Below are 72,089 nucleotides of genomic sequence, written 5' to 3'. Positions count from 1 at the left end.
CAAAGGGGGCGTGCTGTCGATGTTGATTGACAGCACGCCCCCTTTGGTGGGCGTGCCGGGGGCGTGCCTCCCTGACGGGGGCGTTCCTAAGGGAACGCCTCCCGTCAGAAGCCGGCCCACTGACATCACTAGTGATGTCAGTGGGAGTGATTTTGGCTCTGATAGAGCCAAAATCACTCCGGGCCTTGCGGTTGAAAACCTCAACCGCAGGCTCCGGCTCGCAGTTTCGATGGTCGCAATGGTCAAGACCATCGCGGCCATAAAACTGCACGCTCGTATAGGCTGTGGGTGGTGACCCACAGCTATACGAGCGTCCAGGAGGACGCTCCATAGTTATGGAGGCAGGCCCTCATTCAGAGCGTGCTCTCTGCTCAGTGCGTACGGCTCTGAATGAGGGCCTTAGTGCAATAAATTAGTGTTGGTAAGGAGAAATCTGTTATGTAGTGTTGGGTTTGGAGGGGTCAGGGGGTAGCAGAGAGGTAGTGGTGGGCATGGAAGGGTTCATGGGGGTAGTGCAGAGAAGTAGTGGTGGGCATGGAGGGGTCAGTGCAGAGAGGTAGTAGTGGGCATGAAGAGTTCAGGGTGGTAGTGTAGAGAGGTTCTGGTGGACATGGAGGGGTCAGGGGTGTAGTGTAGAGAGGTAGTGGTGGACATAAAGGTTTCAGGGGTTAGTGCAGAGAGGTAGTGGTGGGCATGGAGGGGTCATTGCAGAGAGGAAGTGATGGGTATAGATGGGACATGGAGGAGGGAGGTGGTGCCGAGAGATTGTTGTGAGTATGGAGGGGTAAGGGAGGTAGTGGTGAGAATGGAGGGGTCAGGGAGGTGGTGTAGGGAGGTAGTGGTGAGTATGGAGGGGTCAGTGAAGTGGTGTAGGGAGGTAGTGGTGAGTATGGAGGGGTCAGGGAGGTAGTGGTGAGAATGGAGGGGTCAGCGAGGTGGTGTAGGGAGGTAGTGGTGAGTATGGAGGGGTCAGTGAGGTGGTGTAGGGAGGTAGTGGTGAATATGGAGGGGTCAGTGAGGTAGTGGTGAGTATGAAGGGGTCAGTGAGGTGGTGGTGAGAATGGAGGGGTCAGTGAGGTGGTGTAGGGAGGTAGTGGTGAATATGGAGGGGTCATTGAGGTAGTGGTGAATATGGAGGGGTCAGTGAGGTAGTGGTGAATATGGAGGGGTCAGTGAGGTGGTGCAGGGACGCTGCACACAGACCTGGGGGCAGGCTATGACATATCTGTACCTTTAGCTGGAAGTAAGTAACATATAAAATAGGTGATGAGTACAAATCAGCCAGACAGACACTGGTCACATCCAATCAGTGTGCAGCCCCCCCCTCCCCCATAATGTCATGGAGCTGGTCAGGGATGGGGGGATGAGAAAGTGAATGAGGGACATTTTGGGCTGCAGCCAATTTCATATGGATGGGGCTGAAACACCAGGAAGATGGCTCCTTGTACCTGGTGCTACAGGTGGTAACTGCATCCCTCTTGGTGACAGGCTGAGAGGAAGGGGTCTGTGTAAAAATGGGGGTATTCCTTTTAGTGTCTGCGCATGGTCTGCCTCCCCCCTCCCCTAGGCATTGGGAACAGCTACTGGAACTATACTCAGTAGCACAGATCACTTAAATTACTGTTTGCAGAGGCAGAGTAGCCATCGTAGGGACAGCCAGACAGCAGGAGGGAGGAGCTCTATAGTGTGTACACAGCATCAGCTCACTGGATGATGGAGGTAAAAGCTCCCTTCCTCAGTCTCCCCTGTCCCGTGCAGCAGCAGATTAGCCCTGTGCAGCTGTCACGACCTGGCTCTGAGGATCCTGAACTGGATGGTTAGAAGTCATGGTATCAGGAGGTGGAAAGAACAACAAACGAGGAGGGTGGATATGTCTCCTCATCAGCTAGAACCGAGTGTTGGTGAGACCTGACCAAAGGCATGGAGTTTAACTTCATGGGAGGTATTCGCCAGTGACCCCTCGAGTTGGGATATTGGCTTCGCTGCTCCCAGCAAGCAGGTCACAAAACTTTGGGCAGGTACCCGGTATATAGCAAGGAGACTGAGTGATAGGAGATAATGGGAGAAACTGGAGTTGTCAATAGGAACAGCACTGAGATATTACTAGTGATTAATACGCAGGATTGTTCTGGGATGTATACTGGTTATCAGTATGTAGGTTTGTACTTGAAGAAACACCGAAGATCCAGTTGCAGGTTTGTACTGGAGAAATTACTGGTGATCAGTATGCAGGTTTGTACTTGGACATATCCTGGTGATCAGTACTCAGGTTTGTACTGGGATGTATACTGGTGATCAATACGCAGGCTTGTACTGGGACTTATACTGATGATCAGTACGCAGGTTTGTACTGGGATGTATACTGGTGATCAGTACACAGGTTTGTACTGAAGTAAAGCACCGGAGATCCATACGCAGGATAGCTCTGAAGTATAACAGTGGAGATCCAGATGCGGATTATCATTGGAGTACAACACTGGAGTATAACACTGGAGATCCAGACACAATAACAGCACTAGAGGAAAGGACACTGGTAGTATCACAACGTGGAGCCTGGAACGATGCTTACAGCAAACATTCACTGGAGTAGTGAAGTTGTTCAGGCAGCTTCCTGTTCCTGGAATCAAGCTCTTATACCCTTTGGTAGCTGGTCATTGGAAGAAAGAATCAACTGAGTGACCGCAGGACTACCATTGGTGGAAGGTCCCATCAGGTGCAGGGACAGTCCACAGTGGAGCGTCACATGGAAGTCTTAGCAGACCACAGGGAGAATACTCAGCACACCACCCTCTGCTGCACCTGGCTTCTACTGCCCGGAAGATCAAGGGAAGCCGGTGCCCCGGTAACGGCCAATCCAAGGCCGCATCCTGACAGCAGCCCAGTAGCCTCTGCTCCTTCTGCCTGCTGTATGTTCTTCGCGACACTGCACCTTCTGCCTGCTGTAAGTTCACCATGATGGCAGTGCATGTCAGTCAGTGAGAGTGGGCAGCACAATCAGACAGACTCCACCTCCCATTTGATGTCCACGACAATGGCACAGAACAGTGATGGCACCTGCTGTTAACTGGCAGTGGACATGCACAGCAGGGAGCGGAGCTCTGAAGGATTTACTGGCATGATGTTACAGCACGGTGGAGAGAAACTGTGTGTGGCGCAAGGGGGATTGTGAAGCTGCGCTAATTAGAAAAAGTATAATGCCCTGTACTTCAACCTGGACATTGTGGCTGCTTGCAGGCTGCTGTAGCAGGTAAAGATACAGTCAGGTCCATAAATATTGGGACATTGACAGAATTTTCATATTTTGGCCTCTATTCACCACCACAATGATTTTGAAATGAAACAAACAAGATGTGATTTAACTGCAGACTTTCAGATTTAATTTGAGGGCAATTACATCCAAATCAGGTGAACGGTGTAGGAATTACAACGGTTTCTATATGTGCCTCCCACTTTTTAAGGGGCCAAAAGTAATGGGACAAACTAAACAATCCTAAATCTAACTTTCACGTTTTAATATTTTGTTGCAAATCCTTTGCAGGCAATTACAGCCTGAAGTCTGGAACGCATAGACATCACCAGACGCTGGGTTTCATCCCTGGTGATGCTCTGCCAGGCCTCTACTGCAAATGTCTTCAGTTCCTGCTTGTTCTTGGGGCATTTTCCCTTCAGTTTTGTCTTCATCAAGTTAAATGCATGCTCAATCGGATTCAGGTCAGGGGATTGACTTGGCCATTGCATAACATTCCACTTTTAGCCTTAAAAAACTCTTTGGTTGCTTTTGCAGTATGCTTCGGGTCATTGTCCATCTGCACTGTGAAGCGCTGTCCAATGAGTTCTTAAGCATTTGACTGAATATGAGCATATAATATTGCCCGAAACACTTCAGAATTCATTCTGCTGCTTTTGTCAGCAGTCACATCATCAATAAATACAAGGGAACCAGTTCCATTGGCAGCCATACATGCCCACGCCATGACACTACCACCACCATGCTTCACTGATGAGGTGGTATGTTTTGGATCATGAGCAGTTCCTTTCCTTCTCTTCTCTTCCCATCACTCTGGTACAAGTTGATCTTTGTCTCATCTGTCCATAGGATGTTGTTCCAGAACTGTAATGGCTTTTTTAGATGTTGTTTGGCAAACTCTAATCTGGTCTTCTTGTTTTTGAGGCTCACCAATTGTTTACATCTTGTGGTGAACCTTCTATATTCACTCTTTTGAAGTCTTCTCTTGATTGTTGACTTTGACACATATACACCTACCTCCTGGAGAGTGTTCTTGATTTGGCCAACTGTTGTGAAGGGGTTTTTCTTCACCAGGGAAATAATTCTTTTGTCAACCACCACAGTTGTTTTCCATGGTCTTCCGGGTCTTTCGGTGTTGCTGAGCTCTCCGGTGCGTTCTTTCTTTTTAAGAATGTTCCAAACAGTTGATTTGGCCACACCTAATGTTTTTGCTATCTCTCTGATGGGTTTGTTTTGATTTTTCAGCCTAATGATGGCTTGCTTCACTGATAGTGACAGCTCTTTTGATCTCATATTGAGAGTTGACAGCAAATGATTCCAAATGCAAATGTCAAACCTAGAATCAACTCCAGACCTTTTACCTGCTTAATTTATAATGAAATAACGATGGAATAGCCCACACCTGTCCATGAAATAGGTTTTGAGTTGATAGTCCCATTACTTTTGGCCCCTTAAAAAGTGGGAGGCACATATTGAAACTGTTGTAATTCCTACACCGTTCACCCAATTTGGATGTACTTACCCTCAAATTAAATCTGAAAGTCTGCAGTTAAAGCACAACTTGTTTGTTTCATTTCAAAACCATTGTGGTGGTGAATAGAGGCCAAAATCTGAAAATTCTGTCAATGTCCCAATATTTATGGACCTGACTGTATTTCCTGTCTCCAGCAGCCCTGCAGATCTTGTGGACCTATTTTGATGGGAGGGCCTGGAGCTGCAGCTCCACCCACCCCATTGTTAATCCGGCCCTGGGCGTATTATTTCAGCACTTATCGTGACGCTAAAGCTCTTCCAGCTTTGCCTCTTATCAAGGCTGAGCAGGAAGCAATAAGACTGAAGTGAATTAACATTATTTTGTGCCACCAGAGTGAGGGAGAAAAAATGTCCCCAGTGATCATTGCAAGGCCCATAGCACATCAGCCTAGTGCTGACGCTTTATTTCTTGTCTCCTGGCCTGACCAAATGTGCACAGATGTGTTTCATTCCTATAATGGGAACTTTTTCAAAAGTTCACATTATTGATACAAATTGTGTCAGGGTGGACAAGTCACTACCGCTGATTTGAGTGGAACCTTTGTGCTACCAGTCGCAGATAGGAATCTTTATACCATACTTTGCAGTGGAGCTGCTGAGAAAGAGACACTATCCCTACCATGCAAAGATAGAGAATACACAGACAAAAGACTCATACAAATTGCATCTTTGGGAACTGGAAACATATTTTCTCTTGTAGATATATAAAAGAGCACTTGTACAACAGTATAAAAAATTACAGAATAAGAACCGGAATAGAAATGGATTAGGAAATAAACTAAAATAAAATGGAAATTAAAATAAAAAATGAATATGATTAAAATATACTAATTAAAAGATACTATACATTGGGGAAATGCTTTAAAGATAAAAGGTTAAAAATCCAAATCATGAATAGTGGTAATAACTCTTTAGCATAATGTTTGTGAGGCCGGGCAATGGGGATTGTGGACCATCATTCCACCAAGACCAAGAAGGGCAACAAATGTAAAACAAGAACTTACATCTAGTTTCATCCCTATAGATAATGTGAAAAAAACAACAAGAACCACATCAAAAGGATTCCATAACTGCCTCAAGTACAAATGTTGTAAAATTACAAACAAGAAAACAACAAGAAGCACACTGAAATTCAAATGCAACTAAACAAATAAAGAAAATGAAATCCGTCATGAAATTATCTGCAAAACCGAGGGAGTCATATACCTTTTAGAGTGTCCCTGCGGTTTTCAATATGTAGGATAAACAAAAAGAAAAATTAAAACACGCCCAGCTGAGTACATCTATAAGATAATAAGAGGATTTTCCACACAGTGTGTGCAAATACACTTTTCTGATGTACATGACAAGAATCTGGAGGGACTGCAATTCATTGCAATCCAAAAAGTGACCACACATTGGAGAGGCGGCGATCTGGTCACATATTTTTAGACTTATTTTTTAGTATTATTTATATATATATTTATTTATTTTTTAATTCATTATATTTATTTTTATTTATCCAAGTAGATTTTTATTATAAATTGTTTTATTTCCTTAAAGGCCAATGCTGTATAAAATAATATAAGCATCTAAACATATGCTTGCCGCCTCTCCTTATAGAAGATCCGGCTGAGGACTTCCGTTTTTTTACAGAAGAATCAATAAAGTAAGGTAAACCGTCCTTGACAAAGTGCATAATTGCATGAAATACGTTGGATGGTGGGAATGGCGAAAGACGTCGAACCGGAAGTGCGACTGTGACCACTTACGGCGGACAGAAGACACGGACAGGGACGCAGGACAACACCGGAAACCTGCGAGGAAGGAGAAGTGACTGCTGCCAGGAGACAAAGGTAGGATTAGGGCAAGTTAGTTATGCATTCTTAGTGGCTCCATACATCGAGCAAGTGACTTCCGGCCTCAAAGCAAGTTACATCCACAACCTCCATTGCCCGGCTCCACAAAACATACGCTAAAGAGCTATAAAAATATAATGGTATTACTACTAATCATTTGTATTTTAACCTTAGCATTGCACCAATATATATTTTCTATTAATTAGCATATTTTATTTATATTTTATTGATTTTTATTATCATTTATTTATTTTTTTATTTTCCATTATATTTTAGTTTATTTCCTTATCCATTTCTATTCCATTTCTTATTCTCTCTAATATTTTATACTGTTTTACAAGTGCTCTTTCATATATCTACAACTGCCATAATTCGTAAGAGCTGCTCTCCATACTTAGCGCAGATCACATAATCACACTCTATCTTTTCTCTTGTGCCATTTTATCCAGCACTAGTGTGCAATAATTACAGCATATTTCCTAATATCATCTGAAAACTCTGCTTTACTAACATCTTGGCAAGTTATTGCTACCTGCGAACCTTTGCACTTTTTGATGCCCAAAATTTTAACACTATCTACTACAAGTGTTGTACACTAATGAACTAACACAATAAGGATAATACAAGTGGACATAGGTTAAATGTCGGTCCTAATACTGGAGTTAATGCAATTCTATGTACACATATATTAGGTAACTAGCTGGGATACCCAGCGTTGCCCGAGTTGAAGAATGGACATTGAAGTATATCTGCAGCCTTCATTTTTTACATTGTCCTCATCTATAACCCCATTCCATTGATCCTGGAAAGGATCACTCTGTTAGCTAACATGGTTATGACTTATCTGTGGTACCCCCATAGTTATAGGGTTATGGTGGTGATCCCTTAGTTAGTTAGGGGTTCCCTTAGGTGTACTGTAGCCCCTGTCAATTTTTTTTATATATATACTGTATATCTATACATGCACCATGCACCCCGATGCAGCAGGGAGCTGAAATCTGTGTGACCTTGTTAGCTCAGCTGACACAGAGCAAGCCTAAGTAGAGATAGAAGTCTTCCTTGATCAGGCAAGGGATCCTGTGGGCTGGCCATCTCTAGGGAACAAGAATCAGTAAGGACCCGGGCCCTGGAAGCAGAGGCGGTACCGGCCGGCAAGAAGAGCATAAAAGAAGGCAGCCAAAGAAAAGGGGAACACACAGATGGGAACTTACCTGTGCAGCAGCTTAATATGTAGCCATCCGGAGTGTAGTGTGGGCCGAGATGAGAGAGACTGCAGGACAGGGCTGGTGGTCAGCTGCTGAGGCACAGTCAGAGAAGCTGCCACAGTGTGGAGGATCCTGCCTGTGATAGCCGGCGCAAGGACCCTGGCTCATTATTCCTACAGTAGTTCCCGGGAGCAGAAAAAAAAAATCAGGACATATTGCACTCATTTAGGGAATCTTCTCTTCTTTTGTTTAATATGGTAGATGCCTTGTCGGAAGACCCCCTGTGAAGACCAAGGGACCTGGTGACTGCTGGGTGAAGAGCCCTTAACTGGAGCACCCCTGAAGCTCGGAGCTGCCCTGCCCCTGCCTGCTAATCATCAGGAGACCCTGCAGACGGAGAGGAGACAGCTGAGGAGGGAGACACTACTGAGATTATGCTGCCACTGAATGAGCCACCGTGAGGAAAACCCAGAGGTGGGCCCCTGCTGGGCTGCCAAAATGGGCTGGCAGTGTGTAGAGATGCCCGCCCATTTCAAGACCTAGGCTGAGAAGACCCTGGTGACAGGAACCCAACAGAGAAAGGGAGCCCACTGCAAAACCACTGCTGTTGCCAGAAAGATGCTTCCTGGAAGAAGAATGCGCTGCTAACCGTACTGGACAACAAGGACCCCAGGAGAGATCCGCTGCTGCTGAAGAGGTGCCTGTTGAAAGGATCCCTGCAGAGTGGCAGCTGCCACTGTCTGCTGCTGGAGAAATGCCTGCTGATTTGACCAGTGGAGAAGACGGAGCCAAATGGAGCCCAGGACTACACCGCACAGCATCGGAGGGAGAGAGCCGCAAAGAACCCTCAACATGAAGCCCATGGCCATATGTAGCGCAACCAGATGCGGTATTCTGAATCCCGGGCAGCGCTGGTGATATCGGGGGAGCCAAGGAGCCGCAGTGGTGAGATGCCCTGGTTTACTTCCATTATGCAGCTGGGTTCCATATTAGATAGCCCATGGCAGGTGGGGTAAGTTATTGTCTGTCCCTTTGGACAGGTAATCATGTATTCCCATTGTTTAAAGGTGGACTACCTTTAAATAATGGGAATACACGATTACCTGTCGAAAGGACTGTGGTTTAGTTTCATGAGAGTGTAGAGGTGTTTTAAAATGCTAATTTGTATGAAATAGGGAGAAAGACTGCAGTATGTGTAGTTATAGGGCACTGAATAAGAGATCCTGGTCTGTGTGACTTTTTAGAGGAAAAATATGTGTTTTTTTCTGTTTGGTGGTTTGTTCTTGTAGTAATGTCAGCATATGTCAATACTAGGGGTGAGCGGGTTCGGATTTCTGAAATCCGAACCCCCCCGAGCCCCCCCGATCCGAGTCCGATCCGAGTCAGGCTCGACTTTTCCCGCCTGACTCGGATCTGAAATCGAGGCAAAACGTCATCTTCCCGCCTTCCGAGTCTCGCGGGTTTTGGATCCTATATAAGGTACACACGTCGGCGCCATTTTCTCACTCGGCTGTGGACAGTGAAGAGGGAGGGTGGGAGTTAGGGCTGTGTAGTGTAGTGTAGTGCTGCTGTTGTCCACTACTTCAAAGTCCATAGGGGCTGGCTGTGTTGTGCTGTGCTGCTGTTGTTAATAGGGGCTGTGTCCACTACTTCAAAGTCCATAGGGGCTGGCTGGACTGTGTTGTGCAGTCAGTTCTCCATAGGGGCTGTGTCCACTCCAAAGTCCTGTGCAGTGTCCCAGTCTAAAAGGGGTGCTGAAGTGTTGTCCAGGGGGTGCTCTGTCCATCAGGGGTGCTCCCCCCAAGTGCTAAAAAAATAATATATTTTCTGTGTTTGTGAATTGTGTGCGCAGTAGCCGCACGTGCATCAACAAAGTAGTGCCAAGCGTGCGCCTGTGTCATAAGTAAAGGGCCGGCTGGCTTGACCGTTAAGGGTGCTGTAACCCCCGAAAGTACACTCCAGTCCAAACCAAAAAAAAAAATATTTTCTGTGTTTGTGAATTGTGTGCGCAGTAGCCGCACGTGCATCAACAAAGTAGTGCCAAGCGTGCGCCTGTGTCATAAGTAAAGGGCCGGCTGGCTTGACCGTTAAGGGTGCTGTAACCCCAGAAAGTACACTCCAGTCCAAACCAAAAAAAAAATTATTTTCTGTGTTTGTGAATTGTGTGCGCAGTAGCCGCACGTGCATCAACAAAGTAGTGCCAAGCGTGCGCCTGTGTCATAAGTAAAGGGCCGGCTGGCTTGACCGTTAAGGGTGCTGTAACCCCCGAAAGTACACTCCAGTCCAAACCAAAAAAAAAATTATTTTCTGTGTTTGTGAATTGTGTGCGCAGTAGCAGCATATGCATCAACAAAGTAGTGCCAAGCGTGCGCCTGTGTCATAAGTAAAGGGCCGGCTGGCTTGACCATTAAAGGGTGCTGTAACCCCCAAAGTACACTCCAGTCCAAACCAAAAAAAAAATTATTTTCTGTGTTTGTGAATTGTGTGCGCAGTAGCCGCACGTTCATCAACAAAGTAGTGCCAAGCGTGCGCCTGTGTCATAAGTAAAGGGCCGGCTGGCTTGACCGTTAAGGGTGCTGTAACCCCCGAAAGTACACTCCAGTCCAAACCAAAAAAAAAATTATTTTCTGTGTTTGTGAATTGTGTGCGCAGTAGCCGCATGTGCATCAACAAAGTAGTGCCAAGCGTGCGCCTGTGTCATAAGTAAAGGGCCGGCTGGCTTGACCGTTAAGGGTGCTGTAACCCCAGAAAGTACACTCCAGTCCAAACCAAAAAAAAAATTATTTTCTGTGTTTGTGAATTGTGTGCGCAGTAGCCGCACGTGCATCAACAAAGTAGTGCCAAGCGAGCGCCTGTGTCATAAGTAAAGGGCCGGCTGGCTAGACCGTTAAAGGGTGCTGTATCCCCCGAAAGTACACTCCAGTCCAAACCAAAAAAAAAATTATTTTCTGTGTTTGTGAATTGTGTGCGCAGTAGCCGCACGTGCATCAACAAAGTAGTGCCAAGCGTGCGCCTGTGTCATAAGTAAAGGGCCGGCTGGCTTGACCGTTAAGGGTGCTGTAACCCCCGAAAGTACACTCCAGTCCAAACCAAAAAAAAAATTATTTTCTGTGTTTGTGAATTGTGTGCGCAGTAGCCGCACGTGCATCAACAAAGTAGTGCCAAGCATGCGCCTGTGTCATAAGTAAAGGGCCGGCTGGCTTGACCGTTAAGGGTGCTGTAACCCCCGAAAGTACACTCCAGTCCAAACCAAAAAAAAAATTATTTTCTGTGTTTGTGAATTGTGTGCGCAGTAGCCGCACGTGCATCAACAAAGTAGTGCCAAGCGTGCGCCTGTGTCATAAGTAAAGGGCCGGCTGGCTTGACCGTTAAGGGTGCTGTAACCCCCGAAAGTACACTCCAGTCCAAACCAAAAAAAAATTATTTTCTGTGTTTGTGAATTGTGTGCGCAGTAGCCGCACGTGCATCAACAAAGTAGTGCCAAGAGTGCGCCTGTGTCATAAGGGCCGGCTGGCTTGACCGTTAAAGGGTGCTGTAACCCCCAAAGTACACTCCAGTCCAAACCAAAAAAAAAATTATTTTCTGTGTTTAGCCGCACGTATATATCAAATCGATATAACATAAATGGAGGACCAAACTTTCTCCGATAAAAATAAAATAGAGAAAGATCAAGAACCACTTCCTCCTAGTGCTGAAGCTGCTGCCACTAGTCATGACATAGACGATAACATGCCATCAACGTCGTCTGCCAAGGCCGATGCCCAATGTCATAGTAGAGGGCACATACAATCCCAAATGGCAAAGTTCAGGAAAATGACCTTGAAAAAGACATTTAAATCAGCTGAAGAGAAACATAAACTTGCCAATATGCCATTTACGACACGGAGTGGCAAGGAACGGCTAAGGTCGATCCCTAGTATGTTCATGACTAGTGGTTCAGCTTCACATGACGATGGAAGCCCTCCTCCCACTAAAAAAATCAAAAGAGTTAAGCTGGCAAAAGCACAGCGAAGAACTGTGCTTTCTAAGAAGATATCACAAATCCCCAAGGAGAGTCCAAGTGTGGTGGTGGTTGCGATGCCTGACCTTCCCAGCACTGGACGGGAAGAGGTGGCTCTTTCCACCATTTGCACACCCCCTGCAAGTGCTGAAAGGAGCACCCACAGTCCACTTGCTGATATGCAAATTGAAGATGTCACTGTTGAAGTACAACAGGATGAGGATACTGGTGTAGCTGGCGCTGAGGAGGAAGTTGGCGAGGAGGATTCTGATGGTGATGTGGTTTGTTTAAATCAGGCTCCGGGGGAGACAGTTGTTGTCCGTGGGATGAAAAAGCCCATCACGGTCATGCCTGGGCAGAAGACCAAACATTCCACCTCTTTGGTCTGGCAATATTTCTATCCAAATCCGGACAACAACTGTCTTGCCATATGTACCATATGTAAAGGTGAAATAAGTAGGGGTAGGGACGTCAACCACCTAGGAACATCCTCCCTTATACGGCACCTGCAGCGCGTTCATAAAAAGTTACTGTCAAGTTCAGAAACTTTGGCTAAGACCGTAAGCAGTCCAGGGACACCTAAATCCCGTTGTCCTGTTGTATCCAAGCGCCTGCAAACCACACCGTCAACTCCCTCCTCGTCAATTTCCTCCTTAGTCAGGATCGGAAGTAGTCCTGCAGGCCATGTCACTGGCATGACTGACTCTCCTATCCGGGATTCCTCTGGAGGATCCTGCATTGCTACGCCTACTGCTGCCGCTGCTGCTGTTGCTGCTGCTGGGAGTCGTTCATCATCCCAGAGAGGAAGTAGGAACACCACTACTTTTACTAAACAATTGACCCTCCAACAGTCCTTAGCGAGGAGGATGAAGTACGACAGCAGTCATCCTGAAGCAAAACGTATAACTGAGGCCTTGACTGCTATGTTGGTGTTAGACGTGCGTCCGGTATCCGCCATTAGTGCAGTGGGATTTAGACAATTGATGGAGGTAGTGTGTCCCCGGTTCCAAATCCCGTCTAGATTCCACTTCACTAGGCAGGCGATACCGAGACTGTACAGAAACGTCAGAAAAAGTGTCCTCAGTGTCCTGAAAAATGCCGTTGTACACAATGTCCACTTAACCACGGACATGTGGACAAGTGGAACAGGGCAGACTAAGGGCTATATGACTGTGACAGCCCACTGGGTAGATGTATCACCTTACGCAGCAACAGCAGCAGCGTCACCAGTAGCAGCATCTCAGAAACGCCAGCTCGTTACAAGGCAGGCTACGCTGTGTATCACCGGTTTCAGTAAGAGGCACACCGCCGACAACCTCTTAGAGAAACTGAGGGAAATCATCGCCCAGTGGCTTACCCCACTTAGACTCTCCTGGGGATTTGTGATATCTGACAACGCCACCAATATTGTGCGGGCATTACATCTGGGCAAATTCCAGCACGTCCCATGTTTTGCTCACACAATAAACTTGGTGGTGCAGAATTTTCTGAAAAGCGACAGGGGCGTGCAGGAGACGCTTTGGGTGGCCCGAAAAATTTCTGGCCACTTTCGCCATTCAGCGACTGCGTGCCGAAGACTGGAGCGCCAGCAAACACTCTTGAACCTGCCCCGCCATCACCTGAAGCAAGAGGTTGTGACGCGGTGGAACTCAACCCTCTATATGCTTCAGAGGATGGAGGAGCAGCAAAAGGCCATACAAGCCTATACATCCACCTATGACATAGGCAAAGGAGGGGGTATGCACCTGACTCAAGCGCAGTGGAGAATGATTTCCGTGTTGTGCAAGGTTCTCCAGCCCTTCGAACTTGCCACACGTGAAGTCAGTTCAGACACAGCCAGCTTGAGTCAGGTCATTCCCCTCATCAGGCTTTTGCAGAAGCAGCTGGAGAAAGTGAAGGAGGAGCTAAGACGGAGCGATTCCACTCGGCATGTGGGACTTGTGGATGAAGCCCTTCATTCGCTTTGCCAGGATTCCAGGGTGGTCAATCTGTTGAAATCAGACCACTACATTTTGGCCACCGTGCTTGATCCTAGGTTTAAAGCCTATGTGGTGTCTCTCTTTCCGGCCGACACAAGCCTGCAGAGGTGCAAAGACCTGCTGGTGAACACACTGTCAGCTGAAGCGGAACGTGACACGTCAACGGCTCCTTCTTCATTTTCTCCCGCAACTGGGGCTGCCAGGAAAAAACTTAGGTATCCTAAGCAACCCGCTGGCGGTGATGCAGGGCAGGCAGGACCAAGTTTGGACATCTGGTCCGGACTGAAGGACCTGGCAACAATTTCTGACATGTCTACTGTCACTGCATATGATACTGTCACCATTGACAGAATGGTGGAGGATTACATCGGTGACAGCATCCAAGTAGGCATGTCAGACAGTCCATACCTGTACTGGCAGGAAAAAGAGGCAATTTGGAGGCCCCTGTACAAGCTGGCTCTATTTTACCTGAGTTGCCCCCCCTCCAGTGTGTACTCCGAAAGAGTGTTTAGTGCAGCCGGGAACCTTGTCAGCGAAAGGCGTAGGAGGTTGCTTCCACAGAATGTGGAGAAGATGATGTTCATCAAAATGAATTATCAGCTCTTCCAGGGAGACCAGCCTCCAGAAGGTACAGAGGGACCTGTGGTGGTGGATTCAAGTGGGGACGAGTTAATACTTTGTGAGGATGAGGATGTACACACTGAAGAGGGTGAGGAATCGGTGGATGAGGAGGATGAGGATGACATCTTGCCTCCGTAGAGCCAGTTTGTGCAGGGACACATTAATTGCCAGCTTGTTTTGTGGGGGCCCAAACGAACCAATCATTTCAGCCACAGTTGTGTGGCAGACCCTGGCGCTGAAATGATTGATTTGTTAAAGTGTGCATGTCCTGTTTATACAACATAAGGGTGGGTGGGAGGGCCCAAGGACAATTCCATCTTGCACTTCTTTTTTTTCTTTGCATTATGTACAGTTTGGGGCCTAGTTTTTCTAACTGCCATCCTGTCTGCCACTGCAGTGTCACTCCTAGATGGGTCACGTGTTTGTGCCGCCCACTCGTGTCGCTTAGCATAGTCATCCAGCTACCTCGGTGCAACCTTTTGGACATGAAAACACTATTGTGAGGTGTGAGGTGTTCAGAATAGACTGGAAATGAGTGGAAATTAAGGTTATTGAGGTTAATAATAGCATAGGAGCAGAGAAACCAACAAATTCTGTGATTTTAGCTGTTTTTATGCTTTTTAAAAAAAAAATACAGATCCAAAACACAAAACCCAGAACCCAAAACACGGAAGGGTGGTTTTGGCAAAACCAATCCAGATCCAAAACACGAAGAAAGATCCAGATCCAAAACCAAAACACAAAACACGAAAAGTGGCCGGTGCACACCCCTAGTCAATACCTGTGCTTGGCTGATGATTTCTTGCCTATTTATTAGTGATTGCTTTAGTCCAATGCTCTTGTTTTTATTGAATTTTCTGGACATGGTTTAGAGAGTTGATGTTTAGGGTAAAAATGCATATTAATGTGATTTTTTATTGTTCATTTGAATCTTCATGTCATATTTCAAAGAAGTGCTATTTCAGTAAATGCAATTAAATGTTTTATTTTTAAATGCTTCACTTTTTGTGTTATGCTGAGATTCACTGTAATGGTTTCAAGCGAATATTAAGGGATAATTATCGTAAATGCATGTTTAGGCTAATGGGTAATGTACAGAAGTGTATGCAAATCCCTATAGTTCTCTCTAATGCTGGACTGTGTTTGTTTAAAGCTGGTTGGGGAGGCACTGGCTAGTATCAGAGCCAGATTTACAGATACATATATGAATCCGAGGGTTCATGTGGGCATTATACAAAGGTGCAGCAGCCAGTGGCGTATCTATAATGGGTGCAGTGTGTGCGGGGCACATGGGCCCCAGGGTCCATATTAGCTTAAACATACCTGTCCGTGGTCCCGCGTCGGGTGTCAGCGCTGTTCAGAACACAGGAAAATGGGAGCCACCACCACTTTTCCGGTGTTCTGCGTATGCGCAGTAGACTCCAGGCACACTCTAGTGCCTGGAGTCTACTAATGCTCCGGTGGCTGGCCAGCCACTTCAGTCGGCTACCGGCCACCGGGGAGAGAGGAGGGGGCCCCGCATGGGGAGTGCACATGGGATCCCTCATCTCTTAAGACGCCTTGGAGTATAGTGATCATTTTCTGTACACAGTAATTGAATAAAAAATAACTTTACTATAACTTAATTGGCATAATATACAAATATACAAAAAATTGCCTATACAAAATGGTGTGGATACAAATAAATGCAGTACTACTTTGTTGCTAAGAAGTCGAGTGGATCAAAGATAGCAACAATCGTTATTCAAATAATTTTTCTCTGAGTCTGTATCAAACTTGTGGGTAATTTGACTACTAAACTCAATAGTTTGATGTGTTGGAGTGTCAGGCAGTGGTGAAGTCTGACAGGTTGGAGGCACTGGAGAAAGTCTAAAAAAGGCTGCGGCGTCCCGCTTGTTTGTTTGAAATTGTTAATGAATGGAGCAAGGAGGATGGGAGGAATCAGTTGTTGTTCTGGTATCAAGTAAGAGAAAGAAAAGACTTTAAAAACCTTTAGGAAAGATGCCCGGGGTTTTCTTCTTGGTAAAAGGAAGCTGGGGTGCTAGGACAGTGACGAGGGTCTCCTGGCTTGCCATCTTCCATTCGGACGGGACGCCCGGTGGTGTATTTGTTGCCAAACGCACTCTGGGACCCGTACTCGGGGGGGGCTGGTCAGTGCCTGGGGAGGGGATTTTCCAGCTAAGGCTCAATTGAACCTGTGACTGGACACCCCCTCTCTATGGAGACTGACCTCTTTGCTGTGCTCCAGACGTCCATTCCTCTTTCCTGCCGGCTAGTCTTCAAAGTCTTTTCTTCTTCAATCTCTGTTGCTTCCGGGTTACTTCTGTCACGTGACCGCGGCTGACTTGCAGTGCGAGTTTAACTGTAGAACAAAGTTGTTCCAGTGCTTTTTCCAACTTTGAGAGTTTTCTGGTATGATGCCCCAACGCATATTCCTCATTCTGCGATGCCCAGTATTCTCTGCAACAAACATCAGCCAGTCAATAAAGCCCGCAGGATGAATTTGCATAATTGATACCCACCCCACAAACTTATACAGAGCTCCAGTACAAAGACTTTTCACTCTATCTCCAAGAAGGCCATTTATGTCCGAAAACGCATAGGGGCATCATACCACAAACTCTCAAAGTTGGAAGAAGGACTTAGTACTGTAGTTATTTGTATCTACAGCATTTTGTATATGCCATTTTTTTTGTATATTTGTATATTTTGCCAATTAAGTTATAGTAAAGTCATTTTTGTATTCAATTACTGTGTACAGAACATCATCAGTATACTCCATTTGACCATGTGTACACAATTAGAGTCATCTCTGCAGTATAAGGAATAGAGTACCTAGAGACGGTACAACATCCACTAACAACAAGACCACTTGCAAAATAGTCTGAGCGCTACACCGAGATCAACAAAATTATGCTGCAATTGGGAATGTCATGTCTAGCGTCATAGAAGTTAACGGCATTGTAAAAACTGCCTACCCTCTGGAGGGCACTCCATATTTTATCCTTAAAGCCAATCTACTATAAAGAGTCAAAGTGGAGCAATGGAAGAAGATTGAGCAGTTGTTAGGGCCCAGGGTACATATACCACTAGTGTTGTGAGCTGCTCATACCCATTTTTGGTATCGATTTCTACCTATCTATACACTCTAAAATTGTTGCTATTTAGCATTATGAGTTGCACAAGAATTAATTGCTTTCAGACTTTGATTGTGGTTCCAAAGCACAAAAAGTTATTATTCAACATAAAAGCAGATAGTTACACTCTGTGATCTAAATACAATTAGCGCAAACAAATTATACAGTCACAAGGTACAGTCGTTGCATACGCACGTGCTCTGGATCCAGATCCCAGCATCAAAGATGAAACCTCCATCAACAGCAAAGCAAGAAGACTAGCATCTAGTTTCAGAGAGCCTGCATGTATACTCTTACAGAGATAGGCAATACAAAAGAACAGTTTGGCATGATTCCATTGGTTCTTCTTCCTGGTTCTTCTGTTACAGTACAGTTCATAGGTCAATTCGTATGGTCACATTCCAGCCTCCAACAGCTCTTTGTGTCCATTTTCCCGCTGCATAACAAATCTAAACTGGCTGCATTACAGGATACATTTCAATGCCTAACTCTCTATGATCCATAACTTGCAGACACATTTTGCGATTTCTTCCCCGATGGAACCAGAAATCTGCAAAGACACAGTGGTTTAGAATGATACCAAACACAGTCTGCTTATCATGCAATAAACCTTAGATATCAAATAACATGTATTTCACAACATTACTGATAATGAATAAAATCTTAAATATTAACCTTAATGCTAGGGAACCTTTTTATGTAAGTGTGCAAAGTGAAAGTATTGGGGTATTAAGAAAAGACGCTAGTTAGCGTTGTGCGACTACGTGTTTTGTGGACTACACCGTGGTATGTGTTTTGCAGTATTGATCATATTATATTTTTTAGTAACTGTATGTATTTATATAATGAGGACTTTTAACATCTTTCTATTGCATGGGAATCGCACGATGCTAAATAATAGCATCGCCGTAAGTACTTATGCGTGAAATGCGCTAAAATGGCGCTGGGCGGCCAGTCACAAAATGGCGTCTTGTTGATATTCGCAAAATGGCGTTGTGCAGATTTAATTTTAAACAAATTCTGTCTCAGCCAATTATCCGACTTCGACATTGGGGAGGTCATCTTGGAGAAGAGAAAACACTAGAACATATTCTGCTATGATTCTTTTGGCCAGGAATCATGGCTTAAGTAAAAAAGATTCTGCCAACGGTGTCCCATGTGCCAGAAGACCAGCCCAAGGCTTCATGTGAGGCCACTACTAGTGCCAATGCCTATTGTTGGGGTACCATTTGACACCATTGCAATGGATCTCTTGGACCACTGGAAAACTCAAAATGGGGTAACCAATATGTCTTAGTAATCTTGGATTACGCCACCCGCTATCCAGAAGCGTTACCCTTACAGAATATCAAAACAGCTACTACAGTATTGCCAAAGAATTATTGCTCCTCTTTACTCGCCTCAGATTCCCTAAAGAAATCCTTGCAGATCAAGGGATCTAATGTCCCAAGTAATGGCAGAGCTATGTAAGAAGTTAGGAATAGTATGTCTGCATACCTCAGTCTACCACCGACAGGTTGGTGGAAAGGTCCAGTAGGACCCTAAATTCTGTGATACGCCGAGCTGTCCGAGATAGTAAATGGGAATGGGATGAAGTACTCCCTTACCTCATGTTTGCTATACATGAAGTACACCAGTCCTCAACCAGGTTCAGCCCTTTTGCACTTCTTTTTGGAAGACAGTCTAGAGGTGTTCTGTACATTTTAAAAGAAGGCTGGGAACAGCAGAAGGTGGAGGAACCAAATGTAGTGGAATTCATTAGAACACTATATGAACGACTGTATAAAATAGGTCATATTGTGCAAGAAAATCTTATAGAGGCTTAAAGTCGGCAGAAACGAGCATATGATGTTTCTGCACAATTTTGGAAGTTTTGTCCAGGTGACAAAGTTTTACTCTTAGTACTGACACAAGAGAGCAAGTTGTTTGCCCCTTGGCATGGGCCCTACAAAGTAGTGGAACCTGTAAGACCAGTAAATTACCGTCTCAGGCAGCCAGGAAGAAGACATATGGAGCAGATATTAACTTGCTGAAACCCTGGCAAGAGGGCATGTCGATTCCTGTGCCCCTGGCTAGGTCACTTGATTCTCCCACTGTCCCTTTGTGAAATACGTTGTATGTGGGGCAGCAGAAAAGAGTAGAACCTGGTGTCCACAAGAAAAGAAGGATGTTTGCTCATCTGCTGGAATGCTAAATGGTCTTGGCTGTCGCAAAAGGAAAAGTGCTCTTCCCCAAGCTTGGAAAAGTGAAAAGGGGGGATGTGTGGTGAGAAGGGTGGTCTCTCACCTGAATTGCTAACATTCTGGTGGGATCAGCTCCCTCCAAGGGAGAGGAAAACAAGACCGGCACATTCTGCAGCTGCAGTAGAAGTTTGGAATTCCCGGTTTTCTGGGCTACACAGCTCAAAGTGGAAATTCTGAGTTTTCTAGATCACCCAGAGCCAGCAGGAAAAACTCTCATTCACCTAGTCTTCCATGCACTGATGCTGAAAAGCGGCCAGCGAGTAGGCCCAAGTGACTTAGTGCCAGGGACCAAAGGGCTGAGACAGCATGGCCGATTGTGGCTGCAGGCACATATTTGCATAGTGTAGTAGCTTTGAGCTCAAAAGTTCACAGGCTATTACATTTGCGAGTCCCAGCACCAAGTCGCACCTTCAAAAGATGCTAGAAGGTGCAAGTTGGATTTTTACTAAAACTCAAACCCTATTATATTTACCCTGATGTGTTTAAATTAATCTGGATATTTATCTGATCTGATTCAAAATGATGACTGGTGAGTATGGCAGAGTTGAGGGGTACATGGGTTAGGTGAGATATCACCAGATAATAGAAAAATAAAGATAAGAGGGATAACAAAAAAGTAAAAGATTGTAAAATATGTGAACTTTTATTTCATGGAAACGGGTGCAGGATATTAAAATGAGCAAATACAAATAAGAATAAAGGTCATGAGTGGAGTAATGATGGGAAAACATGAATAAAGCGGATTGATGCAGGGAGGTATTAGAATGCTATATCACAATGCCATGGTTAATGTTTATACACGGACACCAAAAATAACACACTGGTTTGGGGCTTATTTTTTATTATTAAAAAAACATGTACTAAACGCACAAAATATACAACTGTCCAGGCATTCTCCTTGTTACGGGTCATGGCGCAGAGGTGAACAGTGTAAAATTAGTCAGTGAGACTCATTATACTGCTGCCTGCAGCGGGCCCCTTCATTGCGGTGGGCTAAGGACTGTGCAATGTACTTGCTGTACCGCCCCTAGTTCCGCCTTTGACCCAGCATTCCTTTCCCTGTCGCACAGCACCCATCACCCAACAGTCAGCAGTCACTTACTTTTTAAAACTGGCTGGCTGGCTGTGCGTCTGCCCCTGCTGCTTTGTAGTTCTTACTGAATCCGACTAACTGCGCTTTGTGGGGGTGTCCCTAACAGGCTGCGGGGAGGCAGTGCAGGCTCAGTCTGCTGGACTGTGCAAAGGCCCATGGGAGGAGTAGCTGCTGCGGTTGGACATGCACAGCAGCTCTCCTCTGGAGACCAGCTGACATATTTGTTGATGCCCAGTGCTCACTGCCCCCACTGTGTAGAGTTTGCTACTCTGCTCCAGCCTCTCTGGACCTGCTTGCTAACGGAGCGGCAGCCTGCTGTTGCTGGCTGTGAGTTGCATACTGCAGCTGCAGCACAATCGGAGCTGAGAGCTCCGACCACTGCCATTTAACCACTAGTGGAGCCCTGCCATTCCAGGTGCCTCGCTCCCACAATCAGCGTTGACTTTTCAACTGTTGCCTGGCTGGTCACTGTTGCTGCTGCAGAGCCCAATCGGAGCTCAGCTGACAGTTCCAATTGGGCCTGGCAGCAGCAAACAGCGGACGATGCACAGCGGCAGTAGCAGCTGCCCTGTTCCTGCCCCAAACCACCGCCAGCCACTGGCCTTAGGCGGGCTTGGATGCCCCATGGCAATCCAAATGCCCTAGGCATTTGCTTAGTTTGCCTATGCCTAGGGCCGGCTCTGTACAGCCTAATGTGGCAGCCAGCTCTTCCCCAGATATGCACAGTACAGTACAATATATACATATACATTTCCCTTTAAAATATAAGGCTCTAGCACAGGTTCATATGGCCATCTCACCAGTTTAAGATAATTCTAGCATTTAGTTCAGTTTTCAAGGTGCAATTTATGGGTAAATTTACTAATGGCGGTTTGGTGTTTTGGTAGATATTTTCGTTATTTACTAAAGTTAAACCTGATGGAAAACCGACCAAAATCCCGATTTTAGAACACTGGACCAACAATCACTACTTTTACATAGAAAATAATAGGATCTGCAAGTTTACTAAAGGTTGGGTTTAAAACCAACCAAAACAAAAAGGAAAAATGACAGCTAACCCGCCCATACAATACACCTGTCTGGCAGATGAGCTTTGGAGAAGCACTGCACAGATCATTTTGATCTGTGCAGGCTTCATTAGGTTTAAAACAAAAGAAAGGGTTAAAAGTTTTTACAAAATGCGTGCCGTTCCCCCGCAAATCATTAACAAGCCACGGACCTTTCAGCCTGGGTAAAATGGTGGAAAAACTGCGTGGAGTTTATCCTATTTTACAATAACCAACACTGGCCTGAGCCAGCTGGTGGGATAATGCCATAGCAGGGGGACACACAGTGTGGGGTCACCCTGCCATCACATTAAGCAGCCCCAAACTAGTCAGCCTAGAGCTAAAATTCCTTGGAAAGTGGGGACCCCCAAAAATGGTCCCCCCTTCTAGAGGAGCTACCAGCCCTGGGGTGGTGGGTGTGAGGTTAATGTGTAAAAAATAGATCATAATATCATTATTTATAGGCAGACTACAGGTACCAGCAAGCCTGCCCTGGCATGCCAGGCACCTGTTGTCCGCCTGTAAACAAAATATTAAAATAAACACAGTAATCACATATTGAAGGTTTAATCCCTTAATTAAAAACAAATCATATTCACCAAACCCTTGGATCAGCTTTTCTTCCGTTCATGTAGTAGTCCAATGGTCTCAGAAAAAGAAATGCAAAGCAGAGCCCCACGGACAGCACAGTACAGTGCTGTGCATAATGACAGGTCACTGCCAGTCACTGTCAAAGGAGTGAATGGTGGAAATGCTGATTGGCTGAGGGCAGACTGCCATACCAACCATTCCCCGCTGTCAGCCAATCAGCACATTCCCTTTCAATTCAATGAAAGTGACCCTAAATGACCTGTCTAGTAGGGGTAGCTTTGCTGGCAGCCTGTCCATGGCTCTCTCCTCATTCTTTTATTTTACTAAAACCATTGGATGCCTACATGGAATGAAGAGGAACCCATCCAAGGAATTGGTAAGAATGTACAGTAATTGTTTTATTTGGGATGTGTAGGGCTTTTTTCTTTTATAATAAAATATTACAACAGTTGGTGTCAGAGTCTTATATTTATTTTAATATTTCTTTGCAGGTGGACTACAATGGACCCTTAATGTCTGGGCATGCTGGCACTTGTTGTTTTAGGGTGTGGTATAAAAGATAAACAGTAAAAAGGTAGACAATGTCTAAATAGACACCAGATGTTAGACAGGCAATTGGTCGACACGGACAAAAGGTCGACTTGGAAGAAGGTTGACCTGCATTAATTGTCGACGTGGTTAAAGGGTCGACATGAAATGGTCAACGCACAAATGGTCAACATATCTTTTTCGTTTTCTAACCCTAATCTTCACCCTAACACCCCCTTGGTGACTAACCCTAACCATCCCTCCTGGTGCCTAACCCTAACTGTCGGGGTAGGTGCCTGCCACCCTATCCGTCCCTTCTAGTGCCTAACCCTAACTCTCTGGTGAGTGGCTAAATCTCCCTTGATTTTGCATTTTGTTACATTTAAACGACAAAGCCTGCACATAGTGATCTGTGCAGTGCTTCTCCCAAACTTGCTTTCCTCGGGCAGATCTATTTGTTTGGTGGAATTCCCATCATTTTGTGGTCAGTTTTTAACTTCTATTTGCTGTCATTTATGAACTGAACGGTTAAAACCAAAGGCAAATACACCAGGGAAAAACAACTGACATCGTTGAGATTTTCACATAAAAATTAAAACCCCTTAATTATTCTGTACACTTCTCATCTTAAGACTTCCACATAGTTAAGATGGTTAATGTGTTTGGAAATTCTAGTAATGATAAATGCTCTACATCCGTAATAAATAAACAAGCAAAGACATGCAGATGCAAATGAAGGTATGCAGACATACAGTATGGCTTAAAATGCTAGAGATTTTCTTAAATGTTACAGCATGACTTCCATGTTATAATGACTGAATGAATAACTAATATATTCTCATGCAATAAATTAGTCTATTTGCCAATATCTAATGATTATGGCATGACATGTTTAATAAAGCTATTGTATCTAAAAAGTAAAAGTCACAAGTTTATAAGTTAGTAAACTTGAAGGATCTTGGATTACTGCAAAAAATACAGCCAATACACATGAGCTCTGGATCCAGCAAACAGCCATTCAATCCTGAAGTCTGTGGTCACACAAAGGAGACTGTTTGCTGGTCCCAGAACTCAGATATATATATAGGAGATGATTTGGCATGTTTCCATTGGTTCAGGCTTCAGGTCAGTTTGGTGTAAAAGAGGGTATTGGCCAGTTCAAAGGGTGCCCACAAAAGGGTTGGGGTCAGATCTCCAACTGCTGCAGACATGATTTCCCTCTGACAAACCTAGTTCAAACTGGTCTATTTATATTACACGAACAATAGCATTCTTATCATTAATTCACTATCATCCATAACTTGCATACACAAGGTGCGATCTCTTTGCCGATAAGAACGGATGTCTGCGAAGAAATAGGGAGTTAGAATGATAGCAAACATGATATGTCGCTGTATCCTGAACCCAAGATCTCTATAAGGTATATTTTACATTATTATTATTAATAACTATAAATAACTCTATCAGCCCTGGTTATAAAGACAGTGTGTAGGAACCATTTTATAAGTGAATGTGTATGTGTGCAAATGTATAAATATGCCTATGTATAAAAATTAGTTCGCATGTGATGTGCAAATACACGCTAGCACGCCGTAGCATGCTAGTTGCATGTTTTCCTACAAAGACGATAGTATCGCTAGATAAAAATTGCATACGACTTCATCCAATTATTTGAACTTCGACAGGCCAGAAATCTTTCACAAAACATACAAACGTGTTCTCAACATACTGCTGATTTAATAGCAGGATTAGTATTAGAATTAAGTATTCATAAAAATGAAATACAGATTCAGGTAAGCATACCAAGAGGACTCTGCACATGATAAATATTTGAGTGGTAAGAAATGTAATATATGTAAAAAACAAGTATAATATAAGGGAGGTGACCCTTCTCATAAAGTGGTTGGTGGTGCTCCCCAGGAATAATATATCATAGACAACAAAAACCCTGACTATCTTGTATAGAATGATAGAAAAGAAGACTCCTTTTTGATGGCAATCTTATGTAAATACAAATATTTGAATAATTAAAACATAACTTTTATTATCTTCTACATCTACAAAAGGGAGACTAATATACACAAAACTCATAGACCTTACCTGCTAGGTGACACATGATGTGTCTATCACAATAAAAAATGAACATATAAAACAAAAATTGCATACAATTATTCCCAATAAAATCTTATTGAGGAATAAATGGTGAAATATAGATATGCTTGTATGAATCACATGTAATAAGAATATCCTGGATAAATTCCAATTTCTCATATATTACATACAAGTCATATCAGAATACATCAGCATCATAAACATTTGCATAATGTTGATTAATATCTACCAATTATACTCCAAAGGTACACAAGCAAAAAAGATCAAGCGCTCAATTCCCAATAATGACAATAGATAACTTATTAATAGGGGCAATAAAAATAATAATAGATACCCTAATCTACAGCTGCTGTCAAAATATAGGTGTATGCTCTAAAACCTATGTAAAGACAAAGAATGGGCAAATGATAGACAGCGCTCTCAGATAAAAGATAATTTAATACATATGGATTAAATATTACACAGATTATTTATCAAAATACATATCAGAATACAGCACAATTAATAAAAGATCAAAAACCGTCCGGTTTAAAAAATACAGTTATGCTTCATGCTTGGTTTGTGCTCTGACATGCTTTGTCAACTGTGGGACCTTATATAGACAGGTGTATGCCTTTCAAAATCATGTCCAATCAACTGAATTTACCACAAGAGGACTCCATTTTAAGCTGTAGGCACATCTCAAGGATGATCAGTGAAAACAGGATGCACCTGAGTTCAATTCTGACCTTCATGGCAAAGGCTGTGAATACTTATGTACATGTGAATTCTTTTTTTTTTTTCATTACATTTGTAAAAATCTCAAAAAAACTTTTTACACATTGTCATTATGGGGTATTGTGTGTAGAATTTTGAGGACAAAAATTAATTTATTCCATTTTGGAATAAGGCTGTAACATAACAAAATGTGTAAAAAGTGAAGTGTTGTGAATACTTTTCAGATGCACTGTATACCAGCCTCTTACATAGTACAAGTGCCTACTTTCCCCCCATGGTTAACAACATACCTGAGTTGCAACTGCTCGGAAGATAAGAGAGGAGTGTGGAATTGGTATTGACTCAATGGGCGGAATTCAATTGTTTTTGCGGGCCGCATCTCCCGTCTAAAGTGACAGGAGATCTCGGGCCGCTATGCAATTTTTCTAGATTTTCGTGCTGATCGCACCCAAAGTGGTCGGGTTTAGCCGCGTAAAGCAGCTAAACCCGACCAAAGTGCGCTGGGCGCAATCGCAAAAGTGATGTTTGGGCGCCCAAACATGTCACTTTTCGCACATTTCAGCTCTCATATCCCAGGGACTGCGAGCTGGACTGTAGCGCTGGCAGCTGATCACGTTCGACAGGAGCAAGAATTGAATAGCTCCGTCGGGCGCGATAGGGGCTGGAATCAATTGAATTCCACTAAAAAAGGGGGAGGATATAGCAACAAACTGATAAAGAGAGCCCAAACTTCCCTGTATAAAACCAATAGCGAATCCCTAATTTTTCACAAAAGAGAAGAGAAGACTGATAATTCAGAAATTAGATTTGAGTGGTTATTACTGTAGAGAGTGGAAGGAAATACAGGAGTCCATAAATAAGATACTCTTATCAGATCCAGACCTTGCAACCAAACTTAGAAAGAAGGCATCCATGAGTTGGGGACATTCACCGAACCTGTGTGACCATTTGGTCAAGATTCAGTTTTCTTAAGAATATCCCAGGCAAACCCAAAGTAAGGGGCACTTTCCCCTGTGGCATGTGCAAGGCATGTGACTACGATACCAAGATTGACAATGTAATGGACAAAACTGGTGATACAATCGAATTGGAGGATTTTATTAATTGCAGGACTTCAGGAATAATCTACTGCATCACATGCTCATGCAACTTCAAATACGTGGGTATGACAAACAGACCATTTAAAACAAGTATCTTCTGGCATATTGGGAACGTACAGAATGTAATCACATACATTGCTAATATGAAGCAAATAATGTCTGTAGAGAGGCATTTTTACACTAAACACTAGAACACACATAAGGACATGAAATTATTTGGCTTGGAAAAAATAAAACTAGGCATCAGAGATGGTGACCTCACTAGGGAACTCCTTAAAATAGAGAGTCAGTGGATTTTCAGATTAGGGAGTATCTACCCTAAAGGCTTGAATGAACAAATCAACTATGGAATTTTTTTTACCAACGTAAATTGATCCTGCTGACCATTACTACTCATATCTAATCCAACTGATATTATGTCACAGATTATTTTTATATTATTCAGTTTCTTTCTCCACTCAGCATTTTCTGGACCCCCTCCCTTAATTGTTTCCAAAATCTATTTTATATTTAATTTTTAACTGTCATGCACTTATTTTACCCTACACAATAATTCTCTGTCACTGTTCTATTTTGAGAACATTAAATCACCATCATTGTCATAGCTACACATTTCATCACTGGTTGATGGATGGTCTTCTGTACTCTTTAGTAACCTGGTCACCCATATACTTCACCAATTACCCAATATTATTGATTATCGACTTCATCAATATACTTTTTTTCACTACAGATAATAATTGGACACTTTTCCAATTGTTCATCCAATTTGCCCCCTAGTATTAGATGGTTTTCTTCTCTGATTAGGATATATAGAATCTGGTTGTTATGAGTGAGGTATTTTTTCCTTGTATGTGGATCTATTGGGGTATGATTCATATGCTTCAGTTTATTACATTCTGGGATTAACAATTAAATTATACATGTGTATATATAACCATCTGCCAGGTACACTTACATGTCTTTTATATATATCCTGCAAACTTTATTTATGCGGATTTGTATTTATTAACCCAGAAAACTTCCCATAGGGTATTATATGCTCTGTTGCTATGTGGCATATTTCTGCCAGGTTTTTATTATTATAATGTCAGTTTTTCATTTTAAATGTAATGTTATATTTAATCCTAGTATATAATTTAACTACTAGTATCCCTTTCTTACCCTTAAAATGCACAGCAGACTACGCAGACAGCCTTGGCCCTCCAGCATGCTAAAACTATGGCAGTGCATGTTGGGATGTATAGTTCCACAGCAGCTGGAGGGCCAAGGCTGAAGACCCCTGTATGATATTATATACTAATAGGACTAGCTAAAGATCATTTGACTTGCCTTGCAGCATGACAATAAGCATCTTATTTACATGATACTACCCATTCTATCACATTATATTAATTTGACTATTTTCAGATAAGAGATCTATTCACATGTAAGCTGACATAGTTCTTAGTACTTGTAACGCCAGATATGTGATTTCATATGCTTTATATATATATAATACTATTCCCAAAATGTATTCATATGATACAGAGATTTTTTGGTGTTTTGATATCCGTGTACTAAAGTACTGTCTCTCCTATGTGTCACTGTTATATAGCGCTAGTGATCAGTGAATGGATATTTCTCCTTATGTCACTATGATATAGTACTATTAATTAATTATATTTATGTGTCAATGTGCTGTCACTTTTATTAATTTGTGGTAGCGCTGATGTTGTATAGAACTAATGTGTATATACTGTTATACCGTAATGATATATACTATTATTTCCTTATAGAGGCACTATAATTGGCGCCGATGTTACAGAATGTGTCTATGGTATTTACATAATTAATAATAGATAGATATATCATGCACACCAATTAAACTTCTAAATTGAAAGTAGAACTATTAATGAATCCAAGTGCCTGAAGGACAGACTACCGGTAATTTAATTTTCTATAATACCGAGGTTTTTTACCTATCAGCCATCTTATAGGCCAGAAATAACCTCCCCGTATGACAGGAGGAGAGGTGTCTTATGATGTCAGTGTATATGTTGACAGCCATCTCCTAGGTAACTGCTATTGATTGCACTCCCCTGTCTGGTGAGAGGGGAGGCAATGTATGATATCACTCCTCATCCAGCCTATAAGAGGCTGTATATGCAATGACACTTACCCGGCTCCCTGCTGAGAAAGCCGACAGGTAAAACGCGCGTCCAGCAAAGGAGGGAGGTTTGGCAATGCACAGCTGATCTTTCACCGGCATCTGGAAGCAGATTAGGAATTGCACCCGCACATACTCCATCACCTATCAGGTACCCCTCACCCCTCGATGCTCTCTCACAGTATAGGAATTTGTTTTGGCAGTGCTGCAATGTTATGAACAACAGTGCACCAGGCATTTTTATGTACTGAAGAAGAAGCATTTATTTACTTTTTTCTGCAGTAAACAAACTCTTGTGTCGTTCTCTCATTCTGCAATCCGCTGCTAGTCAAATTGCTGAACAGCAGAAGCGGCACAGAGACTGTTACTGCATCTACTTCTCATTCATTCCATCCTATATTACTGATTTACACTGTTGCACAAGAGATATTAACTATTACAGCGCTGTGACACATGAAGGTGATTTCTCCATATGACATGCTGAATTGTTTGAGTGTGCAACCCTCCATTTATATAACAGTCCTTAACATATTTGAGGATACCTGCATCTATCAATGATTCTATAAGTTTCATAATTCATTTATATATGAACTAATGTGAACCAACATCTGATTTAAATTTTCTGTCATATAGTGTTATGAAACTTCTGAGGACTATATATTACATAGCAGTCCTTAATGTGTCAAACTACATGTTAATATACCACTGACCTATTAATCCTTGATGCACTATTATTTAATAACGTATTGTGATTCAGCTGGAGGGTTCCTTTCAGTGTTATACCCTTATATGTTACCAATTCATGCTGTATGCATGATACTGATTTCAAATACAATTATATGAAAATTGGAGGTGTCATTATTCAAGAACGGGTGCATATGAAATTATTTAGCATTATGCTAGATCCTAAAGCTTCCTCTATGAAATGTAAGAATATAATTGGTAGATATTAATCAACCTTATGCAAATGTTTATGATGCTGATGTATTCTGATTTGACTTCTAATATACTGTACGTAGAATACATTTTTTTATCCAGGATATTCTTATTACAGGTGATTCATACAAGCATATCTATATTTCACCATTTATTCCCCAATAAGATTTTATTATTATTTATATGTCAAGTGTCACCTAGCAAGTAAGGTCTGTGAGTTTTGGGTATATTAGTCTCCCTTTTTTAGGTGTAGAAGATAATAAAAGTTATGTTTTAATTATTCAAATATTTGTATTTACATAAGATTGCCCCCAAAAAGGAGTCTTCTTTTCTATCTTGCTATACAAGATGGTCAGGGTTTTTGTTGTGTATTTACTACGCACTTTATTAATGCCTTAAATAGTATTTTAAGAATTTAATAATTTCAATAGCACAACAATCCATAAAACTCACACAGTCTCCTGGTGAGCATAAGTATAATGAAGCCAACTTTTTTCCATATAAGTATACAGTGCATCCGGAAAGTATTCACAACGCGTCACTTCTTCCACATTTTGTTATGTTACAGCCTTATTCCAAAACGTAATAAATTAATATTTGTCCTCAAAATTCCACACTCAATACCCCATAATGACAACGTGTAAAAAGATTTTTTGAGATTTTTGTAAATTTAATAAAAAAAATTAAAAAAAGAATTCACATGTACATAAGTATTCACAACCTTTGCTCAATACTTTGTTGATGCATCTTTGGGAGCAATTACAGCCTCAGGTCTTTTTGAATATGATGCCACAAGCTTGGCACACCTATCTTTGGGCAGTTTCGCCCATTCCTCTTTGCATCACCTCTCAAGCTCAATCAGGTTGGATGGGAAGTGTTGGTGCACAGCCATTTTCAGATCTCTCCAGAGATATTCAATCGGATTCAAGTCTGGACTCTGGCTGAGCCACTCAAGGACATTCACAGAGTTGTCCCGAAGCCACTCTTTTGATATCTTGGCTGTGTGCTTAGGGTCGTTGTCCAGCTGAAAGATGAACCGTCGCCCCAGTCTGAGGTCAAGAGAGCTCTGGAGCAGGTTTTCATCCAGGATGTCTCTGTACGTTGCTGCATTCATCTTTTCCTCTATCCTGACTAGTCTTCCAGTTCCTGCCACTGAAAAACATCCCCACAGCATGATGTTGCCACCACCATGCTTCACTGTAGGGATGGTATTGGCCTGGTGATGAGCGGTGCCTGGTTTCCTCCAAACATAACGCCTGGCATTCACGACAGAGTTCAATCTTTGTCTCTCATGGTCTGAGAGTCCTTCAGGTGCATTTTGGCAAACTCCAGGTGGGATGCCATGTGCTTTTTACAAAGGAGTGGCTTCCACCTGGCCACTACCATTCAGGCCTGATTGGTGGATTGCTGCAGAGATGGTTGTCCTTCTGGAAGGTTCTCCTCTCTCCACAGAGGAATGCTGTAGCTCTGACAGAGTGACCATCGGGTTCTTGGTCACCTCCCTGACTAGGGCCCTTCTCCCCGATCGCTCAGTTTAGATAGCCAACTCTAGGAAGAGTCGTGGTGGTTCCGAACTTCTTCCATTTACGGATGATGGAGGCCACTGTGCTCATTGGGACCTTCAAAGCAGCAGATATTTTGCTGTACCCTTCCCCAGATTTGTGCCTCGAGACAATCCTGTCTCGGAGGTCTACAGACAATTCCTTGGACTTCATGCTTAGTTTGTGCTCTGACATGCACTGTCAAGTGTGGAACCTTATATAGACAGGTGTATGCCTTTAAAAATCATGTCCAATCAACTGAATTTACCACAGGTGGACTCCAATTAAGCTGTCAGAACATCTCAAGGATGATCAGTGGAAACAATATGCATCTGAGCTCAATTTTGAGCTTCATGGCAAAGGCCGTGAATACTTATGTACATGTGATTTCTTAGTGGTCTTTTTTTTAATTAAATTTTTTATTACATTTGCAAAAATATCAAAAAAAACTTCTTACACATTGTCATTATGGGGTATTGTGTGTAGAATTTTGAGGGCAAAAATAAATTTATTCCATCTTGGAATAAGACTGTAACATAACAAAATGTGGATGCACTATACCTTTCCTTTGTGGTTTGTTACTGCAAAAATAATTTAAATTCTAACATCATATAGGATAGGTGTTTGATGGATTTAATCATCGGTAAATGTTTTGAAAAATAAGAACAATTGAAATGTTTGTAAAAATAGGTTTTACTCTGTCTGTTTAAACATATTGTGAAAAACATTGTACATAACCACTATACCACATTTGGTGTAGTTTTACAAAATATATTGATTCTGATGTTAACATTTTGTTCACAGAACCACTGAAGAAACCAACCAACATTCTACTGGTATGTATGCTAAAATTAAACCTTAATGTAAGGTAATAATTGCACATTATCTTTTTCTTTTAGGAAGTGAAGCCATTTTTTTATAAAGGGTTTTTGATGAACAAGTACCATGTGGTATATTTAGACCAATAGAAAAGCACTAGGAAATGTTTGTTGGTTTTTGGTCAGTTTCGGTTGGTTTTTCATTTTTATTTGATGATGGTTTCCAACGGCAATTAAAAATTCAATGGACTTTACACTATTAAAAAACGATCGACTTCACGATTAGATTTCAATTGACACTGAAAACTGACTGTTAGTGTATAAAAATGGTGTATTTTCTAACACATTGGCGATGCCCATAGGTGTCCATTGGTTTTGAAATTAACTCAAAACTGACGCATAGTAAATAGACCTCTCAGTCTATAACACAAGTGCAAAATTATATATACTATATTTGAATTAAAATGGTTTCTCAATAGCTAACACTTACAATGAATAGTGAACCAGAGAGGCAACGACTGTAAACCTACTGTGAGCCGAGAGCTGAGCTGAGCGGTATATACAGCTTGCAGTAATCTCTGTATTTATACTGGTGTCTAAAATAGGGTGGAAGGCCTAAGTGGGTGGAAAAAAAACTTTAATCTATTGGAAGCAAGAAAAGGTTCTCTTATGGGGCATCTTTAATAATCTTTTTACCGTGCCATGGGTGGCCTGTATATTCCTTTCAGTATATTTCAGTATTATCAGTAGAAAACTATATTGATACAGTAGAACCCCGATTCAGGGTAAGCAAGGAGAGAGGTTCCCTACATGATCAAAATAACAGTTAGGGTCCTATTCATCATACATTAAATGGGCCATTAACCATGCGGAAATGCAAGTTTCTGCATATTTAAGTTGCTGGGCCATTAGTCATTAGTGGTCCGAATAGGACCACCTAATATTCAGCAAACACCGAAAATGGAAAGTTTTCGGAGTTTGCCTGCATGAACAAGTGCCATCTTCAGATGCTGCTTGTTCTTGTAGCCTATGGGTCCCTCCACCGCCTCCTCACTGACTCCCCGGTGACTTTGCACCTGAGTCATGCATGTGTAGAAGCAACGATAGGGGACAGGTAAGTAACGCTGCTCTGCTACTTTTGTAGCTGTGCTACTAATCACAGGGATAGCCACTTTTCAGAGCAGCCGTCCCCACACCAGAGCAATGATGAAGTGCTCTGGTGATAAGTATCCCTTGCTGCGAGGTGGCTACTTAAGTATCCCTCACGGCCCCGGATGATGAATAGGGTCTTTAATCTGAAAATATGTGTACAATATATATATATTATAAGGTAGTGCCCTTATATTAAGGCTGAATAGAAGAAAATAGAAATCTCCATAGAGAATTCCCGAAGGGGGGGGCAGGGTGTTTAAGGGGATACACCTCAAAAGCTATTGGAGGTACGGAGCTGAAATTTGTCAGGGATGGGTAGAACTGCTGCTCGGTGCTGTGTGCCAAGTTTCAGGATTTGGGAGTAATCTAAAGCTCCAATTGTCACTTTTTTCTGACATTCTCAGTTAGGACAACTTTTCTGCAGTTCTCTATGGGGGATTTTTGGGGAGGCATAACTCAGGGTAGGGGGCGAATATAGACATGGGGTTTGTTTTATTAGGTAGCTATTGTTCCGGAATAGAGCATTTTGGGGTTCAGGTAATTGAGAAAGTTACAGTTTTTAAACTATTACCTCACGAACCCGCCATTATAGAGATAGGAAGATTCAATTCCTTGTGCAGCCGCAGTAGGAGCCTTCAGCAGGTGTACTCACTGTGGCTTCACTTGGGTGCAGCAAGATGGCTGCCTTTTGCGGGCGGTAGCTGGGGCCGGGTCCGGGAGGAAAGAAGCCGCATTTGCTGCGGCCGGGATGCGGGGGAGAGGGGGTAGGGGATAACGGGCATTAGCTGCGTCCGGGGACAGTAGCGGGGGCGTTAGCAGCGGCGGTGCAGCAGGTGTTAGGACCTGGGGTAGGTAGCAGCACACAGATGCAGGCTCGGATCGGAATATCTGTAATACCTTCTTCTGTGTTTAATTATCAATCAAAAGTGGATACAACCTTTTCAGCGCATAAAATTGACACTGTTATGCCCTAGATGGCATAACTTGAAGGAACACCGCGTTTATCATGCAATACGGAGCATACCACAAACAGATTGAAGAAATAATAACGAAAAACTGGAGAATTTAAAAAAAATGACCCTATATTAGGGGAAGCATTACCAGTGAAACCAGTGTATATATACAAAAAAGTACCATTACTTAGAAACAATTAGTGAAAAGAACCCTCCCGGAGAAAACTATTTCAAGTGAAAGAAGCAAAGTGTTCTATAGATCTGGGTTGTGTCTTATGTGCCGAACCACTGCATCAAAATACAATGATAATCATAAAAAAACCACATAATTCATAATTAAAGGAAAAACAAATGAATGTATAACTTGTAAGTCAAGGAATGTAATTTATTTAATTGAATGTGATTGTGGACTTATCTACATCGGTAGAACTACCAGGAACCTAAAAATTAGATTGGCTGAGCATATTTACAACGTAAGAAAAGGCTTAACAACTCATTCCCTTTCTGAGCACTTTGCACAAAAACACAACAAATGTGAGAATCACATTAAAAGATTTTTAGGGATCCAACAAATTAAAAACAATTTTAGATCCAAAGACTTGGAGAAACAATTAGCAAAAAATGAAATGAAATTGATCTTCAAGGTGGATACACTATCCCCTGCAGGTCTTAACCTCGATTTTGAATTAAAGTGGTTTTTAGATTAGTTCTTAGCTTTTTCTTATCATTTTCTTGATATTTTATAAACTTTAAAATTTTTTATAGTTTTTAATTATTCATCTGAGTATTTTAAAACTTTTAATAATCATATTTATCTTTCCTTTTTTATACATCTTATACTGGTATGGTGTACCCAGCGGTTACAGGGATGGACTCTATCGGAGCACCAAGTACGATGTAGATTACATCCGGTGGGAATGATTATCACCTAAATACCATGAATAAATTTCGTCACCATTGGACCTTACCATCAAAAGAATCCAGAACACAACTGTTAATAATGTTTCAATGTGAATACATCGAATATGGCCATCTAAAAGTAACCAATACTACTGAAAAATGGTCCCCGAATCTGGGAGGACGGTCGCTATTATCTAAATGGAACATTGAGATACAGGAAATGTGAGAAAACGCAAATATTCCTGACACTCACTGTGGAATACACCATTCTAAGATGACCACGGGTTGACACGCATAGAACTTTCGGTTCCAGCATTTGGAACACACGTGACTTCCGGTTCACCCGGAAGCCACGAAGACATGCTGCTAAAGTGTTTTGAGCGGGATTTGACACACCAATAGGAGCTTCTGAACAGGTATTTAAGCCGCACTTTCTCCCTCACAATGCTATCTTTGCCTGAAGAAGGATCATACGATCTGAATGCGTTGCAATGGACTGCATGTGAGACCAAAGGGGACAACCATTAAACAGCACGATTGTACTTACACGCTCCCTGCGGTGGTGCCGAGCTTCTGAGCCCGGGACCTCATGCTATTACAAGCACTAGCCCACCGCAGCACCAACAGATGGTGAGAGGCTGATTTGGGTTTGATCCCACTAATTACTTATTGTATTGCTATATACATTTTAATTGTTCTGTATTTGTTTGTCACTTGTTTATGCCTGAATAAATTTTAGCCCCATTTAAGGGGTAACGTTTTCAGTATCAAGTGTCTTTGAAACAATTTTAATGCTTAAAAGCATACAGATGCTTTATTAGCTTCATTGCTAGTAAGCATACATTTTTATTTGACAAGGAACACCATCTAGATAACATTACCATTTGCTATTATTTCTCTGTGTTTAATTTAAAATAAAATAAAATTGTGTAATAAAAAAAATGGCGTGGCCCCCTCCCCAAAAACAACAACCAGCACCGGGCTTTGCAAAGCCAGTATTAGTTGTGCTAAATACAGGGGACAAAAGATGTAGGGGTCCCCCTTATGAAGCACAACCAGCACCAGGTTTTTCAGAACCAGTTCTGGTTGCCAAAATACGGGGGACAAATGATATAGGGGTCCCCCGTTTTTAGTGCAACCAGTGTGGTGCAAGTAAAGGTAAAATATTGGCTTTTGCTATGGAACCAAAGTTTACAGCAAGCCTTCCCCACGTGCTAGTACTTGTTGAACCGCGAGTATCATCATGCGGGGAATTACGGGCCTGCTGGTACCTGTAGTTCCACAGCAAAAGCAATATTAAAAAACCACAGAACACACACACCGTAGAAAAATACAATTTTATAATAGTGTGTGCATGTACTTACACATGCACACACTATCTCACATGCTCACCTAGTATCCCTGAAACCAATCTGTCCCCTTCCAAGTAGATAATCCAATGGAGTACCTGTAATAAAAATTCAATACTCACCTCCTCCTATGCGTGGATCTGTCCTCGTCAGACAATCCAGGGTCTTGGCAAAAAAAAAAATGGAAATACGTGGACCCTCGTACATTATTAGTGTCCTCTAAGGACACTACAACCCGAATGACAGCTCCGCCCGGGATTTCAGATCAGAAATCCAGGTGCGGAGTGCTCATTGGCTGAGAGAGATGAGGCTTCCACCTCTCAGCCAATGAGCTGTTCTCACCATTGACTTCAATGGTGAGAACCGAGCGTGCCTTTTTCAAAAATGGCGCCTCAGCCTCCCCTGGCTGTGGCATCATCCCCCGCTAGAAAGAGTCTGGTGCTGGTTCTGTTAATAACAGAGGGGCCCTTTGCATTTTTTCCCCCTGAATTTCTTTAACCAGGGCCGGCTCAGAGCCCAGTGCTGGTTGTGCTAAATACGGGGGACCTTTACATCATTTATCCCCCATATTTTGGCAACCAGGACTGGTTCTGAAAAGTCTGGTGCTAGTTGTTCTTCATACAGGGGACCCCAACGTCATTTGTCCGCTGTATTTAGCACAACTAGTACTGGCTTTTCAAAGCCTGGCGCTGGTTGTTGATCTTGGGGAGGGGGGCCATGCCATTTTTTTTTTTTTTTTAATTAGAAGCACAGATGGGTCTCACTGACCCATCCCTGCTTCTGTGTTTATTTAAATACAGGTATCATAGATCGTTCAGATCCGAGCCTGCATCAGTCTGCTGCTACCTCCCCCAGGTACTTCAGCCTGCACCAACACCACCGCTACTGCTGCTATCTCCCTGGTCCAGCCGCAGCTTATGGTTGCTTCCTTCCCCCAAGCCCACCGCCACCACCACCCACACTGATCTGCCATCTTGATGCACCCAAGTGAAGCCACAGTGAGTACACCTGATGGAGGCTCCTACTGAGGCTGCGCATCAAGTTGAAACTTCCTATCTCTATAATGGCAGATTCGTGAGGTAATAGTTTAAAAACTATAACTTTCTCAATTACCTAAACCCCAAAAGCACCTACCCTGGAACAATAGCTACCTAATAAAACAAACCCAAAGTGTAAATTTGCCCCCTACCCTGAGTTATACCTTCCCAAAAATCCGCCATAGAGAACAGAAGAAAAGTGGTCCTAATTGAGTGTCAGAAAATACTGACAGTTGGAAATTTAAATTACTCCCAAGTCCTCATTTTTTATGTTTTTGCCCTGGCATGCAGCACTGAGCAACAGTTCTACCACCACATGCCAAATTACAGCACCGTACCTCCAATAGCTTTAGAGGTGTAGCCCCTTAAACACCATGCCCCCTCTGGATTTCTCTATGGGAAAAATTATTTTTTTTCGAGAGAACCCCTACGTCACTCATCCCCTGTATTTTGGCAACCAAGGCTGGCTCTGATTAGCCTGGTGCTGGTTGTGCTTAATACAGGGAACCCCTAAGTCGTTTGTCCCCTGTGTTTAGCACAACCAGCTCTGGGGCTCCAAAGCTGTGGAGGCACGTAATTGTTTTTTTTTTTTTTTTTATATATTACACATTCATTTTTGAAAACAATACATGGATGGATCTCACTGATACGTCCATTCATCTGTGTCTTATCGATTTGATTTTCTTAGGTTCATGCCCAGCATCAGTGAGTCCCTCTTTTGCCCACTGATGCTTCTGTGCACGCCCCTTGCTGCCATTGCTCTGCACCTCCACTGCTGCCACTGCCCTACACACCCCCACACACCTGCAGCCTGCCCCCACAGCCGTCCCTCCCTCTGCAACCTTAAAACACCTCCAGTGTGCTGTCTGCTACTCCACCCATATTAGTGTACCTATTTGTTGTCCTTCTGCCCTGCAGGTGGCCCGGTTTGCTCGTCAAAACCCAGATGATCAATAAATTTTAAAAAAGCAATGAAATTCCATAGACAAAAAGCTTATGGTTTTACATGTCCCATTTAGGCCTCTTAGACATGACCTGAAATTTCACAAAACCTACTGAATTTGTGCCACTCAAAATGGTGGAGCTGCTAATTCACAGAATTGTGTGCTCATTTGAATACACACATGCAGTCTATTAAGAATATATATTGAAGAGCGGTGGTATAACTAGGTATTTGAATGCCCCATAACAGTTTGTAAGGGCTCCTACTGTATATACCACCCAATAGTGAAAAATATATATAACACATGTAACTTTGACAAGGAAGATGGGCCCCCTAAGCTCTCAGCTCAAGGCCAAAATCTATATACATATGTAATTATTTACCCTGCCGGCCCCATCTAATCTACAAATTGGAGGTTGTGCAACCTGACCAGGATGGTCCAGTCCATCTATACATCTTATAAGAAATGATTATTTAGAAACTGAATTCTTCTAAAATCAGACAAATAGAACGGAACCCCCCCCCACACACACATTTTGTTACTGAACTGTTAAATAAAATTATCTTCAATTGCGTTACTGCATGTGGCAGCACATGCACCTCGATGCATTCAGTTTACCTGGAATAAGAAGTATGAAGCATTTTGTATTACTGCCAAAAATTTTACATTTACTGAAATTAATTCTCACCTAACAGATCTAACCCTACATGAAAGGATATTTTACATTGTAGATAAACAATCCAATATGTAGGCCAAAAAACAGTAGGCAGAGCGAATAAGCATGTGGTTGTTGCAGAAGCACAGCATCCATGATTGCCATATTCCGATTCCTGGTGTTAAAAAGTGTTGTTTCATTTTTGTGACATAATAAAGCATTATTTTTCCATCTGACAAAAATGTGCTTATCGACCACACAAAACAGGCAGGTATGCTGCTATTGATTGTCATTTTTAGGATTCAAAGTAATAAGAACTTTTATCTGGCTGACAGTGTTTTGAAATACTGTAGCAATTTTTCAAAATGGTCAATAAACATTTCCAGTTCAACAACACTTGGAACAGAGTGTCTGCATTTATGTACAGGACCTTGTAGTGCAGTAAAAAATAAAAACCTTCTCTTTGATAAGTCTATTTTATAACTGAATAAAACATATCAAATGAGAAAATGTAATAAAATACTGTAATTTGTAAAACGCCACAGTGAAATGTATATTTAAAATGATTTACGGATTGATGCTGAGTGTTGCAACCATCACAAGTTGAGTGCAGGTCAGCATCATTAGTATATGCGCCAGGTTTCCGTTAGGGGTACATCACATACACCCATGTTTTAACTATTTGTTTTGCTTTTCCCATACCAAGTCGCCTTTACACTTACAGAATATTTACAAACCTCTCTTATATATTAGTTCTAACTTTCCATCTCTTGTGCAAAACAAAAAAAAAGTGCTAAAACATGCACACAAAAGTCTAATATACAGTATACACGAGCGCTGAAGCAAAGCACCTATCGGCAACCAGAGTCGTAACTAGACTTTTTGGTGCCCTGTGCCAGAGAGCATTGGCGCCCCCCTCCCCCATTTTTTAAATAGAGACATAAGATAGTGCACCTGAAAAAGCGCCATGGCCTCATGAGGAAGGGCCAGGGAAGAGATAGGGGAGGCCAGGAGATGCTGGGGATAAAAGAAGAGGAAGCTACAAGTGAGAATAATAATAAACAAGAAAATTGACAGGCCCAAACAGCGCCCCTGCCGTGTGGTGCCCTGTGCCATGGCACTGGTCGCACTACCCTATTTACAGCCCTGTCAGCAACCAGCAGTGCAGTCACGATCAGCCAATCACAAGTGCTTTGCTAGTGCTGAAAACATTCATAATTAACATTGTGTCCTGCAAATAATATGTCTTGTACTGGTGTATATGCGTATCTGTGATACTCTGCATGTGTTTGTAATTACACAAACATACCCTTACTATACTCAGCTTATATTAGTATTCCCCTTCCTTCCTTTTCTTTCTTCCCCAGGTGCAAAAGGGTGTAAGCAAACAATTTGCTTATATGGATGCAGCCTGAGTTAAGCTCAAGCAAGGATTGATTTTACATGTGGAAGGCCTCTGATTTTTGGTATGTTTTCATGCAGGATTTAAAATGGCAATAATATTGAAAGCAAAACCATTGCATTTAGTATTATTGTTCATTCTAATGCTGCGGGCACAACCACAGATTTTAAAATCAGTGGCTTTTAAAATACGCCGATTAGTAAATGAATAAATCTCCTAAGTGGCTTTTCCCTACACCTTGGCTTGTCTCTCCTATGCCATATAAGTGCATGTATCGAGATTGGCAGGGATTTCCTGAATTGACCCTTTGTGGAAGATGGCCCATCTATCACCCAAAGGACTCTTATCATCAATATTGTGCCAATAGATTGAGATTGTACACCCTGAGACACCTATGATATAGAGATGACGTTGGAAGCCCTCCATCAAATGGTGGACAGGCTTCTGATATCAAATGTTCCAGTGTGATGGTGACTAACTATTGCATCAAAACCATGTGATCGAAGTAACATTGTGGCGGTTCGCACATGCGTAGAAATCCCCGGTTGCTCATGTGTGTTCTGCAGCTGTATTTAACCATACAGTAGCTTCTGTGCCATTCAGTGGTGGCTATTATTGCAAAGCCGCCATTTACAGGAAAGACCACAACCATTACAAATAAAAAATCCATTGATAGTAACTCATCGTCTTTCCATGTCTATTCTTACTACAATGTGCTCAGAGACACACAGGTCGAAATGGCAACATTAAAGTCACTTTTAAAATCTGTAAACTTTTGTTGAATAACTTAACCAGTGTGATGTTGACTCTTGTTAAAGAATGTCAAGCTCCCTGGAGTAAAGCACTGGTTGGGGAGAGATCACCTCTCTCCAGAAGAAGCAAAGAACACAGCCTCCACCTTCCATCCACTCATAGGTGCAGGGGCTGAAGTACCAGAGACAGTGGGTGTCTTCTCCATTGACTCTGTATTCTCAATTTGCACCCCACTTAGTGATGAAACCAGGTGGTTGGGGCAACACCATGTTCACTTAACATGGCCCAGAACTCAATGTCACCTCTTCCAGGCACCTGGCTGCCTGAGAAGCCACCTGGAAGGAACTATGCACCAGCTCCCTGGCAGCACCTGCAATGTCACAGACGAGTTGTGATGATATTGTGATGTTGCCTGCCATAGCGGCGCACAGCCGAGAAAAGACTGCTGGAGAAGGAACAAGGGGCAGGTGTAGGTTAGTTATCTATAATAGTGTACCATAATAATACAGTACTTTTGCTATTTCCTTTATCTACAGATGTTCTGTAGATAAAGGAAATAGGGGGGGGGGGTCGTGAGGAGGGAGACTACTCGGCACATTCAAAAATGTCCAGGAATGTAGAGAGGGCTGTGGTGAGGAGCACAAGAGAGAAAATATAGACAGGAGGGCACAATACAATACATATGGGGAAGCACACTGAAGAACATACTGTATACGTGGGAGCAGCAAAAGGGTGCAGGACATATAGAAGAGGCATATAGACATAGAGGGACACATACAGACATCGGGCCCTTTTATCACACTTTTAATGCGGATGTGATAAAAAAATTGCCTAAATTAGCAATAGTGCTTTACAAAGAGGCAAAGAGGGGGCACATACAGATACAGGGGGTACGTGCAGATGGAGGACGTTCAATATATTGTCAGAATGCAGATGCCAGAATGCCGACACTAATCCGAATACTGGCACCGGCATCCTGACTGCCGGAGTCCCGAAGGTAAGTAGCAAGGTTGGATGGAGGGGCAGGGTTATGCACTAAGGAGGTAGGGTTAGGTTTAGGCACTGGGAGGGAAGGTTAGGTTTAGGCTGTAGGAAGGAAGGTTAGGGAGGGTTAGGGGATAGGTTAGGTATACTTACCTCAAGCCGTTGGGATGGTAACCTAGTCGGGATGCGGCGTCAAGATTCTGACCGTCGGAATCCCGAACGCCGTCATCCCATACCCAACACCATGCAGACATATGGGGCACATACAGATATATGGGGGCATGTACAAACTTAGGAAGCACTTACAGAAATACTAGATAATTGGCAATTAGTACTTGACCTAATTTATCTTCTCTGTAAGATAATTTACGGTATAGTTATTTGGATAGATATCAAATATGTATATATGTACAGTGCGTTGCAAAAGTATTCACCCTCACAACCTGGAATTAAAATGGATTGTTTGAAGGTGTGCATCATTTCATTCACAGAACATGCCTACAACTGTGAAGTTGTATTTTTTTTTTTTATATTGTGAATCAAACAACATTTAGGACAACATAACAGAAAACTCCAGCGTGCATAACTTTTCACCCCCCTAAAGTCAGTACTTTGTCGAGCCACCTTTTGCGGTAATTACAGCTGCAAGTCGCTTTGGATAAGTCTCTATGAGCTTGCCACATCTTGCCCCTGGGATTTTTGCCCATTCCTCAAGGCAAAACTGCTCCAGCTCCTTCATGTTGGATGGTTCCCACTTGTGCACAGCAATCTTCAAGTCTGACCACAGATTCTCAATTTAATTGAGATCTGGGCTTTGACTAGGCCATTCCAACACATTTAAATGTTTCCCCTTAAACCACTTGAGTGTTGCTTTAGCAGTATGCTTCGGGTCATTGTCCTGCTGGAAGGTGAACCTCCATCCCAGTCTCAAATCACAGGCAGACTGAAACAGGTTTTGCTCAAGAATGTCCCTGTATTTAGCACCATCCATCTTTCCCTCAACTCGAATCAGTTTCCCAGTCCCTGCTGCTGAGAAACATCCCCACAGCATGATGCCGCCATCACCATGTTTCACTGTGGGGATGGGGTTCCTGGGATGAAGGGATGTATTGGGTTTGCGCCAGACAGCATTTTCCTAGGTGGCCGAAAAGTTCAATTTTAGTCTAAACTGATCAGAGCACCATCCTCCATACATTTGGAGAGTCGTCCACGATTTGAATTTGGCAAATTCAAATCGTGTCTTATTTTTATCACTAAGTAATGGCTTTTTTCTGGCCACTCTTCCATAAAGCCCAGCTTTATGGAGTGTATGGCTTATTGTGGTCACATGCACAGATACACCAGTCTCTGCTGTGGAACTCTGCAGCTCCTTCAGGGTTACCTTTGGTCTCTGTGCTGCCTCTCTGATTAATGCCCTCCTTGCCCAGTCTGTGAGTTTTGGTAGGCGGCCCTTTCTTGGCAGGTTTGTTGTGGTACCATGTTCTTTCCATTTGATGATAATGGATTTGATGGTGCTCCGGGGGATCATCAAAGATTTGGATATTTTTTTATAACCCAACCCAGAATTGTACTTCTCAACAACTTTGTCCCCAACTTGTTTGGAGAGCTCCTTGATTTTCATGGTGTGATGCCTCTTGCTTAGTGGTGTTGTAGCCTCTGGGGCCTTTCAGAAAAGGTGTGTTTCTACTGACAGATCATGTGACACTTAGATTTCACACAGGTGGACTTCATTTCATTAGTTATGTGACTTCTGAAGGTAATTGGTTGCACCAGAACTTTTTAGGGACTTCATAGCAAAGGGGGAGATTACATATGCACATGCCAATTTTTAGAATTTTATTTATAAAGATTCTTTTTTATATATATTTTTCTCATTTTATTTCACTAAATTAGACTATTTTGTGCAGATCCATTACATAAAATTCAGATTAAAAAAATAAATAAATTACAGGTTGTAATGTAACAAAAAAGGTAAAAAGCCAATGGGGGGGGGAATACTTTTGCAAGGCACTGTGTATATATATATAGATATGTATGTATGTATGTATATTACACGTGTATGCATGTATTTCTTTTTTTACTTTTTCAAAACTCCCTTCTAGGACCATCTACATGTGTTCCAGGCCATTGTTGGAAAACTGAGGCTTTTCAGCGACAGCCTCAGAGAAACACTGTACATCTGATGGTAGGAGACATGAATATCACTGAATGCCAATGCAAGGTAGGACAATTTAAGAAATATATATGTTACAATTTAAATTTGGGGATTTCTTATGTTCTAAAGCATATTTCTGTGGATTTGATATGGTTCCATGGAGTGATAGGGTGTTTTCTACTGGTTAGGGCATGGTCAATGTGGGTGGATTGGCCGCCAAATCTTATCTTACCTCACGGCGCCTGGGACGAGGTTATGCCTCTGCAAAAGTAATACTGAAATAGCTTTCATGTACCATATCTCTAGATATTGTGCTTTCTCATCAATACCATTAGCAGCAACTTTTGTAGACAGAGACCAGGCATTGCTCGGCCCCCATTAAAGTTTAACATGCTAAGCTGCTCTTTCCCCTTAGCAGTGTCCCTGGGAACTGTACACTGCAGCAGTTTGTAACTGGGCTTCTCCATTTCACCAAAATACTGTAGTTCCTGACTTATTTGGCTGGTTAAAAGTTTAGGCCAGCTGAGCTGAATAACTCTGCTTGCAGCTTCATAATGGTCTGTGCAGTCAAACCCCAACAGGCTGTGCCCACAGCATTAGCCTTGCTGGTGCCATACTACTGTTTTAGCATGCAGTTCTCAGGGCACCACTAAAGTGAAGGAGCGGTTCACTTAATAAAAAGGTCAGGAGAAGAGCATTATGTATGTGGCTCTGTTTGGTGGCTCCAATGGCAGCTCCCAACAACCATCCCTGTGTATGTGTAACTTATAGGTCATATATGTTACAGTTAATATATTTTTGTTGAAAAGATTTAGTTGTTTACCTGTATTATTTAGAACTAGCCTTTGAAATAATGCAGGTAATATTTAATAGTTTAGCTGTACTAGTTGGAACTAGCCTGTTTAATAATGTAGAACATACTGCACTGTAACAGTAATAATAATAATAATAATAATAATAATAATAATAATAATAATAATAATAATAATAATAATAATAACAATAATATGGTATTCTGATATTTGAAACTACAAGTTTCATGCATTCTTGAAAATAAATCTGCAGTATTCTACTAAGTTTATAAAGAATGTGTACGGTTCATTAGAACTACTGTAGTAGTAACTATTTAAAGACAGTAAAAAAACAAGCAAGACCCCATTTACATGTGTATGTATGACTTTTGGTACCTTGCAGATGATGTGCATCTTTTCCACTAGCCAGGAGAGGCTCATATTTTCATCCATGTTTTGTATAGATAACACTTTTGTTTAATAAATAGTGTGCTTTAACCTATCTTAGCCACATCGATTATTAAAGTTAGACAATAAAATCAAAGTCCACATACACCTTTGCTCAAATCGTGCCAAATAGCCCCATTTTGCATGACCTAGACTTTGCTTTAAAATATGCATCTTATTCACATCACTAATCCACCAAAAGTACAAAGCAAGGGTACACTGACTATTTGGGCTGGTATTATGTACTGTAGTTCTGTGAGTGAAGTCACAAATCTGCGTAAAAAAGGCAAAAGACAAAGTTCTGAAATCAGCAGCTGCACAATGCGTCATGCAAAGTAACATTATGCTTGATTGGCGACTGTACAGTATACCAAATCATTGGGTACAAACGTACTGTACTTATCTACTGTCCCTGGTACACTGTGAGTGACTTTGTAAGTGGCTACATTGCAAATAAGATGTCAAATTTAGGAATAGGTATAGCTACCCGTGGCGGATCGTCTAAGCCATGCCAAGCATCTTGCACCATATGGTGGAAAAATGCTAGGTGAATGAGGATACATCTGTAAACATGACAAGTACGGTAGGAACAAAAAAATATATATATATATTATATTATTTCATGTTATATGTTTTTTTTCAGCCCAAAGTGTTTTTATTTTTTCTACGTATTGCAGTGTGCATCAGATGGATTATATTTATTGTCGTCCATATATTTTATGTGCTTTAAATAAGAATTGGTACAGTATGCAATACACATTGCTGTTTTCATAATTCCAATGAACATCTCTTCATAACAGCCATTTGGCTATGTAAATGGATGATGTGACTGATAGTGACAGATGGACATTCTTTATCCTTGCAATGACCTCCCTTCAGGTTTACATAACAAAATTTCACAAACAGAAGCTGGCTCTGCATTTCCACTGGGTGGTAATGTCACTGCAGAAGGACATCCTTTAGTTACAGCTAATTTCAGATAGAAATTTGGCCAGATGGAAGATAGTCACATTTACCTCTTCGGGGCTGCTTGGCAGCTTAGTATTCCCAATTCCTTGCCTGCCGTTATCTTCTTTTACTGTGTCCATAAACATAGAAGTGGCAATTTAGCCAAGTCTAATTCTGATAGATAATAAATTGGAATAGAATAAAGATTGTTTGTTCCTGTCTGGGGTTTTATTTTCTAGATGTGCATGATGCTGTGACCAGATTTTTATAATGGAAAAGCAAGTAAATATGAAAGCAGAGATTGCTATAGATAAATAGAGTTGGCTGTTCTTGACAAAACAAATACAACCTTTTATTGTTGTACATTTGATATTGGGAGATTACATTATGTTCTTGAGCAAACAACCAATAAACATAAATTACTTAATATTCTTATTACTATGATAGCATTTGACCTCATGCTATAAAGAGGATGTTTGATTTGAAAACATCTGTCAATTACACATCTGCCATTTATTTTGACTATACTTTTATTCATTTGTGTCTCTTGTTGATATTTTGGTAAGGGCATCGAGAGGGGGGAGGGGGAGTAGGTACTACTCACCTTGGCCAGTTGTGAACAGTTACGCTGCGATACAGCGTCAGTGGACAGGTTACAGGTGGATCGCGCTGATTGCCCATTGCTCCCATCCTGGAGCCTACCATGTGCTGAGCGTGCATAAAAAAAAGCTACTTTTTTTGTGGGGGTGTGGCCACATCTCCTGGATTTTGCCACGCCCCAAATACCTACAGTAGGCCAACTGGAGCTCTCATTGGCCCTGCATTCAGAGGTATTCCTACTCATGCTACTACCTGACGTGGCAACAGAAATGTCCCTATTATCACCTCTTAAACGTAGCATACAGCCTAAAAGACATATATTGTGACTTTTAGCATTACTTTTATCTTTACTGTCCAGGCACCAAGACCCAGGACTGCAGGAGGTGCGACCACCGATCTAGCCAAGTGCGCAAGTGCACATGCATGGTTCTCCACACATCTTCTCCTCTCCATTTCATGTCCCTAAGGTTCATAACAGAAACTATATGCTACAGGCCAATTCCTCACAATACCATTGTGCATATAGGTGTACTATACCATCCAGCTTTAACCTCATATTCTCTTGGCTGCACATGGGGATATTGCATCCTGTACATGCTGCATAATGTTTAACCCTGTGTTATTCTGCACCTGCTTTCTACCGATTAATAAACCAATACCTGGTTAAGCTATATACAGTGTGGACTAACCTCCATCGCACACCGCTCACACCTCTTACCATCATAGGATCTGCCAATAGGTATGGGCCCAGACACCAACGCGTGAAGATTAACGATACTAAGGAAAAGCTGCAGCAACAAGGAATAAGAGGATCTGAGTGAGCACAGAAAAATCCTTTATTCATACAAGGGAAAATGTACAGTGCCAGAACTAGTATGAGCTTAATTAAACTAAAAGGCTTGGAATATTATACCACATGTAAGTTTGCCATGGAACTGCAGTTAAAGTGGGAAAAGCTGTGGAAGGTTACCAGTGGTCCAGGTGACCATCCCAACCCAGATGATGTAGATTTAGCCATGGGAACCACAGGTTTAGCTATGAAGCAGCATGTATATTTCATTATCTACAGGAAACATCTGCGTGTGATACAGTGAAGCAGCACGTATATTCCATCATCTACAGGAAAACATTTGCATGTGATACAGTATGTGGGTGGTTTTACCAATGTCTTTTGAATACAAATGTTTAATGAGAAAAATCATTAAAGATTAAACAGTTTTCATAAACATAGATGATGTGTTATTTGTGCCAGATCTAAGAACCAATTTGATTGCTATCCAGTGGCATAACTTGGGGGGGTCGAGCGGGGTACGTGTCCTGGGCACCGTCGGATCTGGCAGTGGGGGGGCATTCTGGCTGCCATCCGGGTCAGTGCGGTTTGTGTTGCAGTAAAACACAGTAAAACAAGCACACCGCTGCTGGCACTGGGTAGTACATTCACTACCAGTGAGTGTACTACCTAGTGGTGGTGTGCTTGTTTTAGCAGCCAGTAAGATCTAGACAGATTCTTATTGGCTGCTGCACCCAGGGCCAGTGCCGGGCTGGAGCTCACTTATGAGCTCCAGCTTCGAGCTCCCACAGTGGGTCATGATGTCTCACAGGAGTGGGGATTCGGGTAAGTACAGTTTTGTGTTCTGTGTGGCTGTGTGTTCTATGTGTAAGGGGCACTACTACTGGCGGCACTGAATAAGGGGCAATACTACTGGGGGCACTGCATAAGGGGCACTACTACAGGGGGCATTGCATAAGGGGCCCTACTACTGGGGGCACTGCATAAAGGTCACTACAACTGTGGCACTGCATAAAGGGCACTATTACTAGGGGCACTGCATAAAGGGCACTGCTACTGGGGGCACTGCATAAGGGGCACTACTATAGTGGGCACTGCATAAGGGAAACTACTACATGGGCATTGCATAAGGGGCACTGCCACTGGAGACATTGCTACAGTGGGCATTGTATAAGAGGCACTACTACTGGGGGGCCTTAAGGTGCATATGGAATGGAAAGGAATGTTTCCAGAGTGACGTGGAATCATGTTGATACGCCCCCATTTTTCAGTGGCCTGCTTTTTTGTCACACAGTTGTGGGGGGGGGGGCGACATTTTTCATCTTGCCCTGGGCACCAAACATCCTATTTATACCACTGTTGCTATCAGTGTACTGGAGAAGGAAGGATACAAGGTCCAATTCCCAGAGGGTCAGTGTGTTGTGTGCTACAAAACAGGGACTGTTACTGGAACAGCAATCCGGTGCCAACAATGGTATATTCTAGTCATGGTAGAGTGTGGTGTGCGATGGCAACTTACAACTCCAGACAGTCCATGGAACTATGGCATTGGAGACTGGGTCACCTAGGGTACAGCAATGTGAATGTACAGAAGCTGCTAAATGGCATGATATCAGGGATGTCAGTGAACAGAGGGCCTGATTCAGACATTCTCGTTAAGAAGCGTTCGCACGTAGACCGCCAATGTTTGCATTGTGCGCATGCATACGCATCTCAGTGTGCAAACCAGTCCGAGCGATCGGGAAGCGTTCGCTCGCTGTGTATAGACTGCTCAGCTGAGTTAATGACAGGAGTAGCCATTTGTGGGTGGTGACCAGGGGTTGGTCGATGAAAGTGGAGGTGCGAACGCAGGCATGCCCGAGCGTCTTAATGCTGTTTCCGAGGCGTGGATAATTAAGATGCAGCGTCATAGTACACGTGACCTGGCTGGATTTTACCCTGAAGTGCTCGCAGTGCTTGCGATAGGGTATGGTCAACCACAAGCGCTGTGTTCGCTTCAGATGGTACTCGATGTTACCGATGGTTGCATACACTTCTTGGAGATGACGTCTGCAAGTGGGCGTCTTAAGACATGCTGATGGGTGTCTGCATACACAATGCGATCGCACGCCAAAACATAGTGTGCGTACTAATGCCTTGCCGTGCGATCGCCTGCATTGCTGAATTTGCATACCCATCTAGCGAGCGTACGCATCTAGCGAGCGGGTCTGAATTGAGCCCAGAGTGTGAAAGTTGCATGAAGTGTAAGCAAACAAGTAGCCCTTTTTCTAAGTCAGAGTCCAGAGCTAAAGCACCATTAGAATTAGTATACATGGATGTGTATGGAACAATGGAGATGGAGTCAATGAGCAGTTCATGACGCTTATAAATGATACTATAAGGATGATGCACGGATTCTCCCTGAAAACCAAAAGCAGATTTATAAGTGAAATTGCAGCGTACAAGCAGTATATTTACTAAAGTGCGGGTTTTTAGAAGTGAAGATGTTGCCCATAGCAACCAATCAGATTCTAGCTATTATCTTCTTGAAGGTGCTAGATAAATCATTGGTAGAATCTGATTGGCTGCTATGGGCAACATCTCCATTTCTAAAAACCCGCACTTTAGTAAATATACTCCCAAGAATCTAGTAGAAACTCAAACAGACTTGAAGATACAGTGCTAAGGTCTGATTGAAGAATAGGAAAATAGGGAATTAGCTGTCTACCCCAAGAGGCATGGCAATTGCCTACACACTAGAACAGAATGGCACAAGTAAGAGGACAAAAAGAACAATTGTTAAAAGAGCACAAACTATGCTAAGTGATACAAGTCTGGATAAGAGATTCTGGGCACAAGCAGTGTATCTCAAAATTTGAGTACCTACAGTGGCAGTCAAGAGTAAAATACCATTGGAGGTGTGGTCCAGTAAAAGGCCACATATCAGTCATCTATGTTACTTTGGGTGAAAACTAAAAGCATATGCCCATAACCCTAAAGAAATGAGCTGCAAGCTGGATCCTAAGGTCATCCCCTGTATCATGCTAGAAAACTGTTAACAAAGCAAGGGATACAAATTGTGGGATATTAACAACAAAAAACTCATAGAGACAAGAGATGTAGTGTTTCACAAGACCACTTCAACAAAAAATAAGCAGAACATTGCAACACTACAAAAACTTTTGATGTTAGATATGCTTGCAGCGACTTCTGGCCAAACAGAGATGGCCGCGGGCGTAGAGCTGCTCCTAGAAGCCAGCAGCTACCGCATAATTTTCGGGCCATGCCGCGGGTTTTAATAGCCGGAATTCCACCACCACCAGCTCGTGGAGAGTCTCTGCAGTGCATGGAGAGGTATTTGATCCTCTCCATGCCTAATAAACAGCAGCACCAGCGCCCAGATCGTGAGAGGCGCGAATCCAAGATGGTGGACGCGACCTCCCTGCAGACACAGCCCCAAGCTCCTTCCTCATCTCCATCTCTAACAGCAGCTGCCACTCCATGTGGGGAAGCCCCTACTCCTGTCCTAGCTTCCTTTGCTGATATAGTGAAGACTAATAGAGACACCATGGCCCCTCTGATGCAGACTCCTTCAGGCAGGCACTGCAGGAGTCTAACAATAACATTGTGCATCTGCAGAAAAAAGTGCAGGTTAATGAAGATAAAATAGGAGAGGTGTTCCAGGATGTGTTTACATTGAAACAGCAGTAATATACCCTTCATAAACAACATCTTCATACTCTTAATAAATTAGATGATTTAGAGAACCGGTCTCGAAGGAATAATTTGCGCATTGTGGGGTTGCCCGAAGCCATTAAGGGGGAGTCTCTATCATGTTTTATTACTACATCTTTGCTGGAATTGCTCGAAATTAGTGACTCCTGCACTGACGTGACTGTGGAACGACCATACCGTATTGGGCCACCACGTGACAAACCAGATGCCCGGCCAAGAGTGGTGATATCTCGCTGCTTGAATTTTCTTCATCATGAGGCGATATGGCAGGCTTCTAGGAGACAATGCTCCCTGGTCTGGGAGGGCCACAAGCTGTTTATCTTCAAGATTCTTCTGCGGAAGTAACCAGGGCTCGTAAAGCTTTTGCTTCAGTTTGTGCTGGCCTGGCCAAAGAGAAGCAGAATTTTGCATTATTATTCCCAGCAAGACTTCGCCTGCTTACTGAAAATTCCTATCTGGATTTCTCAACCCCAGATGACGCAGCGGCATATCTTCGGGAAGAAGCTGAAACTGTGACTGGTGATTCTTCTCCTTCTCACATGGACTCTCAGGGGTGACTGCTTGATTCAGAATATGAAAATGTATAGTTTATTTTTTTCTACATTTATGGATGTGTTTAGATATGCTTACGCATTATTGCCATTTTGATCTTTAATACCCTATCTTGTATTCATTTTATACTGTTGAATTCCTATATTGTTGTCGCTGGTGGTGACGACTATTCTGTCATTATTTATATACATGCATTCCACTGCTGCATACTATTTGTGGTTACACTTATTATGGATGCTTATCTAAAGTGGAATGTATTTACAAGCTGCGGCTACTTAGCGCCTTGTCCCCGTGATATGTATATTATTTGCTGTAGTTTTACTGCTTTTATTGCTAGGAAGTCTCAACTTTTGGCCTGATGGCCTGCAAGGCTATTTTTTTGTCTTGCTTTGTTTTTAATTCTTTTTCTCTATGAATATCGCAATCACAGTTTAATTTCCCCCCATTTCCTTTCTTTGTAGTTTCCTTTATAAAACTCCCTTTTTTTTGTTCCCCTTTTTTTGATCATTGCAAATTCTCAACGAGGTATTTTCGCTATCAGCAATGTGAACCCTAAGGAATTGATTGTAGTGCCTATTTGCTCTTTGCTAATCTTACAATTTATATATATATATATAGAAAAGGTTTGGAGGATGCACACATCACTAATAGTATTCCATGAGTGCTCGGATGACATGAAAAATAGCAACAAAGTCCAAATAGGAACATATCCAGCACATCCAGTAAAAAAGTTATTTAATACCAAAATCACCAACAGGGACATAAAGCCATGTAGCACAAAAAGTGTATAGTTAGCATATAACAAATAGCCTCCAGTGGGCTCGGGGAGCCATGCTCATAAACCCGATAAGTCCTGACAGCAGCCTTTTCGTATACTTCGTCAGGGGACTGTCCAGCTATAATGCCACAAACACCAATAAATACCCCCACCAATCACTCACCAATAGAGATCACCTGCACCAAGTCTCAAGCCGTGCCATCCGGCCACCGGGAGCCCCGCGTCTCCAGAGAAGCACGTGATACGTGTCACCACCCGTCGCGCCGGAAGTGGCATGACAGCCGGAACCAACAGCCCACGTTACCTCAAAGCGGAGAACACAAAGGTTCCCTGGTGCCGGAAATGACCCCGGCTGACACTGATAACAGGCACCAAACAGTATAATAAAAACATATAGCTAACAATAGATCTGATCATAGAAATCTATATAAATGTCTGGTATAAATACAAATATAAATAACCCAGACATATGTTATATTACAAATCTAAACACAGAATAAAGTATCAATAAAGGGACAGACAAATGACACACAATACATGAAACACATAGCAAAAACATTTACTTAATAAACACGAGTCAAATATTTTATCAAAAGGAAGGGTTGAATCAGCATAGGGATCAGCCTATAGTATAGAAAAGCCTATTCAAATATTTAGAAAAGGAGCAAAAGTGAACTCCTCTTTAAGGCCAAAAGGAGCCATAGCCCCAAGTTTATGGATCCATTTGCATTCCTGTCTAAGTAAGAGCCCATGTCTATCTCCTCCTCTCCGAAGGGGTGGCACATGATCGATAGGCATAAAGAAAAAATCTTTCAGGGTATGTCCCTCTGTAACAAAATGTCGGGCAACCGGAGGTGTACTTGGTTCCATTTTCACATAAGCTTTCTTGATAGAGGACCGATGCATTGCTATCCTCTCTTTGAGCATCTGGATGGTTTTGCCCACATAAATCTTGTTGCAGGGACAAATGATCACATAAACGACAAATTTTGTGTCACAACACATTCGATGTTTAAGGTGATATACAGTCCCCCTAGATGGATGTGTTATAGTACTGCCGATCCTCATATGTCGACAGTTAACACAACCCGAACACCGAAAAGACCCAACCTGGGGAATTAACCAATTACTGGTAGATTTGCTTCTGGAACCAACATCAGACCTTACAATCTTGTCTTTCATATTGCTGCTCCTTTTATAGCAGAACAGAAGTGTAAACTTACACACATCCTTCAAAATTGGGTCTGTCTGTATTATATGCCAGTGGCGTTATATGGCTTTTTTAATAATCCCTGAGGTGATGGAATATGTGCTCGAAAAAACAAGTCTCATATCTTCATTACTAATCAATGTGGATTAAGAAGATCCTCTCTGTTCAAGGTGAGACATTTCTTTATCGCATCTTTTACTTCTTTGCGTGGGTAACCCCTATCAATGAACCTGTTGCCTATAATTTCCAAGGCCTCCGGTAAACACCCCACATCAGAGGTAGTACCAACCACCCTGACAAGTTGGGAATAAGGCAAACCCCTTTTCAGGGGGGATGGATGAAAGCTTTTGGCTGACAGAAGAGTGTTCTTGTCTGTAGGCTTTCTGAATATTTCTGTAGAAAAATTGCTCTGGGTAATTCTAACACATACATCAAGATAATCCAATTTCTCTGTACTATATCTATAGGTAAATCTAATAGATCCCGGTAGCTGATTCAAACCCTCCACAAACTCTTGGAGGGACTCCTCACCTCCAGTCCACAGTATGAAAAGATCGTCTATAAACCTCACATAAAATTGAATATAATGTGAAAAATAAGGATTAGCCATGATATGTAATTTCTCAAAATAATACATAAAGATATTAGCAAATGATGGGGCCATGTTTGACCCCATGGCCGTCCCTTTGAGCTGTAAGTAAAACGCATTATTAAACAAAAAATAATTTTTCTGCAAAATAATCTCAATCAATAAAAGAATAAACTCAATCGGAGGACCCACATACTGTGGACTGGAGGACAAAACCTCCCTAACAGCATCCATACCCTCGGTATGTGCTATATTAGTATATAAGCTGGTGACATCAAGTGTCACCATCAAGCAGTCTTTCGGTGGCTGGCCAACAGGTGACAGTTTCCGCAAAAAATCAGACGTATCTTTTAGAAAATACGGTGTACTCTGGACCACTGGCTGTAAATAGTGGTCAACATATTGTGACAAACTCTGGCAAAGCGACCCCCGAGAACTTATAATGGGTCTGCCAGGGGGCTGGGTAAGTGACTTATGCACTTTCGGTAAAATATAGAGTAAGGGTACCTTGGGGAAATCCTGTTTGAGAAAGCGCACTGTGTACTCATCAATCCAACCATTCATATGGCCCAGCTGAATGATAGCATCAATTTCTCTCTTAAATTTATCAGTAGGATCAAAAGTCAGTGGTCTATAACACTCCACATCACTCAACTGATGCATCACCTCATTAACATAATCTGTGTGATTCATAATTACTATCCCCCCACCCTTATCGGCGGGGCAAATCACTATTGCATCATTGTTTTGCAAAGCTTTAATGGCCACTTTCTCTTGTTTAGAAAGGTTAGAATGAAAAATCTTAGCTTTCTTTAATTGCGGTAGAGTCTCAGATTTAACAAGTCTCATAAACATTTCAATTGAGGCATTAGGGGAAGGTGGATCAAAGGTGCTGCCGACCTTGAAGGGTCTAGCCACAGAATCCTGATCCCCCTTCCACACAAAGAAATCTTTGAGTCTAAGTGTTCTATGAAAATTATAGAGTTCCTTCTCATGGTCAAAGCTATTTTGTTTAAACGTCTGCACAAAAGATAAACCTTTTGAAAGTACAGCAGATTCATGTTCAGAAAGAACATGATCAGATAAATTAAACACAGTTATCGCTTCGGCCCCTTGTTTCCTTTCCCTCGTTTTTTTATGATTATGGCCCCCTCTCCTACAGGGTCTCTTAAGTCCTTCCCATCCTTCGATGTACCCCATGTGTACATCTTTTCTCCTAAAAAATTTCCTCTACCAGATATAGGGTTGTCAGAGTCACTTTGTGAAGTATCAATATTAGTGAATTGAATATCTGTTCTCCTACGAATATTCCCACCACCTCTCCAGGGACGTCTCGTAGTTTGACTAACAAGCCATGGATAAACTCTCATGTCCTTGTAATCATCTTTTGCTTTTTTATACTTCGCTTTCTTAAAAGATAATAAATCCGTCTTACAGTTGTTAACCTGATCATCTAGTTTGGCCAGCCACTCATTGCTGCTATCTGTTCTTAATGTTTCCATGCCTGTGCATTCACATGCTGCAATATCCTTTTTAATACTCTCGATATCGCAATTAACCTGTTGCACCACCAATACCATTAAATCAAAACTGCACTGGTTTAAAATCATGCACCATTGTCTGCAGAATTCTTTGTTGTTTCTCCCCAAAGTAGGTTGATTTCGTATTCTAAATCCTCTCGGGATGAGCCCTTCCTTATGGTATTGGGATAAAGTCAAGCCATGTAGCTCTAGCTCAACTACCCTTTTATGTAATTTAACCAAATTGGCAAAGGCCTCTGCAGGGGTATCAACATCAAATGCCAGTTGAGCAGTATTAGTAAAAAGAATTTTGGAAATGTCTTTATCCATAAATCTCTTAGTGCCGGTTATATCACCAATATCGGATTCCATGGTGCGTGTAACAGAAATTCTCCATGGTGTGAAAAATGAAAAAAATTAAAATAAAACTGTTTCAAAAAAATCTTTAGAAAATATAACTTATGCGCGGTGCAACCTGAATATACAATATATGATGTATATAACACATAGAAAAGGTTTGGAGGACGCACACATCACTAATAGTATTCCATGAGTGCTCGGATGACATGAAAAATAGCAACAAAGTCCAAATAGGAACATATCCAGCACATCCAGTAAAAAAGTTATTTAATGCCAAAATCACCAACAGGGGCATAAAGCCATGTAGCACAAAAAGTGTATACTTAGCATATAACAAATAGCCTCCAGTGGGCTCGGGGAGCCATGCTCATAAACCCGATAAGTCCCGACAGCAGCCATTTCGTATCCTTCGTCAGGGGACTGTCCAGCTATAATGCCACAAACACCAATAAATACCCCCACCAATCACTCACCAATAGAGATCACCTGCACCAAGTCTCAAGCCGCGCCATCCGGCCACCGGGAGCCCCGCGACTCCAGAGAAGCACGTGATGCGTGTCACCACCCGTCGCGCCGGAAGTGGCGCGACAGCCGGAACCAACAGCCCACGTTACCTCAAAGCAGAGAACACAAAGGTTCCCTGGTGCCGGCAATGACCCCGGCGGACCCAGAAAACAGGCACCAAACAGTATAATAAAAACATATAGCTAACAATAGATCTGATCATAGAAATCTGTATAAATGTCTGGTATAAATACAAATATAAATAACCCAGACATATGTTATATTACAAATCTAAACACAGAATAAAGTATCAATAAAGGGACAGACAAATACAGAGGTGCAGCACTCAAGGATAATAAAACCACTCAGACACAAGTAAAGTAGATCTTCAACGTTTCAATCGGTTTAGATTGTCATCAGGAAGTATAGTACATACAACAGCAACATACCTTTATAGACACTCACTAAGTAAGTGCACCAGTGCATCCTCTGCACACAGCCGCAATGCACACGCGGAGACGGAGGCGCGTGATGATGACGTCATCGGCACATCAATGCCGCGCACGTCAGTGACAATACCCAACACCATGGCAACATATAAACAATGATGCACTGCAATAAATACACATATAGAAGGATATTAATATACGCTCAATCGGAAAATAAGCCCAATGTATTACATCAAAATTCTGTAAAGACTAATAAGCAATGACTAATATAAATAATGAGCAATATATATATAGCATACTATGCACTGTTATTATAATGGACAAAATGTAACATCGTAAAAAATATCAACTTATATAGGTAAAACTCCACGTAAGTTTAAGGAGAGAATGGGGGTCCATAGGTCCACCATGAGGAAAGGACTGTCCAGTGGTATTAGTGACCAACCAGTGGCCCGCCACTTTATTGAGGCAGGGCATAATTTGGCTAGCCTTCGATACAGAATGATCTACCATATTCCCCCTCTGAGAAGGGGGGGGCGATAGGAATATGCACTGTTAAAACGAGAATCGTTCTGGATTCATTACTTGGATGTGATTACACCTAAAGGTCTAAATGAGATGCTTCCTCTGTCCTGTTTATTAGATCGCTGAACTCTATTATATGTGTTGTATGTGTGGCTATTTGTAAGTGTCTTTGATATTTTTTACGATGTTACATTTTGTCCATTATAATAACAGTGCATAGTATGCTATATATATATTGCTCATTATTTATATTAGTTATTGCTTATTAGTCTTTACAGAATTTTATTTTCCGATTGAGCGTACATTAATATCTTTCTATATGTGTATTTATTGCAGTGCATCATTGTTTATATGTTGCCATGATGTTGGGTATTGTCACTGACGTGCGCGGCATTGATGTGCCGATGACGTCATCATCATGCGCCTCCGTCTCCCCGTGTGTGTTGCGGCTGTGTGCAGAGAATGCACTGGTTCACTTACTTACTGGGTGAGTGTCTACAAAGGTATGTTGCTGTTGTATGTATTATACTTCCTGATGACAATCTAAACCGATTGAAACGTTGAAGATCTACTTTACTTGTGTCTGAGTGGTTTTATTATCCTTGAGTGCTGCACCTCTGTATTTACTATTGATCAACATTGTGCTGGCACCAGGTGAAGTTATCTGCTGTTATAGGAGTGCCGGACCAGTTTGGGCTATATATATATATATATATATATATATATATATATATTTAATTCCCCCATTAAACACAATAAAATACTCACATATATACGAAAATTAAATATAGAAGTTATTATGCTACAAGAGACACATTTGTTGCCGCCCGAAGACCTCAAGCTTAATTGTATGGGTTATTCAGTTTTATGTTCAGCCTCCTGTTCCTCTAAGAAAAGAGGTGTTGTCACATTGGTTAAAAATCAACTCTCTCCCAAACTTCTCTCTTCATATGCTGATCCTTCCAGTCGTTACACAATATCTGCGGTGAATATGTTGTCTGTACATTTAGACTCATCTATTATATTTGCGGGTGATTGTAATATGGTGTTTTCAGAGTAGATGGATAGACAAAGTCCCCCAACTCGTGTACGGAATCCTCCCTTACTATGTATTCACTTAATTGTGGTTACTGGATGCCTGAAGAGTGCTACACCCCACTGACAGGGAGTACACTTGTCTGTCAGCTGCTCACTCCACATTGTCTCGCATTGATTATATTTTATTGTCTGAAGCTCTCCTATCTAGGGTGGTAGATTCTGGTATTGAATCCATTGGTCTCTCGGACCATGTATTGATATGGTTCCTTATGGCTCCAGTTGTTGATAGTGGTTCCTATAGACCATGGCGTTTTCTAGCATACCTTGCAAACGCTGTTAAATTTCGTAACATGTTAGAGGCAAAGTGGTGTGAGTATGAATCTAATAATATTAATCACTAGGATAACCCTTCCCTGTATTGGCAAACTGTCAAATCAGTTCTCAGAGGAGAAATCAAAGCCTACGTCTCCAAACATAAAAAAAAATGCTCCAAACTTTATCTGCAGGCCCAGTCAGATTTAACTGACTCTTATAAAAATGTCAAGGTTAATCCTTCCCCTTCTAATAAAGAGATATATCTAAAAGCAAAATCTCATTTTGATGCTGTTGTTGATCAGTTTGCTGTCCGTCATACTTTTACACAGATCCACATATTGACGACTGTCGTAAGCAGAAATTCTGGGAACACACAACTCCTCCTGTTATTACTCAGGAACAGGCAGATATGCTTATTACCCCAATTACCTTAGAAGAAGTTCTGGCAGGTGTTAAAAACTTAAAGACGTTAAAAGCTCCTGGCCCAGATGCTTTTGTGGGGAATTCTTTAAAATATTATAAAATAATATTTACCCTCCCCTAGTCTCTTTTTATAATTCTATTCTCACGTATAATTACATTGCTTCTCATTTTAATTCTGCTGTTATTAAAATGCTTCATAAGCCGGGTCGTGATCCACTGCTACCGGCATCTTATAGGCCCATACCCTTGCTGGATACGGATTACAAATTATTAATGAAAACAATCTCTGACAGAGTGAAACTAATTTTGCCCACTATTATAGCATCAGATCAGCCTGGCTTTATTTGGGGACGTCATTCCACTATAAACATCCGCAAACTGATTTCTGTGATACAGTTGGCTGCCTTGACTTCTAATAGTCTTCTCAAGTCTATTATTTCAATGGACGCTGAAAAGGCGTTCAACCTTGCCACATGGGATCACCTTTACTACACTTTATCCAAATTTGGTTTCCCTATTCAATTCATATATCTTTTGTCAACATTATATTCCTCCCCAGCTACCCAGGTGTCTAGCGACGGTTATCTTTCCTCTTCATTTTATGTTCATAAACTAGTCAGGGTGTCCTCTATCTCCCCTCCTGTTTGCTGTGGCATTGGAACTTCTTGTGATTGCTCTGCGAGCCACCACTGATTTTAAAGGTATTTGTTTAGGTTCTACTGAACTCAAATTGTCCCTATTTGCAGATGACATGCTCCTGTTTGTCTCTGACCCTGTTTCTTCCATCCAGGCTATAATTACTTTGTTGTCCAGTTTTGGATAATTTGCAGGGTACAAAATCAATCTTTATAAATCTGAATTGATGCCTATCGTGAATATCTCCCCAACTGATTTACAACACCCGGCTTATAGCCATTTTTGCATTTCTCTTACTCAATTTAAATATCTTGGTATTAATATCCCAGTGTCTTTATCATCATTATATCACCTAAATTATACCCCTATTTTTTCACAATTGAACAAATTGCTAGATGCCTGGAAAATGCTGCCCCTTTCCCTTCTGGGTAGAATAGCTCACATTAAAAGTATAGCTTTTCCCAAGTTGTCCTACTCTATTCAAATGCTCCCTGTCTGCTTAGGTTTATCAGATCTTGGCTATTACCAAGTTGTTTTGACTTCTTTTTTATGGAAAGGAGGTCATCCTCGTATTGCAGTGGCTAAATTACAAATGCCCAGATCGAAAGGGGGCTTAGGACTGCCTGACATTCTCACGTTCATGAGAGCTGTACATTTCAGATATATCAGCGACTGGTTACTGTGTAGAGACACCTACACACACCCAACAACTGAGTCAGCCATGTTTGCACCGTATTCGGTGGCCGCACTACTTCATTCTCCTAAATGCCTTATTCCCGCTTATATTTTTAATATTGTATAGTTTCATGATACTTATGTGGCTTGGCACAATATATGTTTGAAACTCAATAGGCCATACACTTGCTTAAAATATGTTCCATTTCTGTGTAACCCGCTGTTCCCCTCAGGTTTGGCATTGCTATGGTGAAAGATGTTTTTGATCCTGGTGAAATTGGCATTCCTTTTAGTGTTTTTCATGTTACAAACGGTATACCCCACAAACAATTTTATATGTATCGCCAAATTGTTCACTTTGCTCGTTCTGTTATGTCACAAATCATATCTTCAAATTCTCCTGATTTGCTTCACAATCTATTGTCATTCATATTACTTCATCCATACAAAACTAAATATCTTAGTCTAGATCTTGTCAGCAATTCATACGTTCGTGTTTGGAAACAAAAAGTAGCGTCTTGGGGTAGAGATATACCATCTATATCTTCAGCCGATAGTTTGCTTGCACACTATGACTCCACCCTGAGATTTTTATGATGCTCCTGGCTACAGGATGTCCATATCAAGACTATCAATTGAGTACACATATCACAAGCTCCCAGGAGCTCATGGTAGCAGAGGAGTCGGGTAACTGTCTCAAATGTAAACGTCCAAACGCAGCCTTTTTTCATACTCTATGGTTATGCCTGAAAATACTCACATTTTGGGGGAAGGTAGTAGTTTTTATTAATAACATTTTCCATCTAAAACTTAGAAGTGAGCTTTTGGGGCTTTTATGTGTCAATTTTACAGAATGGGACTTTGGTATGGATAAAAAAAATCTATAATCCCTCTCCTAACTGTTATTGTAACCATTGCTAAAAAAGTTATGTTATGTAGTTGGACCACCTCTACTCCTCCGTTTTTTTGGGTTCAGTAAAATCACTACAGCTTACTACCTTGTATTATGATAGGCATGCTGTTTTTCCAGCATTAGAGAATAGTGTTGTTCTCCTTTTACAACAAATGGGAGCTTACATTGAAGGTGCCTACACACATAGCCATTTTTACCCTATTTGGCCGATTTCGACAAATTGTGATGACAAATCATGTAAAATATGGTCAAATCATGAGTTTCTACTCACGATCACGATGCCAATGCGTGTCCCCGCTTTTCATACATCGCATCTTCAGATCTGCCGTGCTGTAGGGCAGATTTGCCAATCTGGGACACGATGTGGTGCCGATCGTAAGTACTTTTTACTCACGATGTATCTCGCGATTCATCGTACATCATGGAATTTGATGGACAGGACCCTGTACACGCCCATTCGCCATCTTGTGCAGCATTGTGGATAGAAGGAGAAGGACGCACGATTGGGAGCCTGCACACCTGAAGTCTGGATTTCAGCACTTTGGTGAGTATTGGTACTGTACTAATGCAACCCCACTGCCCACCAATGTGTGCCACCCACCAATGTGTGCCACCCAACTATAAATGCATGACCCAGCCACCGCCCGCCAGAATGAGATGGGCGGTGGCTGGGTCATGCATCAACCTCTCATGCCTACCAATGTGTGCCACCCAACTATAAATGCATGGCCCAGCCACCGCATATTAAAATCCTGTAAAAAAAACATATTAAAACATTAAAACATTTAACATTAACAACATTAAAAATCACAAAACAATGTGCAATTATAGCTAAAAATGTATATGTCCATATTTTTCTTCTTCCTAGGAATGTCGAAGTATAGTGAGCGAGAGTTTGTGACTGGATTCCTCGAGATCCTACAGTCTCTATGGCAGATAAGCTGTAGACAATAACATAATAAGTCTCTTCGGAGGGGTTGTTGGAGTACACCAAAAAGTTTATTGCGGATGCAACCCTCAGAACAGTCCACCTGAAAATCCAGTACTTGTGTACGGTGTACATCAAGGAGAAAAAAAAGTGGACAAATCAAAATGGTCCGCAGCGGGCACCGACGACGTGCATCATCCAACGCTGTGGTACTATAACTTGATAAACTTCATCAGCGATCAGTAGCCACAACACTAGTCTGTCGTCCTGATGGCCGAGTGAGAGGGAGAAGAGCAGGCAGACCATCTGAGGAGATTTTGGTAAGTAGCAACACAGTTCATAAACCAAAACCTTTTTTTTTTTAGAATAATCCCAAATGTCCACTGTAGTCAGTTAGTTCACAGACAGTCCTCCTGCCATGGCACCGCACCTGGGACCTCATTCAGAGCCGCTTGCAAAATGCGAGCGCTCGGTCTGAATGAGGGCAGCCGCATCTAAAAAATGATCTGGCCTCCTGGCCGCTCGCTAGGCTGTGGGTCAAGACCATCGCGACCATCGGGGCTTGCGACGAGATCCTTGTGGTAGGGTCTCATCTACCGCAAGCCCCAGAGAGCTTTTGGCTCTAATAGAGCCGGAAGCTCTCCCACTGACATCACTGGTGATGTCAGTGGGGCCGCCCACAAATGGCAAGCGTTCGCTTGGGAACGCCTCCGTTTGTGAAACCACCCCCCACCACGCCTACAAAATGGGGCGAGCTGTCAATCAACATAGACAGCCGCTCCTTTTGTAGTGAGCCCCGGAGCAAGAGAATTTCTCTCTCGCTCCGGGGCTTGCGCACGCACAGTGCGGCCACTGCGTGTGCGCACAGCCAAACATCGACCAGCTTGCGAGTGCTCAGGCGCTTGCGAGCGGGCCTGAATGAGACCCCTGGTCCATTGAAATGGGCCATATACTCCTCCCTCACTTCTTTGGCACGTGTGGTTGTTGTTGTTGTTGAAATTGGAGGTGCAGACACTGATGTAAACTGGGCAATCTCCTCCGAATGTCCTGCATTTTCTGGTCTAGCTGTGACTGGTCCTCGTTGGGTAGTTTTCCTTTGCAGAAAGTTATGCAGCACACCATCACGACCCAGTCTATTTTGTCCACACGTAGGTTTATGGTGGTGTGGAAAATGTGGAACTAGTTGCTGAGTATTCCAAACACATTTTCCACAATGGGCCGTGCACGGGACAGACGATAGTTGTAGATCCTATTCTGTCTGGTCAGGCCCCTCTTTGCAAATGGCTTCATCACATGTTCATGTAAAGTAAAAGCCTTGTCTGCAACAAAAACATAATTTATGCCGTACTGTGTCTCGTTTAGTGACGGCAAGTTGAGGGTTTTGCTGGTGACTCTCTGGTAGAATGCCGTCTGTTTGAAGGACCCACCATCTGAAGCACGGCCATTCTTGCCAACATCCACAAACAAAAATGAGAACAATGCTGATGAAGCCTTTATAGTTGTAGTAATATGATCCGGTGTTGGCAGGTGGGTTGATGCAGATATGTTTTCCATCGATGGCTCCTCCGCAGTTAGGGAAATTCCAACGTTGTTCAAACTCTTCAGCAATGCTCTTCCACTCCTCCACGGTGTTTGGAAACTAGAAAAATAGTAAAAAAATTGGTTAAAACATGACTATAATATTTTTTCTCCATTTTTTTTCCTATATAGACCTAAGTTTGATCGGGGACAGCGAGGTGGAAACTTCTTCCCCAGTCGCAACAACCATTCAACCCCCCCCCCATCATGTTCTGCACCTCCCCAACAAAAAAAAACAGGGGAAAAAGCAGCAGCAGTACATAGAACAGGAGGACATATTTCTGCAACAAGTGGAACGCATCCTTCCGAAACAGCCAGATGACATTGATGATTTCACAGCGCATATTAACAGTAGAATGCGAAAAATGGATGACCCAACCTTCCGCAGGCTTGTGTATGAGCTATTAATAAGGTCACTAAATAGCAATTTACATGACTCAACTTACAATGCAGACCCACTTCTGTATTCACCTGCCCCAACTGCCTATGTGAGATCCCCCTTAGCCCAGTTACTCCCCCACCCAGTAACCCACCCACCCTGCTGGAGGCAGAGAATGATATGCCCCGTTAGTTGTAACTGTTAGGTATTTTTTTTTTATTATTGTTGCCTGTACTATCACCAAATTTTATCACTCCCAAGAGGTGTTGCTGTATGGTATAAGGTGGTGATGACGCTGATTGGACAAGGTCACTACACACATGGCGCAAGTACAGATTGATGGAAGCCGGGGCCACAATCTGTACTTGTGCCATGTGTGTATTGGCCTGTTCAAACTGGTGTTTGACCCACCATATAACATACAGCAGCCTACCTATAGGAATTGATAAAATTGGCTGATAATGCTGTTTTCTACATTTTATACACATAATGTAAAATTGATATATAAAAAACAAAAAAACAAAATGTTATTTAGTACTGTGCAGTGTTGTTGGCACAATCTTGTTAATGCAGCCTTATTGGCTGTCAACACAGTTATATAAAGAGTTTAAAAAAACAAACAAAAAAAAAACTTTTTATTTCACAAGAAACAAATTTGTAGTGTGTTGTTTTTTTCTTACCTTGCAATACTGGTACTGCAGCACTTTAACAATAGCCTTGCAGGTCTCCTGAATGATGATGCCCAAGGACTGAGGGGAGATGAGGGCCCCAAACTTCAGGTCTTCCAGTGACCTTCCTATAGCCAGGTACCTCAGGGTAGCCACCAGTCTCTCTATAGCAGGGATTGCCCTCCGCCACTTAGTGTTCTGCCTTCGGATGTGGGGGTTCACCATACTCAGGAACTCCTGGAAAGTGGTGTCATCCATGCGCAGGTAGTTGCGGTAGTCATCCGGGTCAGCAGGGACATGTGAGAGCGAGTATCCCTTTTGCAGCAGCCACTCCTTGGTCCAGCATGCTCTCCTCCTCCTTCGCTATGCTCTCTCCTGGATCACCTTGACCCCCAGCTTGGGCGACCAACACTTTATATTGATAGGGATGCATCAGCACAGAATTCAGGAACAGAATGCAGGTAGCATACACTTTGTAAAAGGCAAGCCAAATACAAAGCAGAGTACAGTAGCAATGTATAAGGTTCAGCAGGTATACACATAGCCTCACTAGTAGCAGAGCAGAATGTGCACAGGGTTAAATGGCGCCTGATTTTTATACCCCCTAGCTAGCCCTTTATTTAAATTTCCCACCAATCGTGAAGATCCTCGTGTGTTGCTTGGTAAACTCATGCTCTATTGTGGACTTCCGACACGATTCACGATAGATTGTGGGATCGTGAATCAAATTGGCAGCTTTTTTGACCTAATCGTACTTACGACTGCCAGGGAGCTCCCGGGAAGAGTTCAGGGGAAATCGTACACGATGTCGGATCGTGAGCACATCGCTATGTGTGTAGGCACCTTGAGTCGCTCGACTCCTCCACACAGTCAAAAGTGTTAAAGGTATTTGAAACCACTTCTTGGTATTTATATAGAAATGTGACATGATGGATGATGCCTATTTTACTGTGTTCTGGTATGTTTGATTGTCAGGGGCTGGTTCTAACCATGTTCTGAATTTCTACATTTGGGATCATTCTTGATCATAGAGACAGCTCAACCTCAATTATTGCATGATTCATTACCCTCCAATTCCCCTCGTCCCCCACCCCCTCCTTTATTTTCCCTATTTCTTTGTTTTATTTTATGCTACTTCTATTGTATTTATAATTTAATGCAGTTTATGGTACAGGTTGAGTCTCCCATATCCAAAATGCTTGGGACCAGGGGTATATTGGATAACGGAATATTCCGTATTTTGGAATATTTGCATAAAATAATGAAATATCTTGGGAATGGGACCCACATCTAAACACAGAATGCATTTATGTGTTATATACATCTTATACACATAGCCTGAAGGTCATTTTATACTATATTTTTAATCATTTTGTGCATCAAAAAAAGTGTGGGTAAATACATGAAATTCATTTGTTTCATATACACCTTATAAACACAGCCTGAAGGTTATGTTATACACTATTTTTAATAATTTGTGCTTTAAACAAAGTTTGTGTACATTAAACCATCAGAAAACAAAGGTTTCACTTTCTCAGTCATGCTAAAAATATTCCGTATTTCGGAATATTCCGTATTTCGGAATATTTGGATATGGGAGACTCAACCTGTATTGTGTATTGGAATTCTTAAATATGTGGTCAAATATCTGACTTTGAATTTTAGAATCACTTTTGTTCCAGTACAGGAATTTGATGAACATTTTGAATATTTGTATTTGAACATGGTTCTTTTAAACCACATTTTTGTACATGTTACTGTAATGTATATTGTTTTATTTAAAATAATAAACAGATTTAAAAAAAAAAAAGATATGCCTGCAGCTTATCATAGCTGGAAGCACGCAAGAGACTGAAACCATAAGTTCAAGTGATCAACCACAAAGCCGGAGCTCTATGAAAACAAAGGAAAACCTCCTAAAAGGTATAGCAAGAACTTTGCATACTTTGTCTGCTGTGAACCTCAAACCCTCCAAGAAGCAAAGTCAAGCAGTGACTGGCAAGTGTGGAAATCAGCCATAGATAAAGAACTTACAGCTTCAAATGACAATTACACATGGACCATTGTGGACAGACTGAGTGACCATAAAACAGTCAAAAACAAGTGGATCTTCTGCAAGAAACTCAACACTGATGGAAGTCGTGCTCGCTACAAAGCTGATTTGTTGCCAAAGGTTACATTCAAAAATCCGCCATTGCCTAAAGTGAGATCTCCTTTATAGGTGGTAGCAGCCAACCCCCAAACCAGTAGATTATTCCACTGGATATTGTACAGCGCCTGGGAATTCTACTTGTTGTTCTTAGCTCTAAAATTTAACATTATCCCTCCAAAAATGGCTGCCGCCTAGGAGGAGACAGATGCTAGAGGTCCTACTGGACATCTAGCTTCTATCAGGGCAGCACATAGCGCATAGCATTACCCGGAAGGGCCGGGAACGCTGGCGCTGCCGGGAGAAGATGCAGAAAGATGCATCATCTCCCGTGAAACTCCGGACAATGAGCTTGAAACCCTAGCAATGAGCATGGAATCCCTGACAATGAGCATGGAACCCCTGGCAACGACCATGGAACCCAGAGGATGAGACCCCTGACAATGAGCATGAGACCCCTGACAATGAGCATGGAACCCCTGGAAATGAGCATGAAACCCTGGCATTGAGCATGGAACCCCTGGCAATGGGCATGAAACCCCTAGCAATTAGCATGGAACGCAAGGCATAAAACCCCTGACAACAAGTAGGTAATTTAAAAGTAATTAGAAGCCTTACTGTGGGGCATAAAATGGTGTCATGGGCAAAAATGTGTGTGGCATAATGTGTAATGGGCATTACAATGTGTGGCATAATGTGTAATGGGCATTACAGTGTGTGGCATATTGATTACAGTGTGTGGAATAATGTGCAATGGGCATTATGTTGTGTGGAATAATGTGTAATGGGCATTATGGTGTGTGGCATTATGTGTAATGGGCATTATGGTGTGTGGCATAATGTGTAAGGGGCATTACTATAAGGAGGAAAAAGGACAAATAATGTAAACTGTCTATGGGGGTGGGAGCACATTTTCAACTGTTTGCACTGGGAGACAAATTTCCTAGAAAAGGCCCCTTTATTAGTTTTGCCAAAATGCCATGGGTGTGGGTGCCAGAAATTTTTTTTGGCAGGGGAGAGCAAAATATATAGTTACGCCACTGCCTCAGCCTTTCTTCTTTTACTGCTCTTATTTTCACAATGGGTGTCTTGAATGGCTACATAGAGAGGGATTCCAGGAGGCATCAGACTGAAATAGCAGTAACTAACTGAAGCAGCTTCCACGTGACATCCTCTTTGACCTTAGTCCATTCATGCTCTTCAATAAAATCTTAGGTAATAATGGTTAGCAGAGGTGTTAGTTACAAGATCAAATCCTTCTCTTTCATAGGCACACACTGGAAAACTCTTTGTGGTAAAACTATTAAGAATAATACACTGGTTTGGTTTAACAGCATACAGACATGACAGGTATACAGATGAACAAGAGCATTACTTCAGCATATTCTTCTTCTGGAACCTTCCTGTAACATCAGAGTACATACAGTAACTGTAACACAAACTGATAACACAGTAACATTTTACGTAACAGCATCACCTGCTGTCCATCCAGTATAATAATTCTAAAACACTATTAAGTCCATCCAGTGTACACATTCCACACTATCTTTTGCAATATCTCAACATCCCTTCTCAACAGATGAAGCTTAATCCACTAGACCCATCTTCCAGACAGTCTGCAATGTCTTTTTCCAGCCAATGGCCTGGTGAGAATATCCTCGATCATGTCCACCGGCAGCCTGTGATTTATCTTCCTGCTGGCAACCCATGCAGTATATGGATTTTTATTTTCCCTTGCTTCCTCTATCCATCTGTCAGCCTCCCCTCTTCTGGCAAATTAGATACTTCCTCTAAGGATGTGAGTTCATGCATCTCAACTGTGTTAGCTTTATATGAGAGGCACACAGGTGTTTTACCTTTGTTTTCTCTGGTTGAGCGCCTTACTTCATCTGCTGAGCACTTCTGTATGTCTTCAGTGTCTGGTTTGCAGTTGATTTCAATCTCTTGTTTAGTGGCTGTCTTGATGGCATCTTTGGAATTAGTGTTCTCTTCTTTATGCAGATCTGCTGGGATCATCACTTAATTTCTCAGTTCCTCAAGAAATGTTACTCTACACTATTGCTTATACAGTAGTTACTTTTTCTGTTTTTGGATTTAAGACTCTGTATCCTTTTGAACATTCGCTGTACCCAACAAGAATCCCTTCCACTGCCCGGTTCTGCAGTTTACTACGTTTTTCTGCTGGAATGTAAACAAATGTTTTACATCCAAAAAGATGTTTCAGACTGGGTTTCTTGCCATGCCATAATTCATACAGAGTCATCTCTACTGTTGTGGAGAATATTCTGTGCTGTAAATAAGTGGCGTCATTGCAGCTTCACCCCAATAGTTTTTAGATAGTCCTGAATCTGTCAACGTACATTTGATACTGTTCTTTCTCATGTCATGTCCTGATGTGTAGGGTACTGTCTTGTGGTTATCCATGCCGAGTTGTCTTAGAAAGTGTTCTAGTTAGTGTCCTGCGGATTCACCTCCATTGTTGCTACGAAATACAAGTGGATTTCTTTGAAACACATTTGTAGTCATTGTTACATAATCCTGTAACTCCATCTATGCTTTGAATCAGGTAAGTGACTGTGTATCTGGAGTAGTCATCAGTGAAAGTCACTATATATCTGTTATCTCCTGGTGTGTGCACTTTTATTGGACCAAACATGTTACTGTGTATGAGATCAAGTGGTCTCAATGCTCTGTTCTCACTTTGTTTTAAAAATGTTATTCTTGCCGCTTTTGCTTTTATACAACATTCACACCTCATGGTTGTTGAACAGTCTGATACTGTGAGATCCTTTATTAGGTCTCTTTTTTTGCAGTTCTTTTATGCAGTCTGGATGTCTGTGTCCTAGTCGTCTGTTCCACAGTCAGTGTGCCCATGTGTGCTTACTCTCACTTGTTGTGTTGCAGTATCAAGACGATACAGGTGTTCTTCTGCTTTGTCAGTGGCTAATAATTTTTCTACCATTCTGGATAATGCAGATTATCTTAAAATGTGACAGTAAGCCATTTAGCCGCTAAGCACCTTACAGACAATAGTCTGCCTTCCAATCTGGAAAAATATATTTAATGTTTTAGTGGTGTTGGTAAATTACTGCCATTTACATTGGAGTATATGAGCAAACCATGCCTTATCCCTTCCACAGTGATATTGGTATTATGAGCTCTATGTATTAACACTATTTTTACTAAAATAAAGTGAAAAAGGGAGTTTTCACACCATTTTCACATTATTTTAGTTTCACCTAAATTTACTAAAATTCTACTCCATACCCTAATTATTACATATTTTTAGTAAGCAGATCGCATTTCCCATAATTGTAATTGGAGATATGATCTGGCCAAAGTTACTAAAAATAAATTGTGAAAAAATACCAGGGGAAGCTCTGTGATAATAACAGCACCTGGAGGTGGCGTTATCCAGGGTTTCCCCAACTCTTGCTTTGCTATAACAGGCAGAGCAGAGCTGGGAGCTGGGGCCCAGTGATCAGCTGTGTGGTCTAAACAGACCACAAGCTGATCACTGCATCCAGGGTGATCAGTGTTCCGGGGCTCTGGTCAGCTGGTCTCCCAGCTCCTGCACTGTGATCCTGGTCAGCTGCTGCATAAAACAGCTGACTGGGGTCACAGTGCAGGATGGAAGACCAGCTGACCAGAGCTCCGGAGGGAAAACATCACCGAGCACCGGAGGTAAGTGTAAGCTCAGGGGGAAGGGGGGGGGGGGGGCAATCACAGGGGTTGGTGGTGGTTGCAGGGGGGCATGGTCGCGAGGGTGTTTGTATGGTGAGCCGGTTGGCACAAGCTCTGTCCCTGCATGGGATTTTGATAAATCCCTGTGATATTGCCTAAATTTACAATGCGAATTTAGGCGAAAATATCACTCTACAATCTGCATTTC

This window comes from Taudactylus pleione, unplaced genomic scaffold, assembly GCF_031769625.1.
Source record: "Taudactylus pleione unplaced genomic scaffold, aTauple2 ptg000181l, whole genome shotgun sequence".
Lineage (NCBI taxonomy): Eukaryota > Metazoa > Chordata > Amphibia > Anura > Myobatrachidae > Taudactylus > Taudactylus pleione.
The sequence above is the reverse complement of the archived record's forward strand: the minus strand, read 5'-3'. Positions refer to the sequence as shown.